The 71620-nt window shown below is 44.5% G+C and overlaps 4 protein-coding genes across 13 annotated transcripts in view; 2 read left to right on the forward strand and 2 right to left on the reverse strand.

The window, feature by feature from the left end:
- Window positions 1-14825, forward strand: part of LOC112235802 (USP6 N-terminal-like protein) — an 81766-nt gene extending 66941 nt beyond the window's left edge. For all 3 annotated transcript variants that reach the window (XM_042311286.1, XM_024404321.2, XM_042311285.1), the window contains 9 exons: window positions 3647-3754; window positions 4142-4251; window positions 5543-5591; window positions 5891-6011; window positions 6526-6620; window positions 6982-7047; window positions 8668-8767; window positions 8932-9084; window positions 11868-14825. In XM_042311286.1, the coding sequence (XP_042167220.1) occupies window positions 3647-3754; window positions 4142-4251; window positions 5543-5591; window positions 5891-6011; window positions 6526-6620; window positions 6982-7047; window positions 8668-8767; window positions 8932-9084; window positions 11868-13465 (2400 nt within the window). In that variant the 3' untranslated portion in view covers window positions 13466-14825. The remainder of the gene's footprint in view (window positions 1-3646; window positions 3755-4141; window positions 4252-5542; window positions 5592-5890; window positions 6012-6525; window positions 6621-6981; window positions 7048-8667; window positions 8768-8931; window positions 9085-11867) is intronic.
- A 2657-nt stretch (window positions 14826-17482) lies between these two features.
- Window positions 17483-21980, reverse strand: LOC112235806 (enoyl-CoA hydratase domain-containing protein 3, mitochondrial). 5 transcript variants are annotated; one of them, XM_024404328.2, is made up of 7 exons: window positions 21795-21980; window positions 21313-21434; window positions 21120-21217; window positions 20748-20948; window positions 20508-20686; window positions 20190-20262; window positions 18117-18255 (listed from the first exon to the last, which is right to left on the reverse strand). In XM_024404328.2, the coding sequence occupies exons 1-6, from the start codon at window positions 21929-21931 to the stop codon at window positions 20214-20216; spliced, it is 786 nt and encodes a 261-aa protein (XP_024260096.1). In that variant the 5' UTR covers window positions 21932-21980; the 3' UTR covers window positions 18117-18255; window positions 20190-20213. The 5 variants fall into 5 exon arrangements, with proteins under 5 accessions (XP_024260097.1, XP_024260094.1, XP_024260096.1 ...); XM_042311032.1 differs by having other exon boundaries at window positions 18119-18251; XM_024404329.2 differs by lacking the exon at window positions 20190-20262 and having other exon boundaries at window positions 17483-18251; window positions 21795-21978.
- Window positions 21981-22296: 316 nt separating this feature from the next.
- On the forward strand, window positions 22297-54842 carry LOC112235805 (solute carrier family 41 member 2). Of its 3 annotated transcripts, none has more exons than XM_024404322.2 (11): window positions 22297-22528; window positions 23472-24117; window positions 24670-24777; window positions 26370-26441; window positions 28116-28260; window positions 28460-28606; window positions 30474-30621; window positions 30732-30811; window positions 32758-32889; window positions 33164-33312; window positions 53308-54842. In XM_024404322.2, exons 2-11 carry the CDS (start codon window positions 23599-23601, stop codon window positions 53491-53493), a joined length of 1686 nt encoding a protein of 561 aa, XP_024260090.2. In that variant the 5' UTR covers window positions 22297-22528; window positions 23472-23598; the 3' UTR covers window positions 53494-54842. The 3 variants fall into 3 exon arrangements, with proteins under 3 accessions (XP_024260090.2, XP_024260091.2, XP_024260092.2); XM_024404323.2 differs by having other exon boundaries at window positions 23539-24117; XM_024404324.2 differs by lacking the exon at window positions 53308-54842 and adding an exon at window positions 35283-36331.
- An 8921-nt stretch (window positions 54843-63763) lies between these two features.
- The window catches only part of LOC112235801 (carbohydrate sulfotransferase 11-like), a 90255-nt gene continuing 82398 nt past the window's right edge, over window positions 63764-71620 (reverse strand). For both annotated transcript variants that reach the window (XM_042311103.1, XM_042311102.1), the window contains exons 3-4: window positions 68591-68820; window positions 63764-68123 (exon numbers count right to left, since the gene is read on the reverse strand). In XM_042311103.1, the coding sequence (XP_042167037.1) occupies window positions 67499-68123; window positions 68591-68820 (855 nt within the window). In that variant the 3' untranslated portion in view covers window positions 63764-67498. The remainder of the gene's footprint in view (window positions 68124-68590; window positions 68821-71620) is intronic.

Below are 71620 nucleotides of genomic sequence, written 5' to 3' on the forward strand. Positions count from 1 at the left end.
CTGTAGGGCAGAGCCTGGGTCCTGGCACAGGTGTTGATGTGACAGTGAATTTATGGTACAAATAGAGGACTGCAGCGAGTAGGAGAGACCTCTACACTGAAGAGCCATTTAGATCTCTCACACACACACACACACACACACACACACAAACTCACCAAAAGGAAACCACATGCACAATTGCGCACACACACCAATGGTGATTAGTGGAACAGGTGCACTCATTGACTTCATCAGAGCCCTAATTACTGGGCTGTCGACGTCAAGCCCCAAGTGGGTCTATCTGGCACACACATACACTGTACACACACATACAGTACAAACACACACCTCCACACTCACACAACACACATACTAACATGCATTATGAGCATACAACCTAAACTGATTCGTTAACCTTTAATCATCACCCATCACTGGCCATCCGATGCCTAAACACATCTCCTTCCAAATCAATGTTTCTCTCTCTTCTCCCACCTCTCTGTGTTCCGCCTGCTGAATAATGAAGATTGTGTTTGTGTGTGTGTGTGTATATAATATATATGTGTGTATATAATATATATGTGTGTGTGTATATGACACGCTACAAAAGTATGTGGTAACCGCTTAAAATTAGGCTATTTCAGCCACCGTTGCTTGACAGCAGTATAAAATCGAGCGCACAGCCATGCAATCTCCATAGACAAACATTGGCAGTAGAATGGCCTGACTGAAGAGGTCAGTGACTTTCAATGTGGCACCACCATAGATTCCAACAAGTCACCATTCCAACAAGTCAGTCAGTTAAATTTCTGCCTTGCTAGAGCTGCCCCGGTCCATTGTAAGTGCTGTTATTGTGAAGTGGAAACGTCTAGGAGCAACAACGGCTGAGCCGCGAAGTGGTAGGTCACACAAGCTTACAGAACGGGACCGCAGAGTAAAAATCGTCTGGCCTCGGTTGCAGCCAATGTTTCCTCTAAGTTGTGCACAGCTCCCCGGGACTACCTGCAGAATTATCAGCCCACCGAGAGAAGCATGAGATTGATCTTCACTCAACTTTGTAGAGCAGTGTTCACCGACTGGTTGATCTCCAAGGCATTCCTAGTCGATCGCCAAATATTTCTATTAAAAAAAACAACAACGATAAAGCCTTGTCATCCTATTTTGTTTTGTTGGTCTCGGGCTGTTTGACTGTAGGTGCACCTGATTCAGCTGCCTTGCGCGCCGGGTAGGTGAACTGTTGCCATTTTGAACCAATTCATGTGTCTGGCGGGCCCAGAGAGCAAATCAAGTGCACTATATGCCTACTGCTGGCCAATCGGATTGCTCAAATTACCGTGTCTGCAGTAACATAGCAGACATAAAAGAAAGCTACAGCAAAGTTGATACTATGATATTTCAAAATGTTTAAAACCATAACTACAGCGAGACTGTCAACGAATACAGCAAAGAGCTGCTGTTTTTATGAGTGAGTTCATGTTTAAGTTCTTTCTCAGTTCTGTCAACACTTTGTATTCAACACTTTTATTAGCCATAAAATGTGCGTTCTTCCTATTTCCACTCAGCGCTACAACAAGCACTACAGCAGTAATGAATGAGTAGGAAAGTGTATCTATAGGTTTGCATTGTTATTATTGTTAGCGGCTTGGGTCTTTTTTAATATCCAGGAATATTTCACTTTCTCTGTTCATAGGAGTAACAACATGAATGTGTGCATGTGGCAGAAATAATGCGGTGCGACTCGAGTTTCCCCACCCTTTTTGGTCAGAGTCGGTGTCGGAAAGGGAGAGCAGAGGGTTGTTGAGGCGGGACCCTCAGTCTGCTGCTCTCCCTCCGCTGAGACTGACCATCAAATGCAGGCATAATCTGCCCAGTACAATAAAAAGAAAGCAAATTATTTAAATGCTCAGCTGTGCCTCACAAGAAATACAACAACAGATCTATTACCAGTGTGATCATATAGCCCACCTCAAATTTCTAAATATAATTCAAAAAACGTATCTAAACAACAATTTATTGGCAGGGCAATTCAAGCAAAGCCAATATGCGTTGATAATGTATTGGGCCTATATTTCTACAGTACTTTTTTTTAACCTCCATGTCTACAGTACTGTTTTTAATTGGTTAATGTCGCATAGGCTTGTGTTTAAGTCATGTTAAAAAAACGATCTGAACTCAGAAAAGGTTGGTGGCCCATGTTCTAGTTTTCCCTGTTAACACTCAATGTTTCCCTTTACTGTGGTAATTGTGATCGAATCAACACAATATTAACCACTTTCAATGTAACATACCGAAACAAAACAAATTATACAAGAGATTGTTGTCGGCAGAATGCATTGGAGTAGGATTCTATTGCATTGACACACACTACCCAACCCGCACTCTACACAGACCGGGGCGGCATAAACAATCAGAACTGCAGTAGACCTATATGCAAATAAACCGTTGCATATATGTATCTGTGCCATTTACTTTGAACTGGACCGTGTTTACAGCATGAGCGGTCATGAGTAAATGTGCTTGTTTTGAGATCAAAGCGAGAGCTCCATGTAGCCACGTGTGTACATTTTGTTCATGTCCTTTGCTAGTTAGTGAGTTATTAGCCCAGTTATAGATCATTTGTAGTTAGCAATATGGGAGTGATTGCTTCCTACAAGAGCACAAAATGTGTACATTTCCAGGCATCTTTGAAAAGCTGCTACTGTAGGCTGAATGATAGAACAGCTATTTCCATGTTAAAATGTTTCTCCATAGTTTTTTATGGTAGGCCACTCTATTAGGCCTACATTATGATCAAGTAGCCTACTTGGCCACTGTTATAACTAACTTAAAGCGGGTACAGCCTCAGTGTTCACTGTAAACGTGCTGGATATTGCACAGAATTTTCACAATGTTAAAGTTTACACACACACACACTGAGCATGACCAGATTCCTTGGCCAGATGGGTAGGTCTCCCCACACACATCACCTATAGCCTCTTTTCCAATCACCCAGAATCAGCTGATATAAGGCGTACCCGCCCTTCGGTACGCGCGTACCTGCCCTTCGGTACGCGCGTACCCGCCCCTTCGCGCGCGCGTACCCGCCCTTCGCGCGCGTACGCCCTTCGCGCGTACCTGCCCTTTTCGCGCGTACCTGCCCTTCGCGCGCGTACCTGCCCTTCGCGTACCTGCCCTTCGCGCGCGTACCCGCCCCCGGTGCGCGTACCCGCCCTTCGCGCGCGCCTGCCCCGCGCGCGTGCCCTTCGCGTACCCGCCCTTCGCGCGGTGCCCGCGCGCCCTGCCCTTCGCGCGCGTACCTGCCCTTCGCGCGCGTACCTGCCCTTCGCGCGCGCGCGTACCTGCGCGCGTACCCGCCCTTCGGTACGCGCGTACCCGCCCTTCGGTACGCGCGTACCCGCCCTTCGGTACGCGCGTACCCGCCCTTCGGTACGCGCGTACTATCCACTTGATGATTGATTGTACCCCCTTAATGTTGAATGTGAGTCAGATTATTCATACTATCAATTCGTCATGAAAACTGTTTGGTTGTGTAGCTCGAATTTGATTGAGCACAAAGGCATTTTGGACTTGAGCATTAGGGCTAGGGGGTGTGGTTGGAAGGTGAAGCATGGTCTCTTTGATGTTACACTAAGAATGTCCTTTTCCCCGTATCCATGTCTCCCTCCAGCTGGTGAGGCGGATCTATAAGGGAATTCCCCTACAGCTCCGAGGAGAGGTGTGGTGTCTGCTCCTTGACGTTCCCAAAATAAAGGAGGAGAAGAAAGACTTCTACGAGGTACGTTATGGAGACACGAGCCAGAAGCTCACAGCAGAGTTATAGTGCTCTCTAGGACTAACATCCTTCCTCCCTGGGAAAAGTCATGGAGGAACTATACACATTCACACTGTAGTTGACTCTCCTATTGTCTCTCTCCACTCAGCCAGCTTCATTATAGCCCAGGCCTCATTAACATTCATAACCAGGCCGGTAAAACCCTGATTTATCCTTCATCCATTATTATGGGGGGAGGTGTGTGTGTGTGTGTCAGCACTGGAATACTGAGTTTCTAGTCACAACTGAGCTTTATTATAACTCAATAAATATTTGCGGGATGGATGAATAGTTTTATTCCTCACACACACTCCCTCAGTGACTCTGTGTTGTTGTGTTTCCTGTGTGTAGAAGCTGAAGCTCAGGGCTCGAGGTCTGTCTCCTGACGTCCGTCAGATTGACCTGGATGTGAACAGAACCTACAGGGACCACGTCATGTTCATGACCCGCTATGACGTCAAGTCAGTATCTCCCTCTGACTGTACACACACACACACAGGGACCACGTCATGTTCATGCACCGCTACGATGTCAAGTCAGTTTCTCCTACTCCAGTACAACATCTACACTTAGTCACTACAGAATAGTACCCTTAATTAGGGCCTGGAGTTTTTCTTGACCGTGTGCCCTAGGAAACTAGGAAAAACCCCTGGTCGTAGCCTGGTCCATGATGCACATCTATCTGGCCATACCTCTTTCTGTCATAATGGTGGCTGACATGGACATTTCCCTATAAGGAAGTGAGAGGACACACACGTCCCTTTTCTGTGTTTTTACTTCTGCTTGATGACGTCATGGAGAGAGCCAGAACCAGGGGCCCCTGGGAAATAAACACTGGCCTGTAGAGTCTGAGAGCACCACGGACCTGGCAGGCACAGCCTCACAGGAACTAAACACATTACCTCGATACTGACCATGACACAATACAACTACCTCAAACACAGCTATACCATGAAAGCATAAAATGTACAACTACCTCAAACACAGCTATACCATGAAAGCATAAAATGTACAACTACCTCAAACACAGCTATACCATGAAAGCATAAAATGTACAACTACCTCAAACACAAAGGTTGTCATTACTGGCTAAATATAGGAAGTAAAAATCACTAATGCATTTGTTCATCTCATTTAGAAGACAATACGACTATTAGAGCATTTGAATGATGAGAGAAGACCAGATCTCTCTTGAAAAATGTATCTCAATGAGACTAACCTGGATTCCCCTTTTGTGATCAATTGGGAAGCTCCTGAGGTGTTCCTGTTAGTTAACCTGCACTTCTGTCAGATGATGTCTAGTCATTAGTAGGTTGACTGTTCTGTCAGATGATGTCTAGTCATTAGTAGGTTGACTGTTCTGTCAGATGATGTCTAGTCATTAGTAGGTTGACTGTTCTGTCAGATGATGTCTAGTCATTAGTAGGTTGACTGTTCTGTCAGATGATGTCTAGTCATTAGTAGGTTGACTGTTCTGTCAGATGTCTAGTCATTAGTAGGTTGACTGTTCTGTCAGATGATGTCTAGTCATTAGTAGGTTGACTGTTCTGTCAGATGATGTCTAGTCATTAGTAGGTTGACTGTTCTGTCAGATGATGTCTAGTCATTAGTAGGTTGACTGTTCCGTAGGATGATGTCTAGTCATTAGTAGGTTGACTGTTCCGTAGGATGATGTCTAGTCATTAGTAGGTTGACTGTTCTGTCAGATGATGTCTAGTCATTAGTAGATTGACTGTTTGTTGTTGTTTTCAGGCAGCAGGCTCTGTTCCACGTCCTAACAGCCTACTCCGTGTACAACACGGTGAGTCACACTACACACATTCCAGAATGAATCCCCCGTCACCTCAACGCCTCTCTTTACCCTACCTCTCCTTTCCCCAATCAACTGTTTTCTACAGCCTCGTCCTTCTCTCCCTCGTCCTTCTTTTATCCCCTCATCCAGCTCCTCCTGATCATCCTCCCCTGTTCTCTCCATCCACCGACCTCTTCTGTTCCTGTGTAGATATAAAGAAGTGAGTTGGTGTGCAGTTTTGCATGCGTGTTTGTCTATACATTTACAAACCTGTGTGTGTGTGTGTGTGTGTGTGTGTGTGTGTATAGGAGGTGGGGTACTGCCAGGGCATGAGTCAGATCACTGCTCTGTTGCTCATCTATATGAACGAAGAGGATGCCTTCTGGGCTCTGGTCAAACTGCTGTCTGGACAGAAACACGCCATGCATGGTAAACACACCAGAACACACACACTACACACTGTGTAACATCCCATAGAAGTGTTAGGCCGTCATTCAATAGCCCACGCAAAACCCACGCCTAAGCCATGCCATACATATGCACCATATAGGACACAAGTCAATTCAGGGGTAGCATACTAGACCAGACAAACTAAGTAGGCATGAATAGCCATGCCCTAGACCACATAGGATAGTAGGCTCTGGTCTTTTACTCCAAACATTCCTTAAGTCCAACATGACCCCACTGACACAGGAACGTGCCCTACGGATAGAATATAAACACGCACTCACACACTGAATACACACACACTCTCACATACCTTTCAAGGACTTAGGCTGTCTCTTCTGGGCCCCATAAAATGTGAGGAAACACATTTCTAGAGAACCCTCCCTGACAAGCTCACCCAATCTCCCGTCCCTTCCATTCAGACCCACACACAGCGAGAACCACCAGAGTCATTTCCTACATTTGATAAAATGCTCTGTGATCTCCTCCCCTCTAGGGTTTTTTATCCCCGGCTTCCCCAAGCTGATGCGCTTCCAGGAGCACCATGACCGCATCCTCAAGAAGATGATGCCCAAACTGAAGTCACACCTGGTGAGGCCCGCAGAGCACACACACACACACACACACACACACACAGTCTGGGGGAGGGGGTAGTGGTATATAAATGACAGCCCTAAGCCTGCTGGTATGGGGGACTGAGTGGCACAGCAGCAGCCTTTGATGTGTTGAGATTAAAGGGTGGTGGAATGAGAGAGAAATGCCATGTCTACACACACAACCATACACACACACAGATATGGCTTTTATTCTGCTTTTAATATGGGGCCTTGGACACGTTGGCGGATTCACCACTGCTGTTAAACCAAGGCCACTGTTTAAATACACACACACACACACACACACACACACACACACACACGGAGTGGTAATGGCTCATTGACCTCTGTTTCAGGACACACAGGAGGTGTTCACCAGCCTGTACACTATGAAGTGGTTCTTCCAGTGTTTCCTGGACAGGGTGAGTGTCTGAATCACATCCCCTTCCCTCTGTATCAGAATGTTAGACAGGGTGAGTGTTTGAATCACATCCCCTTCCCTCTGTATCAGAATGTTAGACAGGGTGAGTGTCTGAATCACATCCCCTTCCCTCTGTATCAGAATGTTAGACAGGGTGAGTGTCTGAATCACATCCCCTTCCCTCTGTATCAGAATGTTAGACAGGGTGAGTGTCTGAATCACATCCCCTTCCCTCTGTATCAGAATGTTAGACAGGGTGAGTGTCTGAATCACATCCCCTTCCCTCTGTATCAGAATGTTAGACAGGGTGAGTGTTTGAATCACATCCCCTTCCCTCTGTATCAGAATGTTAGACAGGGTGAGTGTCTGAATCACATCCCCTTCCCTCTGTATCAGAATGTTAGACAGGGTGAGTGTCTGAATCACATCCCCTTCCCTCTGTATCAGAATGTTAGACAGGGTGAGTGTCTGAATCACATCCCCTTCCCCTCTGTATCAGAATGTTAGACAGGGTGAGTGTCTGAATCACATCCCCTTCCCTCTGTATCAGAATGTTAGACAGGGTGAGTGTCTTAATCACATCCCCTTCCCTCTGTATCAGAATGTTAGACAGGGTGAGTGTCTGAATCACATCCCCTTCCCTCTGTATCAGAATGTTAGACAGGGTGAGTGTCTGAATCACATCCCCTTCCCTCTGTATCAGAATGTTAGACAGGGTGAGTGTCTGAATCACATCCCCTTCCCTCTGTATCAGAATGTTAGACAGGGCGAGTGTCTGAATCACATCCCCTTCCCTCTGTATCAGAATGTTAGACAGGGCGAGTGTCTGAATCACATCCCCTTCCCTCTGTATCAGAATGTTAGACAGGGTGAGTGTCTGAATCACATCCCCTTCCCTCTGTATCAGAATGTTAGACAGGGTGAGTGTCTGAATCACATCCCCTTCCCTCTGTATCAGAATGTTAGACAGGGTGAGTGTCTGAATCACATCCCCTTCCCTCTGTATCAGAATGTTAGACAGGGTGAGTGTCTGAATCACATCCCCTTCCCTCTGTATCAGAATGTTAGACAGGGTGAGTGTCTGAATCACATCCCCTTCCCTCTGTATCAGAATGTTAGACAGGGTGAGTGTCTGAATCACATCCCCTTCCCTCTGTATCAGAATGTTAGACAGGGTGAGTGTTTTAATCACATCCCCTTCCCTCTGTATCAGAATGTTAGACAGGGTGAGTGTCTGAATCACATCCCCTTCCCTCTGTATCAGAATATTAGACAGGGTGAGTGTCTGAATCACATCCCCTTCCCTCTGTATCAGAATGTTAGACAGGGTGAGTGTCTGAATCACATCCCCTTCCCTCTGTATCAGAATGTTAGACAGGGTGAGTGTCTGAATCACATCCCCTTCCCTCTGTATCCTTTAGGCCTGCAGCTTTTCTAAATGTGTCTTTGTAAAGCATCAGTCATTATCACACCATGCCTACTGCGGGTGTCGGGCTAAAGAAAGTGTTCAATTATATTCTGGAAATATATTTATTTCTTCTCTTTTCTGGCTGTATCATTCTCTCCCTATCTCTTTCTCTCTCCTTCATTATCTTTCTTCCTCTCTGTCTCTCTCCCTCAGACCCCCTTCACCCTGACCCTGCGGATCTGGGACATCTATATCCTGGAGGGAGAGAGAGTTCTGACCGCCATGTCCTACACGGTCCTCAAACTGCACAAGAGTAAGACCAGAACAGTAGGATTGTGCTATTGTGACCACGTGGTTGTCTGTGCGCCACCAGGCGAAGTTGCTTCACTGAACCACCTCCGCTAACCTCTAAGATCTGTGACTGTCCTCAAACTGCACAGGAGAAAGTGTTCTCACACTGTGTGTTTGTGTTTGCAGAGCACCTGTTGAAGCTGTCTATGGAGGATCTGGTTGAGTTTCTGCAGGTGACTCTGGCCAAGGACTTCTTCTTTGAGGATGACTTTGTTATTGAGCAGCTGCAGAACAACATGGTGGAGCTAAGGAGGTCCAAACTGGAGCTGGCCGCACCAGGTAGCCTTCTGCCCCCAACACATCTCATACACACTGATTACAGTAGGCTATACATTTGTCACACACACGCAGATTAGACAACTGCCACACACAAGCTCAAAATATCAACACACACACTGATGTATCACCCTGCATATGTTACTTCACTTACATTCACCCTCAACCACACAGTTCCAGTTCTCTCACACACACACACACACACACACACACACACGGATGTATCACCCTGCATATGTTACTTCACTTACATTCACCCTCAACCACACAGTTCCAGTTCTCACACATACATACACATACACACACACACACACACACACACACACGAGATGTATCACCCTGCATATGTTACTTCACTTACATTCACCCTCAACCACACAGTTCCAGTTCTCACACATACATACACACACACACGGATGTATCACCCTGCATATGTTACTTCACTTACATTCACCCTCAACCACACAGTTCCAGTTCTCACACACACACACACACATACACACACACACACACACACACGGATGTATCACCCTGCATATGTTACTTCACTTACATTCACCCTCAACCACACAGTTCCAGTTCTCTCACACACACACACACACACACACACACACACACACACACACACACACACACACACACACACACACACAGCTCTCCTGCTGGCTGCTGTGTAATAGTATTACCAGTGGTAGTAGTAATTAGTGATAGCAGTCTGTGTCTCATCTTGCTTTCTGTCTCTTGCTTAATCTGCCTCTTCTCCCTCTTCTCCCAATGGTTCGGCCCAGCCTACAAAAGTGTGGGTGGGAGTGGGGGCCACATCCCCTCCTACGACAGTAACCGGTGGGCTATCCTGACTGGTGTTCCCCTGTTTCATCATCTGTCCATCCCTCCCTCCCTCTGTCAGTCCCTCCGTTTTCCGTCTGTCTGTCGCCTGTCTGTCCAGCGGCCCTGGGCTTCTCTTACAGAACATTCTCCCAATGGTACCGCAATCTTGTGCAGTAGCTACTGCAACTCAGGCCAGGCTACTATTGGTAAAGCTACCTTGGAGTCTTGTAGTGGAGGGATTATCCTCCTCTATTACTACCACGCTCGTTGTCTCTGACTGCTTTTAGCGAGGCACTGCAGATGGTCATTATCAGTAGAGTAGTAACCCTTTAAGCTCCCACTTTAGATAATACGATACTTTGAGTCACTACTTTCAGTTAGTAAGATGCATCTCGCCTAAAGCTTTGACTGGTCACCGCTCAACATTGTAGGCTACATAATGGCTTAACCTCCGAATGTCCTAATGTACTGTGGCATCCTACCACCCTGGGTGTGTGTGTACACACGCACACACACACACACACAGTGAGAGAGCCATTTTCTCTTCCTGGTGACATGATAATAAGTATCATCCAACAGCGGAGGCTTTTTGCTCGACTGCAGCACTCAGAGCTCATCTTCAACCCATCTGCTACTAGTGAACCAGCCACATGTCATGTTGAGAAATGGAGATTCAGAAGCCAAAACTCTTAAATTGTTGGATGAGGTTTTTAATGAGAGGCTAAACAAAGGTTTGAATAGGTTGTTGTCTGTGTTTTACGTTTGACTGTGGGGTGGAGACTGCATCCTACACTTAACTTGGAAACCCTAAAGCACCTGTGTCAGTGAACACATTTCCTGGGTGAATCCTCAATACTCTCAAGTGGCTTCCTCTCCTGAGTCCAAACTGAGAAGACTGGAAGGGTGAGAGCAATAAAGCACTGATCTCGGCTGTGTCCCAATACATTTGAATGGCTTCCGCCTCTTGTCTCCTTTCCTTTATCCCTAACCAAAGCGCCATTATTTCCCTTGTCCAGGCTTTTCAGATCAGTGGTTCTAAGGGATGGTAGAGAAGGACAGGAAGCTGCGTAGGAGTGATGGATGCTGTGACTTACAGGCAGAGTTTCTCCATATTGTTTTCACCCATTCAGTCTAAGGACAGGGAAATGGGACACTTTCTTACACAACGGAGAGCCACTTTAGTTTGTGGATTCAATACCGGTCAGTGATAGCACTTCCTGGTTCAAACTCACCACACTTCCCGGTCCTGTCACATCACTTCCTCTTCTCTAGCTCGTGTCTCCTGGTTTCTATGGGGATTGTGGACACACTGTTCCTACCAGAGCCCAACACATCCAGTGTCCCACCTTCACTGTCTGTTTCTCTGTATATCTGTGTCACCTGTACTGCACTTTATTTTCATGACACTGGTAGATACGATTATGTAGTAGTAGTTGTAATAATATACTCCAGTAATAGAGGTTAAAACTGCATGGAGTTGATATATTTATGGTTTTTGTCCTTAAGTGCTAACTCAGCCATGTTTCCTACTTTACTTCTTACAAGTCTTTAAGGACAGTCCGTTAGCTCATTTCAGTCTGACCATTTGAGGTCGGCCTGCTGCTGCAGCTAAGTACATTTTAATGAAACTGAGTGAAAACGTATATTATTTCAGTCTACACTTTTGAATGGCACTTCCTAATTGGACGCCTCTGGCTCGCACTCTGGGTATTGAATATCAGATATATATTTCAGATGTTGTGTTTTGTTATGTCCTTGGTTGGTTTCTCGCCTGTGGAGACGTGATTATTCAGTGTTGTGGTGAATGTAATTCTCTCTTTATTTTCGCCCCCCGTCGGCAGTGATGTTGCATGAATCCATATTGCCCTTTTTTTAATATTCATCGTTTGAAAACATGCCTTTTCCGTTTTGTGTTCCCCTCCAGGTGCTCTAACCTTCTGTCTGTTGTATCTGTGCAGGTAAAGAGGACGAGTATCCCAAGAAGCTTCTTGGGCAGCTTCCCCCAGAGCCAGCGGTGAACCAGAACCACGTGGCGAATGGTCAGAGCCACGCCCAGCCGGCCGAGCCCCCAAAAGCGCCTAGCCCCTCCCCCGAGCGCCAGCGGGACAGCCGACCCCCCAGTCGGGCGCGCAGGGACTCCTTGGAGAAGCTGGTCCGGCAGCACAAGGCTGAGAAGAGGGAGGCCAGATCACGGGGGTCTGGAGAGAACTCCGTCCACCTAGACCCCCACTGCAAAAAGCCCTCCGCCCCCACCCTTTCTACCCCAGAGAGAGGGTTCACACCGTCCCCGGCACCCTCTCCCTCGCCACACCCCAACCCTCCTACAAAAGTGGTGGACAGAGGGAAGCCTCAGAACCACGCCACGGCCAACCACAACTCCAATGCCGCCTCCAGCAGCTCCCGTAAAGACATCGCCCCGCGCTGGGTCAAGCCCTCCGAGACCAAGCTGGAGGCGGCCAAGGCAGCGGCGGCCAGGGAGATCCAGCCCTCCTCCAGCCCTGATGACACCCTGCTGCTCAACCGCCGGCCCCGCTCCAGGGGCTTGATCCCAGGCTCCAACCGTGGCTCCAACGCCTCTCAGTACGACAACGTGCCCGGGGGGGCAGAGCAGGACTTTGTGGAGGTCCTGGAGCTGGACAGGCCACCGTCACAGATGAGGCGCAGCGAGACACCGTCCTTACCCCCCACCCACATCCCCAGCCTGCAAGGGAGCATGGTCTCCATAGGACCAGTGGGTAGGCAGGCCAAACACCCCATCCCCGCTGCCCTGTCCCTCAACAGCCCCGCGGGGGGTAAACCCTATGTCCACCCCAACGGCCAGAGCCAGTACCACACACCCCCCCAGCAGTACTCCCCCGGTCGGCCTGCTATGGTGCCACTCCACTACCCTCCGTACAGTGTGAGCCTTGAGCAGAGGGGACTGGGAGAGGACAGGCACTACGGCCCCCCGCCCTCCCGAGGCACCCCACCTATGGGTCTGATGTATGGGGAGAGGGCGTACGTCACCACCCAGCGGCCCAGCCACTCTCCGGAGAAGGCCCTCATGAACAACTCCTATGCCACCACCCACAGGCAGCCTCCCAGCTCAGCCCAGCCCCCCCGCACCATACAGCAGCTGGACAGCCCTGGTAGTAACGCCTCCACATACCTGCGCCAGCCCACACGGCTCACCTCCACTGCAGCCGCCTATCCGGTGTACCCTCCTGTTGACTATAACAGGTACGAGGGGCGCAGGAGAGGGGAGCAGACCCCGCCCTACCTGCCCGAGGGGCCAGGCCGGGGAGGGGCAGCAGAGGTGCAGCCGTGGAGGCAGCAGGAAGGTGGTGACATGTCACGTGCCCCTGGAGGTGTACCCCGCTCCCCCAGCTTCCAGAGGGCCCAGATGTCCCCCGTGCAGGAGTTCACCTTCCCTGACGGCCTGGCTCACTACAGGACACAGTTCCACGAGCAGCAGCAACAGCCCACCATGAGGCAGCAGCTCCCCCCGCTGTTCGGAGGACCACACTACAGGCACGCACCAGAGGCGTTCACCATGCAGGAGTCTATGTTACTGTGAGAGGAGGAGAGTGGGATAGAAAGACACTGAGGTGTAGTCACTGACACTGTGGCAGCAGAGACAAGCGGTAGTCCTACTAGAGTTAAGGAGTTTTAGTTTGGTCTGTTTGTGCTTTATATGTGATGTTCTGACCTTTTTAAAAGTCATACTGCATCGTGAATGCTGCAGTATACCAGCTTCTGGTGTTTCTATGGATCCCTTTTAAAAACCCACTGAAGATTGATTCTTTTATTTTTTTCGGATGTTAAATCATTAATGACAGGAGTTTAAAGTATATATGTATATCTATCTTTTAGAGTTGAAAAATGTACAGTAAATGATGTTTTGTTTATATACTGAGTTATTGAAAAGTTATGAGTAGCAGGGGACACTTCTCCTGGCGAGACAAACTCAGTGATTCCTTTATTTTTTATGAGTTACTTCCAAAATATCTACTTTAGAGGTGAATTTACTCTATATGCTTGTGAATATTGTATTTTTCAGAGAGAAGAAACAAAGCTACGTCAAATAATAGAATTACGGAACAGTGACAATTAAAATCCTTGTCGAAAATATATCATTTAAATTTTGAAGCACCTCCACTGTATAACGACGTTTTTTAAAACTTTATTTTTTCATTGAGATTATTCCGTCTTCGCTCAGTTTAGCGACCACTGTAATTTCTAGTCATTGCAAAGCATTTCTGTAACCCAAATAGTGTGTGCAGTATGTTTGTGTATCGAGGCCAGTGTCTGCTTTATACCCCATATTGAGACTGTAAAATCTATCAACAGTGAACTGTTTTGTCGTCCGTAGGTAAAAAAAACACCCCTTTTCTCCCCTGAAGTAATGTACAATTTTACTTCCCTCTGAAAAGTTTACATGAACATTAATTGCATATTAACAGTACAGTATTTTCATCACCACACAGTAGGTGTCAGCTAGCTGCAAGAGGTTTCTATAGAGGGGGAATGTGTACTGGTGTTGAAGTACTTACTAAGCCGCAATATGCTTTCATTGCCAACTCATGTCTTGTATTTTCAGCAGTCACATTCACTGCTGTTCAGTTACCAGCACTTACATATTAAATCATTCCATATACACACATCAACACTTACTGACTTATACATACTACTTTGTAGTGTGACGTCACACATTTGAATACATATTCAACCACCTCCCCTTTTATTGCTGATTCTCAACTCTGTACTTTTTGATACAATGCTTAACGTTCTCAAACCGGTTATAATTATACTGTTATTATTTGAACGTGCAAATAAGTCATTCCTTTTTGTTAAATAATTAATTGCAAAATGGTTTCAGGTCATTCTTCAGAGACTTTTCTTTACTTAATAAAACAAATTGGGGTGTGCATTTCTGATCATGTGTCTGTAGATTTATTTCTGTAAGAATGTTATTGCTATTCCCTTCATACATCAGTGAAGTGTCTTCGTACATATTCTACATGCATGGACCACAAAGCTCACGCCGGATACTGGCTAGTGATTTATATCCCTGGAAAAGCGGATAACATGTGCCAACATTATTCATCTGCTGATATTTAAGGAAATACTACCCTCTAGTGGAGAAACTAATTGCACCCTCTTCTAAACCTATGCAGCTGCCAACAACCTCGGCTTAATTTTACAGGCCATTTTTCCAGGACCCCCATGTACTAAGTGTATTGCATGATATTTTTCACTTAGCACATTGTGTCTTGTACTTTTTATTTATTGAGACCAAAATATTAGCATGTGGGCCAAACTAGGAATTTGGTCATAGAAATAGGATCATTAAAAAGTTCTGAACACTCAATTTGCCTTTCATCAGACCTTTGCTGCTCAAGGGATACAATGGTGCCATCATGTGGCGGTACAGTGCTAATGCATAGAACATTGCTGTACTATAGTAGCGCTTTCTTTGGTGGTAGTACAGCCACTGTTAAACATTTAATGGACGCCTCAATCCCACAGCCACCAGGTAACCTCTCACATACCTGTTGTCTTTCATTATCCATTGCAGGCTCAACTAAACACAGGATCTATTATACAATACCTTCTGTTTCCAATTCATGTATTTGGGCCTATAATTTTGAAATGCGTCTAAATATAAAATAATCGGCAGATTGGCTTCATCAGTTCTTCAGTAAATCTATTTTATTTTTGTTTAACACGGAGGTAATTTGAATGCTACATTTATAAAAAATAAAAATCTGAAATATACAGTACATTCAAAGTATTCAGATCCCTTGACTTTTTATTCAAATCAATCCACACACAATACCCCATAATGTGGAAGAAAGGTTCAGAAATGTTTGCAAATGTATACAAATACATTTTTGAAATACTTTATTCACACAGGTATTCAGACCCTTTGCTATGAGACTTGAAATTGAGCTCCCGTACATCCTGTTTCCATTGATCCTCCTTGATGTTTCTACTGTACAACTTGATTGGACTCTACCTGTGGTAAATTCAATTGGTTTGACATGATTTGGAAAGGCACACACCTGTCTATAAGATCCCACAGCTGACAGTGCATGTCAGAGCAAAAACCAAAAGCCATGAGCTCGAAGGAATTGTCTGTAGAGCTCTGAGACAGGATTGTGTCGAGGCACAGTTCTGGGGAAGGGTACCAAAAGATGTCTGCAGCGTTGAAGGTCCCCGACAACACAGTGGGCTCCCGAATGATGAACAACCAAGAAGCCTAGGAAGCTAAACTGAGCAATCGGGGGAGAAGGGCCTTGGTCAGGGAGGGCCAAGAACTCGATGGTCATTCTGACAGAGCTCCAGAGTTCTTCTGTGGAGATGGGAGAACCCTCCAGAAGGACAACCATCTCTGCAGCACTCCACCAATCAGGCCTTTATGGTAGAGTGGCCAGACGGAAGCCACTCCTCAGTAAAAGGCACATGACAGTCCGCTTGGAGTTTGCCAATAGGCACCTAAAGGACTCTAACCATGAGAAACAGGTTTCTCTGGTCTGATGAAACCAAGATTTAACTCTTTGGCCTGAAGTCCAAGCATCACATCTGGAGGAATACTGGCACCATCCCTACGGTGAAGCATGGTGGCGGCAGCATCAATGTGTGGGAATGTTTTTCAGTGGCAGGGACTGGGAGACTAGTCAGGATCGAGGGAAAGCTGAACAGAGCAAAGTAGTGAGATCCTTGATGAAAACCTGCTCCAGAGAAACTCCCCAAATACAAGTGTGCCAATGTAACAGGGTTGGTTATGTTTCCACTTGCCTCTAAAGAAATGTGTATTTAATGCTCAAGCATTCTTATTGGTTAGTTCAACTCTGATGACAATAAGGTGGGTTGTGATTGGCCCCGCTTGCAGATAGGGGGAGATCGCGAACGTCAGGTCTTCCCCATATGAAAATGTGATGCAAGGGGTAGGTCACGTTCTGAATACTGTTTTCTATTTTACAATGTGTACAAGTTTGCTATACGTTACTGATTTATACGTGTGTGGGTATATGGTACCTGTTAGGGATTGAGGGGCTTTCTGGGATGTGCTTTGGCATATGATTGCTTTAAATAGGTGTGTTAGCTAGCATACACCGATGTTATGGTCACATAAGCCCACTGCTAACACAGTTGTCTTCATGCTGCAGATTTTGCCATCGACAGCCATCAATATCGTTAAGCCCTACACAACTAACGTGCTGTTTCCCATTTAACAACAGCATAAATAAATTATGCTCAACTGGGACCACTGGCTGATGTGATTTACTTGGAGAAAACACAACGCAAGGAGAGTACGATATACATCTGTTACACTAAGCTTGTAGCGTCATGCCCAAGAAGACTTGAGACTGTAATCGCTGCTAATGGTGCTTCAATAAAGTTCTGAGTAAAGGGTCTGAATACTTATGTAAATGTCTTTTTTTTAATGTATACATTTGCAAAAAATGATAACCTGTTTTTCTTTGTCATTATGTGTTATTGTGTGTAGATTGAGGGGGAAGACTTTTTAAATCCATTTTAGAATAAGGCTGTAACGTAACAAAATTTGGAAAAAGTCAAGTAGTCTGAATACTTTCCGAATGCACTTTATATACCCATTGATTTTTGAAGAATAAAACTTAATACATTCCTCATGAGCTTAAGTTCATAACTTATTACCCCATCAGAAACACAAATATAAGCTTGTTTTACACCTTTGTAAACAATGTATAGCCTCAAAACATATTTGTATCTCATGGATGGCCAGTCCTCTGTCTATGAATTTTAGAGTAGTTACATTTCTCTAGTCCCATCCCATCAGCTTTTTACCAAATCAGTAGCAGCTTTGTAATTGTTTCAACTGCAGAATGCCCCTTTAAACATTGGGCACTTCTTGTGACAGAATGTAAATCTATGTCCTCTGTGAGTCCCTTGACCATTGGTGCATCTCAAGTATCTACCTTTCCTAAAACCTTCACCTCACCCCCTCCTAAGGACATACATGAAGACAGCCCTGCAGTATCCCTTCATCTGATCACGACAACAATCAACAGGGATTTCATTTCAAAATGTCCTCCTCGAGCACTTCTGTGATGGGTTCAGGTCCAACTGGGGGCAAGTTTAACACCTCAACCATCCACAGGCTCCCTCTCCAGCCCAGAGGCTGCTGACCCTTCACAGGCCATGGTAGGCCAGCCCAGCAGATATCACTCATCATGGGCCTTCTCTGCTTTGTTTGTCCACACAGGCTTCCGTTTCTCTATGAAAGCCCGTATCCCCTCCTGTCCGTCTCTGAGAGCCAGGTTATCCACCATGACACGAGAGGCTATAGCGTAGGCCGCATCCCGACCCTGGGCCATCTGTCTGGGAGAGGAATTAAATTAAATGATTCAATTATGTATAAAACTACACATGTACACTACCGTTCAAAAGTTTGGGGTCACTTAGAAATGTCCTTGTTTTGAAAGAAAAAGGGAAAAAAATTGCCCATTAAAATAACATCAAATTGATCAGAAATACAGTGTTGAAAATGACTATTGTATCACGAAACGGCTGATTTTTAATGGAATATCTATATAGGCGTACAGAGGGCCATTATCATCAACCATCACTCTTGTGTTTCAATGGCACATTGTGTTAGCTAATCCAAGCTTAGCATTTTAAAAGGCTAATTGATCATTAGAAAACCCTTTTGCAATTATGTTAGCACAGCTGAAAACTGTTGTTCTAATTAAAGAAGCAATAAAACCGGCCTTTAGACTAGTTGAGTATCTGGAGCATCAGCATTTCTGGGTTTGATTACAGGCTCAAAATGGCCAGAAACAAAAAACTTTCTTTTGAAACTTGTCAGTCTATTCTTGTTCTGAGAAATTAAGGCTAACCAAAATAGAAAGACGAGTGGAAGGCAACGGTCCACAACTGAGAAAGAGGACAAGTACATTAGAGTGTCTAGTTTGAGAAACAGACGCCTCAACTGGTAGCTTCACTAAATAGTACCCGCAAAACACCAGTCTCAACGTCAACAGTGAAGAGGCAACTCCGGGATGCTGGCCTTCTAGGCAGAGTTGCAAAGAAAAAGCCATATTTCAGACTGGCCAATAAAAATAAAAGTTTAAGATGGGCAAAAGAACACAGACACTGGACAGAGGAACTCTGCCTAGAAGGCCAGCATCCCGGAGTCGCCTCTTCACTGTTGACATTGAAACTGGTGTTTTGTGGGTACTATTTAATGAAGCTGCCAATTGAGGACTTGTGAGACATTCTAGACACTCTAATGTACTTGTCCTCTTGCTCAGTTGTGCACCGGGGCCTCACACTCCTCTTTCTATTCTGTTTAAAGCCCGTTTGCGCTGTTCTGTGAAGTGAAGGAAGTAGTACACAGTTTTGTATGAGATCTTCAGTTTCTTGGCAATTTCTCAAATGAAATAGCCTTCATTTCTCAGAACAAGAATAGACTGACAAGTTTCGGAAGAATGTTCTTTGTTTCTGGCCATTTTGAGCCTTTAAATCGAACCCACAAATGCTGATGCTCCAGATATTCAACTGGTCTAAAGAAGGACAGTTTTATTGCTTCATTAATTTTTCAGCTGTGCTAACATAATTGCAAATGATCAATTAGCCTTTTAAAATGCTAAACTTAGATTAGCTGACACAACGTGCCATTGGAACACAGGAGTGATGGTTGATGATAATGGGCCTCTGTACGCCTATGTAGATATTCCATTAAAAATCAGCTGTTTCCAGCTACAAAAGTAATTTACAACATTAACAATGTCTACACTGTATTTCTGATCAATTGATGTTATTTTAAAATGGACAAAAAAAAATTGATTTTCTTCCAAAAACAAGGACATTTCTAAGTGACCCCAAACTATTGAACGGTAGTGTTGTTAAGGGAATTTTTTTTATCAATAATGACTAATTATGTATACATTTCAATCAGGACTGACTAATCAGAATACTATTATGTTACTGTATATGAACTAATCAGAATACTATTATGTTACTGTATATGTATGAATTTTCTTTTAATCCTAGTACTGAATATAATGTGTGTAAATATAATCAAGAATTAGAACAATGGCTGTCTGTTCCTTGGTAGAATGAATGAACTATATCGCCAGACTGGCTAGAATGCTTATCTACACAGGCTGGCCTTGGCTCTAGACTGATGTGGGAAGGCTTGAGAACTATACAGCCTTTCTACCAGTGTCAAGAAGAGATGGAACATTTAGAAAACTCTGACGTCATTTTCAGTTTATAATCTGTGGTAAAAATGTATCATGAGCAGTACTCACGAGAATAAACGCAGCTGGTTGATTTCAAAGGCTGGTCTCTGTCCATTTTATACCAATAAGGGTCTTACAAACTCTTATGAATTGACAGAGTGATTAATTTTAATTGGTTATTAAAACAGAGGAAATTAATTCATGTAACAAGTGTATATAGTGTCTACCTTTCTAGAGGAAAATTAGTGACTCTTTTGCTGTGTATCAGTGGATATCCACTCAAACCAACAAAAACATTGAAACGTAGCAAACAGGAAATGAATACATGGTAGGCGGAAGGGTTGAGTGCTATAGTGTGGTAAAACATCTGTGGAGTGAGAGACACACCTGTGGAAGGTGGCCTTGCCAAGGGCTACAATGGGCCGACTGGCCTGACAGACCCGCCGTGCGATGGCTAACGTCTCGTTCTCTAGACGCTCCTCAGGAACCACCTTGCTGACCAGCCCGTGCAGCAAAGCATCCTGAGCCGAGATCGGGCTTCCTGTGAACAGCATCTCCATGGCAACCTGTAAAATATCAGAATATATCAGTGTTACACAGAGTGTGTTTGTGTATGTGTGTGTTTACCTTCTTGGGGACAGCTCTTCCTATTGCCACGGCTGGTGTTGAGCAGAACAGACCCACGTTGACCCCTGGCGTGGCGAAGGTGGACTTCTCCGTCACCACGGCAATGTCACAACTGGCAACAAGCTGGCATCCTGCTGCTGTGGCAACCCCATTCACCATGGCAATCACAGGCACAGGAATGTCTTGTATCAGGGTCATAACCTTCAATAACAACAAGAGGAATGAGTGTGTACGTGGATGAGAATGTGTGTCTGTACTGTATGTACACAGCCAGAGTCTACGGAGGACAATCACACTTGACTCATTGCCAGTAATGATGATGATGATGAGTGTGTACAGTATATTTGTATACAGTCCAATAGTGAACCACACCTCTGAGCAGGCCTGAAACACCTTGAAGTGGTAATCTCTGCCCTGTGCTGATGTCAGCTCCTTCAGATCATGCCCAGAGGAGAACACTGGACCCTTAGCTGAAACACAAATAACACAATACAACAGTGTTTATGAAGAGGGGACCAAAGGGGGGCACATCTGATCATGGATCAGCACTCTGGTGGTATCTTACCTGATATGACGATGACTCTGAGGTCGTCACTGTCGATGTCAGCCAGGATGTTGCCTCTTAGTGATTCCAGCATGGACAGAGACAGGGCATTCCTCTTCTTCGGGTTGTTCAAGGTTATACTCCTGCATATGTAATTACACTTTTACAGTAGCAAGAATAAGTTGAAGGGGAACAAAAATCTATGCACTGTACCGATCAACGCACTGTCTACCTGAAGCATAATAGTGAGATTTTTATAGGACTAACTGCTTACTAACGTTAGTTAGCTAGATACACCAATTAACGTTTCAGGTGATCCGTTTTGCATTGAAGAGATGGAAGCGCGTGTCCAAAATGGACAGCTTCTATACAATTCGCGCGACATGGGCACACATTTTGAGAAGAGGCGCTCGACAAATGCAGTTCTTTGACCACAGGAATCAAACACCGACAGTGGTCAAGCTAGCGAACTAGCTTTGTTAGTTTGCTGTCAACTTGCATACCTTATTCCATTGTTTTGCTGTCTGACAGTCAGTGGCTCCGCTGGAATTTGCGTACAAAGTGACTTTGACCCAACTAGAAGTGTAAACCTGCTGAGTTGGACAATATTAGCAGCACGATAAAACAAACTTCGAGCCATGTTTTGACTGTGCTTGCGTCAACATTTGGGTCATAAAATGAACACCAACATTGGTGTACAGCGCCTTCTACTGTTTCGGGGTGACAAAACTCAAAACGGAAACATTATCATACTTCCCTAAGGGGTAATGGATAATTAACTGTATATTGACTGCAACTACTGCGTTTATTATGTCATAACACAATACAATTTCAGAATAGCTGTTTTATAAAAAGCGCATCAATGCAAAATCACAAACTATCAAAATTTGTGAATTCATATTTCACATTTCTTGGTCCTAACCATAGGATTCAGTGCCTATTTGATGTCCTAGACGTAATTGTTCTACATTTATTATATAAGGACACAACTAACCGCCCTTGCTCAAGAAATTCCTGGTTAACGTAACTGGAGCCTACCAGGTGTGCTCTGCGCCTGCGTACTAGTCTGTGTGGCACTTTTGCTGTGACGCGACGGGCTTGCTGTCAAGAAGGAAACGGGCATCCTTCTGAAAAATCCGAAACACGGACACGAACAAAAAAAGGAGGATAAAACAGACTAAATTAGTATCAACTTCCTGATACATGTAATTCATTTCAGCGCATTTCCCCTGTATAGGTAATGTTTTTTTTCTATTCCCCTGTTTGTTTAGCTAGCTTGGAGGTACCAGCCAGCTATGTTAGCTCGCGCTAGCACCAATATGCTTATGTAGCTAGATTGCCTTGCCAGAAGAACATTTTGACATAAATGTGATGACGGTTAATATATATATATAATATTTAAAAGCGGGATAACGCAGTTATTCTTCACTTCCTTATCAATTTCGCTTTCCAGTTTGCTACCCATTCAATTGTGGTTAAAAGTTGTTATAAAATATCTATCCACCAAGACGCAAGACTTAGAGTAACTTAGTGAGAGCTTTTAGCCTGGTTCTGACTAGACTGACAGATATACGGCGATCCAACACCTCAGCCGTCTGTTACCGTTGCTGATGCCATATGGGCCTAGCCAATGTAAAAACAATGCTAAATTATGGAACTATCCAAATGGCATAGCTTGCTACATTTTCCAAAATGTCCATTTATCTGAGGAGAACGGCTGTGCTGAATTACATTGGCCAGAGAAGCAACCAGCAGCCTACTATTCACTGATGCTTATGTATTTCACTATATTTCACTGTTTCAAGACTTGGTCATAAGCAGAGTTTATGCTATATCATTTAAAATAAAATAAATCATAGACAGGACATATGCACTTTGATATCATATCTGTGCAGGGTTTTAGAGACATTCAAACAGACATACAATAGGCCTACCTGAAAGCAACCAGATAGTGGGTTATTACTCAGCATGCATTGTGTAGACAGCTCCTCCCCTCCTTAGCCTCAGGGTCATTCTGAACATAACAGCACCAAAACAAGCAATGTAGGCTAATGTTTGAAATGAAATGTGGTTTGCCTTTGCCCTGGGGAGAATAGCAAGCCTATCATTTGTGTTTGTGTTGCTTGCATGAGCCGGAGAGAACAGTGTTTCAAGTCTTTCTCCTTGGCTGGTCTCCACAGGGCTGATCGTAGTGGACATGGATGCCCCTCTTCCTATTTAACCAGCCCAGCCTGCCCTCTTTCACAGTGCCCCAGCCTGGATGAATGGAGATGAGACATTGTTGACCCATCAGCAGCAGTGCTTAGCATGAACATCCACACACTGGGTGATTCTCTGGGCCCTAGCCTTGCGGTGCGTATGAGCGGAGCCGCGGGTGGCTGGAGCAGTCTCTCTCTGAAGCCAGTGCCTACCGGGTGGATCCCCTCTCTGTTCCAAACCATGGTCCCTACGGGATACACCAAGCTCCAGGAAGAGCGTGGTCTTGCCATGGCCGACCTGGGGCCCAAACCTGATGGGAACGGCTACAGGCCTGACCCCCCTCACCTGGAGGTGCGCCGGCACTCGGACCGGGTAGCGCGGACATCCGTTAGCCTGTCAGACGGTGGGGATGTGCGGTACTCTGAGACTGAGCCCATGCTCCCTGAGGGGACGCTCTCAGGGGAGGAGGGCGATGCAGAGGAGAAGGAGGAAGAGGAGAGTCAGAGACCCCCCACACGGAACATGCCCAAGGAGTCGCCCTTGGCCATGGCGCTGCAGATCGTGGTGCCTTTCCTGCTGGCTGGGTTCGGCACGGTGTCGGCAGGGATGGTGCTGGACATAGTACAGGTGAGACTGGAATGGTAGAGCATAGGTCCTGTTGAGACTGGGGTGTGGACTAGTGCATGTGAAGTTCAATTAGGTAGAGGAGATGGATTTGGCACAGTTTAATTCAATTAGTTTGTATTGTTTATGAGTCCATTTCTTGTGTAGTCTAGAGTAAATGGCTGTAAGAGCTTTCAAGGGAGGTGATAAAGCGATATCTGTCTATTGATATTAAATTGTTAAAGGGATTCTCATAGCCACTCAGCAAATACTATTAGGGATATGGTACTAGGAAGAAACCTACGACTGGAAGCTATGGCAGTTTGCCTTATTTACTTCTTGATAGAACGTTTGAATTTGAATGTGAATATTTGAATGCGGACAACTTTCCAATTCAGACAAGCTGACAATGAACAAATGTAAGCTCCCATCTGCTCTATACTAGCCGGTAGCCAACAATAAACTATTAACAACAATGACATGTCTAATATTGCTGTCTTCTCTCTTTTTCTCTCTCCCTCTCCCCCTCATCCTCTCTCTCTCTCTCTCTCGCCCCCCAACCCCCCCCCTCTCCAGCACTGGGATGCCTTTAAGTACATTACAGAGATCTTCATCCTGGTTCCGGCTCTGCTGGGCCTGAAGGGCAACCTGGAGATGACCCTCGCATCCAGACTATCCACCGCGGTAAGACACACACACGCCGTCTTTTAAATACTTTCAAACACACTTCTGCACACAGACACCATCAGTAAGTATTTGCACATTCTAGATACAACACACTCACACATGCTCTTCTGCTTGCTCTACAAAACCTGTTTGAGATGTATATCAAGATGGCTTCCTGGTTTAGGAGTTATGACGTCATTAGTTTGAGGATTAAAGACCATCAGACATAGTAGATATGTAGCATGTAGTTATGGTTATGTGGATGACGTTGGTTATACATAGTGGTAATGTCTAGTTTTACCTGAGGCCCTGCAGACTAAAGTGATGTATCATGCTTGTTGTTGTCATGCCTGGACTTGTCTTTATAGGCTTTTGTTGTGATCCTCCATAGGCCATGTCTGGTAGGCCATATATCAGGTGAAATGGGATGGTAGGGAACAGGGAGGAAAATGCTAATCTTTACTATCTTGTATAATCTATTTTGCCTGGTGCCCCTTTGAAACGTCCATGCTTCTTTACCATGTTAATTAAGACATGGTTATAAGTTAAACTATTAGTCTGTGGAGTCGTGTCCACTGCTGTAGAATAGCCTCTCACCCCAGGATCTAAGTCTAAGGGATTTATGAGAGAAATCTGCTGAGGTAGCGATCTGTCTAGTTCCCCATGTCATGATTTCCCAGACCCTTCCTCCTTTCCCTTCAGAGAGAAGGAAGAAGGGAGGTGGTGTTTCCACTAAAGGGATGGGCTGCAGACAGAACAGTGAACAGGCAGTTTGTATGGAAAGTTGACACTCCACCTCGATCTTAGAGCGCAAATAAGCTCAGAGCGCGAGAGATTTGAAGGAAGAGGGCAAAAGACAGAGGGGTGCGGGGAGAGGGTTTAGAGGGATTTATAGAAAATAACTATTGTCTTGAAGGCATAGTAGATTGGTAGACTGTTCTGTCCAGCAATAGTTTTTTAGATTCTGGCCTTTGGTTCACTCTGCCTAGTGTAAGAACTTGTCATATAATTGCAAAGAAAACAACCTCACTTCACCATATTTAATCTCTAACATATCTCACTTTCTCTTTTTCTATTTCTCTCTCTCTCCCGTCTCTACACTCTCTCGCATACCATTACACTCTGGTTCTCCCATCTTGCTTCCTCCCTTTTTTCCTCCCTCCCTTCCTCTCTCCCCCTATTGAAATGATGTGGGGTCGGAGAAGTTGATGAGGTGATGGGACAGAATTCTCTCTTTGTTCAGTTTGGCCCGTTCCTCCCCTGCCTCTTTCCTCACAGATTCACATCATTCTGTTCGGTCTCACACAGAGAAACTCAGTGTTGTGTTTCACTTGTTCCCTCAGCTCACTCCCTGTTCACTAAACTCAAAACTGCTAAGCTCTGCATACTTTTGCTAAGAAAACAAGAACAGTCACAAACCTTCCCATCTGAAACAATGCTCTCAATTGAACATTGTGTTTAGTTTAATCATATTAGTTAGTAATCTGATTAGCGGTTCTTGCAAACTGTTCAAAGTAGTTATTAATCTGTTTTTTGGGCAGGCTATTTGAGTGTGAGATTAAAGTGAATATTGAATGAGTTGACTAGCTGGTTGTGGTCTCACTGTGCAGGTGAATGTGGGGAAGATGGACTCTCCCATAGAGAAGTGGAATCTGATCATAGGAAACCTGGCGCTAAAACAGGTAAACACACACACACACACACGGTCAGCTTCATAGCGAGCAGCAATATTCCCCGATTTAAAAAAAAAAAAAAATCTTTCTTACCGAGCAAATTTCAGCTCAAACTTGAAAGTTGTGAAAATGTAGTGCAACTTCCAGCGCGTGTTTACTGTAAACACCTGAGGCTGTACCCGCTTTAGAGTGGCTTACCATAAAAAAACATTGGAGAAAATGCATCCCATAATATTTAGCATGGAAATAGCTGTTCTATCATTCAGCCTGCAGTAGCAGGCAATGTGTGGTGTTCAGCATAGGCCTACATTCCATGAGACTTTTGAAAAAACATGCAGGGCTTGACATTAAGCTGTTTATCCACTTGTCCTTCAGACAAGGAGGTGACTGAAAATGTTGTGGTGTTTGACGCAAGAAACCACTTTAAAAATTAAAATGTATTATTATTCCCATACCATTTATTACAGAGAATCAGACAAATGATGCTACCCTCTGCCTGTTGGCTACTTAGCTAATTCAAGCCTGTCTCAAAATACAACACTGCCCCTTTAAGACAAAACAATTCCAAATGCAAACTGAGAGCTTCTTCTCAACATGACATAAAAAAATGGTAAGCCTATGCAACATGAACCGAGCAAAACTCGAGTTGTACCGCATTATTTCTGCCACATGCACACATTCATGTTGTTACTCCTATGAACAGAGAAAGTGAAATATTCCTGGATATTAAAAAAGACCCAAGCTGCTAACAATAATAACAATGCAAACCTATAGATACACTTTCCTACTCATTCATTACTGCTGTAGTGCTTGTTGTAGCGCTGAGTGGAAATAGGAAGAACACACATTTTATGGCTTATAAAAGTGTTGACAGAGCTGAGAAAGAACTTAAACATGAACTCGCTCGTAAAAACAGCAGGTCTTTGCTGTATTTGTTGAGTCTCCCTGTAGTCATGGTTTTGAAATATCACAGTATCAACTTTGCTGTAGCTTTTTTTTATGCCTGCTATGTTACTACAGACACGGTAATTTGAGCAATCCGATTGGCCAGCAGTAGGCATATAGTGCACTTGATTTGCTCTCTGGGCCCGCCAGACACATGAATTGGTTCAAAATGGCAACAGTTCACCTACCCGGCGCGCAAGGCAGCTGAATCAGGTGCACCTACCGTCAAACAGCCCGAGACAAAACATTTATAAAATTAGGAACACAAGGCTTTATCATTGTTATTTTTTTACAGAAATCTTTGGCGATCGACTAGGAATGCCTTGATGAACACTGAACTTCACTCAACTTTCTAGAGCAATCTCATGCTTCCCTATAAGCTAATATTCGTGCCGGGGGAGCTGCGCGCCTGTGTTCATCTTAGAGGGAACATTGGCGAGCAGTGTTGGATTTGTGCCCTTATCTCCCTATCTGCATAGTATGTGTACTTCTGGTTAGTACTTGTGGTAATTATTGACTGAGGGACTGATAGTGTTCAAGCACAGTGTTTAATGGCCCCTTGAGGACTTGTCTTCAATGTTGATAGTGTATCATATAACAGGAGAACATTGTTAGAAAAACAGGTTTATGTTATTCCTGTTAACACTGCCCTCACACCTCTCCCTTTCTCTCATTCCCTATATTCCTTCTCCCTTTTTCATCCTCTCTCGCTCTGCCCCCCACGCTTTCCCTTTCTAGGTACAGGCTACAGTAGTTGGCTTCCTGGCAGCAGTGGCGGCAGTGGTTCTGGGTTGGATCCCAGAGGGGAAGTTCCAGATGAGTCATGCCGTGCTGCTCTGCTCTGCCAGCGTGGCCACTGCCTTCATAGCCTCTATGCTGCAGGGTACAGACACACACACATACAAGGACACACACATGTACTCTGATATGGAATAGGCGCAGATAGACAGTCAGTCAAAGCCCCACACATTATCACCTACTGCTGATGGGTATCGTGCTATATATTAGTAGCAAACACACACATGGAAGGTTGAGGTATGTGCAGGCATGTCGCCTTGACCTCTGTACCGTCTGAACCCCAGGCTTCATCATGGTGGGGGTGATCGTGGGCTCCAAGAAGACGGGCATCAACCCCGACAACGTGGCTACACCCATCGCCGCCAGCTTCGGTGACCTCATCACCCTGGCCATCCTGGCCTGGATCAGCCAGGGACTCTACAATTGCCTGGGTGAGAGGAGGATGGTTTGGACTAGATACTTCCAGATGGAAATAAGATACAAAACCAGTCAACGAATTGTTTTACCCTCTATATTGAGTTCATAATCCTTCACTTCATCCTTCCTCTGTTTGTGTTTTATTTCCCCTTGAAAAAAGGTGAAAATGCTCAGTAAATCTGTCCAACAGTGTAAAGAAATGGTCTGTTTGGAATCAGACTGCATCTTTCAACCACTAGATGGCACTCTTATGCTGTTATTTTTTGTCTTTACTGGTAATTCATCAGAACAGACTATCTTTCTCTCTTCTCCCTCTCTCCTTCTCACACTTCATAGTCCATATTTAATATGTGCCATGCCCAGCCTCACACACGCTTCCTTGCGTTACATTACTCAACACAGAGTGGACCAGCAAGCATTTCCTTTGGAAACTGTATTTTACTAACCTTGACGTGTCTGAGCCCTATGAAACAAGCATTCATCACCAGACCAGAGACTCAAAATCTATGAAAGGCTACAGTAAAACCTCTGAGATAATTTAATAGAAGAGTTCATACCAGCTCAGTAAATCTGTCTGGCCTTGCCTGGTGGTGTAGGACAGGTTGTGTTCCAAACTCTATTCCCTATGGGCCCTGGTCAAAAGTAGTGCACTACGTAGAGAATATGGTGCCATTTGGGATGTTGCCGCAGAGGACAGTGTCTCTGTTGTAAGGGCCAGCCGTGTCCGTCCCGTCCGCAGTGTTCTGCCTAATTGGACTAATGTGCAGTTTACTCACAGTTAAAGTTAGTCATTTTATCCTGATGGTGCACAGAGATATCCAGGAGACTGTATATTTTCCCAAGGCCACGTGCCACAGTTGACTACTGCAAACATTTAATTTAAGACCTAAAGCTGAAACGTGGCAAGGGAATAGTGAACCACAGTGACACCCAGAGTCAAGCCTAAACCCAGGGACTGGTCGTTATACCTGTGTCATCATGACTGGGACTATTACCCAATTCTACCCACTGTGACTACATAGAGCTCCCTTCTCTGGGTTTTATATCTATGTCTTCAGGGGGTTGATGATGAGGGCCATTAAGTGTGTGGAATGGGATCATGGTGAGACAAACATCTGGTAAGGGGATGATGGAGTTACATATCTCACTACTAGGCACTAAGCAGGTGTTTTCCCCTTCTCTATTCTCCAACATCACTCTGATTTAGTGCTGTAATAATCATTAGAGTTTGGCCAAAGAGGAAGTGTGTGTGCGCATGCAAATTTCTGTATAAAGTAGACCCCTCCAAGGAGAGTGTCTTGATAGTGAGTGATGTGTTAGATATGTCCTGTTCTGTAGCTACTGTACTGAGTCACAAATACAGCACTTCTTTGGTTTGTTATGAATCTCTGTTGTTTTCTTGCTCCCTGCTCTGTGTCACGCTGTCTTTCCTGGGGAGAGGAGGGACAGTATGTCCCCCCCTGTTCTGTCAATCCTCATGCAGCTGAAGCTGATAAATGGTGTTTGTTGTTTTGTTGTTGTAACTCTCACCAGAAGGTTCACTCTGGGGATTACATCTGTTTTGAATTCTCAATTTTCCTCTGTTTCTTTCTCTGTTTCTCTGTCTCCTTTAATGTACATATCTACCTTTGCACATTTATCTGGTACTGCTACTCCCTGTATATATGCTTGTGTGTTATTTATTTTTTAAATGTACACCCTTTTTCTCCCCAATTTTGATCTTATCCCAGGTATTTTATTCCTTTTGTTTTTAACATTCTGCGTCATTGGGAAAGGTTCTTAAGCAAGCTTTTCACTGTAAAGTCTGAACCAGTTGTTTTCGGCATGTGATAAATACAATTTGATTTGTCGTTCTCTCGCTCTGTTTGTCTCTGTGTGTAGACTCTCACCCGTACGTGTCGTCCCTGGTGTGTGCCTTCTTCCTGTCTCTGACTCCAGTGTGGATGGTGATCTCATCCAAACACCCGGCCAGCCGCACCCTGCTCTACTCCGGCTGGGAGCCTGTCATCACTGCCATGGTTATCAGCAGGTGTGTGGATGCACTCACTCACTGTCATAGAGAAATGGCAACAGACAATTGTACATTCACATGATGAAAATAATACCACATTTTTAGTGTGAATGTTCTGTGCTCTGCAGTATCGGAGGACTCATCTTGGACAAAACCGTGTCTGACCCGAACCTGGCTGGCATCGTGGTGTACACCCCTGTCATTAACGGTGAGACGCAACATCACTGACTGATTAGACACTCTGTGTGGGTTTACAATGTGACTGACACAATGTGTGGGTTTACAATGTGGCTTACAATGTGCACCAATTTTAATGAATTTACATTCAAACTTCGTAGTTAGAAAAATAGTGCGTAATGGACTAAACACAAACGTCTGTCTCTGTATCACTGCTACTGTCACCCTCCTCCCATCCTTACCGGAGGACCGTTGCCAGGGCTGTTGCTGGCATTTCGACAACCGGAGATCAGCTTTTAATTAAACATTGTTAATGAGAGACATTTAACTCAATGGAAGGAGACTGTGTGCCTCTAATCTATGTTACTGCTGAGATGTCTACAAATCAGGAAATGGCTGGGTGATCTGGGAAGTGTGTGTGTGTGTGTGGACCACACAGACAAATGACTGGGGCTGGAAAAGGGAGGTTTCCTCACCAACCCTGTAATTATCTGTGATTTACAACACATAGAGGTGGTTACTATCGTATAGGGAGGAGATGACTAGGCTGAGCTTTTCACTCTGAACGTGCACAGTTCCTCTCTTCAAAACTAGACACAGCATATAAGAGGAGATGAGTGAAGCTGGTAAAGGAGAGGAATTGGGGGAATGGGAGAGAGAAAGGAGACTGGAATGGGAGAAATAATAATAGGGAGACGAGGAGAGGCATGCAGACAGTCTGTTGTCCCAGAGGTACTCCGATGAGGTGGGATATAGTGGGAGACGGGACCCCCCTGTGGTCTACCCTCACCCAACCCCCCCTCTCCCTCTGTCAGACCCAGTGACCCAAATTGCAGCAGCTAGCCCCCCTGCTGAGGTGAAACCATTATACCCCCAGACCTCTGGATGAGAGGGATTGAGTGGTGGACTGGAGATGGTAGAGAAGTGCAGTGAAAGTGAGGGATGTTGTGGAATGAGAAGGGGGGGGATTAGGCAGTTAGGAGTATGAGGGGGGCAGGGCATTCTATTTAGCCGCACCACGGAGTAGGTAAATGTCAGTGGAGAGGCAGCAAAGATTGGATTAAGTGGCCATAATCTCTGGGCAGCAGGGGTGTCTGTTCTCATTTAGGCCTGCCTGATTAGGTTAACAAGCACAGGAAGGGAGATGAGCCCAGCTACCACAAAATATACCCCTCTCCAAAACACAACCCTTTTGGTACTGTGCCTCTTTGGAATGCCCAAACTCCCTTTCTGTGTCACTGACCACATCCTCTCCCCTCTACTTTCTGTTAGTGTTGTCTCTCATACACTATTTTGGAGTGGTTGGAGTGGTTGTCTGGTCTGCCCACCTGGAAGGTGTGAGTGTTTCTACATGCGCCGTGCTGCGTGGCTAGACTACTCTGAGTCACCTGTGTGTGTGTGGATATAAATTGCCTTGTCCTGCTGTTCTCATGAGCAATGTTCCTCTGCTTGATACAAATTACAATCTATATGACGAAGCTGAGCAGTATTAGATGGGGCACGCTGTCAGTCTTAATTTTTTTCCTCTTTCTCCCCCCTTTCTCCTTGTATCTCTTTCCCCCTACTTTCCCTGTCTTTGTCTATCCCCACCTCTTTTTTTTCTCTCTGTCTCTCTGTCTCTGTCATGCAGTTTTCCCACACAGTAATATGTATTAATTATGTCTCCGACAGTGGCGATGCATCACTGCTGTCTCATGCTCCTTCTGGTTGAGAAGGCTGCATTCCAAACCAAAACTCACACCCTTCCCTCTTTCCTAATGGATCTAGAAGGATGTGATATGACAGAAACTACAGTACATCCCTGCTCTTTGGAGGGAGAGGTTGCGTTACCTCAGATCTGTGTCTGGAAGGCATCAACTGTTTAGGGAAGGATACAAATCTTGGTCCTCGCATTTCTCTCACCCTCGCTTCTGCTCTATACTCAGCTGCCTCCAGTCAGCTCCAGCCCTAAGCCTGCCTGTTCTGTCTGTTCTCCAGGTATTGGGGGGAACCTGGTAGCCATCCAGTCTAGCCGTATCTCCACTCACCTCCATTTCCACAGTGCTCCTGGGGAGGTACCAGAGGAAGCCAAAGGCTGCTACTACCCCTGCCGCACCTTCTATGGCACAGGTAAAGCGCCTAACCAATACTCAAACTGTGGAAATGTGATCTGTTTTAAACGGGGCATCCTACAGGACAGGTTGCTTAGCATAGAGAGATTTCTCATCCCTTTCGCTGTGATTTTAATACATAAAATGTACAGTAGGTGCTGCAGAAGGTACTATGTTAAGTCACTACCCCATAATTTAGGCTGACAGACACACAGGTTAGGAACCGTCTTAGCATCTGTTTATTGTTAGACTCAGTTGCACAGTTCCAACTCCTCTCGTTTCCTCTCTCTCAGGAGCCAATCACCGTTCGGCCCAGGTGCTGCTCCTATTGGTGCTCCCGGGTCATCTGATCTTCTTGTACACCATCCACTTGATGAAAAGTGGCCACACCACCCTGACGCCTATCTTCATGACCGTCTATCTGGCTGCTGCCCTCTTACAGGTCAGTGGTGTGTGTGTGTGTGTGATGGGGATAGTTCCTTTGCAAACTATTCATAGTCTGCAAATTCCTTTTCCAAATGTGACCTTCATCTGAGCTTGAAATTTCCCTGGCTGACATTACTTTTTATTAAAAGCAGATATTTTGCGAGACACCGCTATTATTGTGACGCTATCACAAGCGAGCTGTGTTCAGAGACCCTCTTTCACTCGGCTTTCATAACACTTCAACATAAATGAACCACACGCATAATGAACGTCAGCTTAGATGAGTGCTCCTTCCTAAGTGACATTTGAAGAAAAATCAGGTGCGGCAGGAAGCCTAGTGGTTAAGAACGTTGGGCCAGTAACTAGAAAGGTGGCTGGTTTGAATCCCCAAGCCCGACTAGGTGAAAAATCTGTCGACGTTGCCCTTGCGCAAGGTACTTAACTGTAATTGCTCCTGTAGATCGCTCTGGAATAGAACGTTTGCTAAATGACTAAAATGTAAATGTAGAAATGTGTGTATCCTAAGCATTCCTAGAGCTCTGTGTTTTTTTTCCCTGAAGACGTCTGACTTGTGTGTTTTACCGCTTTGATTGCATTCGGATCGATTTATGGAAGGCTTTTACTATAGGTGTGCCATGGCATGCCACGACTGTCTGGAGTGAACCTATTTTCTAGGTGTGCCTTTTCTCTCCAACTGTCTTCTTTTAAAGTAGTTTGTTGTACACAGCAAGGCCTAACTGCCACCCTGGAAGTCTTGATTCCGTGGAACTTAGCTTTGATAGTCTGGGGTCAATGTTTACTCACTACAACTGGTCTTTATAGGAAGGAAGACATATGTTAGTTGCCATTTCTTTTCAACTTCACTAGTGAGCCTTTAAACTGAAGAGGGGAAAAAAATCATATCATCATAAGGTACTATGAGCAGGAGGGTATCTGATTTTTTTAAAATTATTATTATTTTTTTAAACTAGGCAAGTTAGTTAACCTGTTTGGGATAGGGGGCAGTATTTTCACGTCCGGATGAAAACCGTGCCCAAAGTAAACTGCCTGCTACTTAGGCCCAGAAGCTAGGATATGCATGTTATTAGTAGTTTTGGATAGAAAACACTGAAGAAGAGTCGGTGTCCAAAAATACCGATTTCCGATTGTTATGAAAACTTGAAATTGGCCCTAATTTAACGGCCATTCCGATTAATCGGTCGACCTCTACTCTGAAGTTTCTAAAACTGTTTGAATGATGTCTGTGAGTATAACAGAACTTATTTGGCAGGCGGAACCCCGAGGACAAACCATCCAGGGGGGGAAAAAAAAAACTTTTGAGGTCACTCTTTTCAATGGGTTTTCATTGGGAATCTAGAATTCTAAGGCAGTTTGCAATTCCTATTGCTTCCACTGGATGTCAAGTCTTTAGAAATTGGTTGATGTTTTTCCTTTGTGTAATGAAGAAGTAGCCCTGTTCAGAACAAGGGTCGAGTGAAGTGTACTGTTTGATAGAGGTTTGTGACCTGAAAAGCACGCTCCACTTTGTTTTCCTCCGGTATTGAACGTAGTTTATCCCGTCTTAAATTTGATCAATTATTTACATTGAATACCTAAAGTTCTATTAGGAAAGTTGTTTGGACAAAGAATACAGGTAACTTATGAGATATTTTGTAGTCATGTTCCGCGAATTGGAACCGGTGATTTTCTGGAGCAAACGTGCCAAATAAATTTACATTTTGGATATATAACAACGGAAATAATCTAACAAAAGGACCAGTTGTGATGTTTATGGGACACATTGGAGTGCCAACAAAAGAAGATCTTCAAAGGTAAGGCATGAATTATATCTTTATTTCTGAGTTTCGTGTCGCGCCTGGCGGGTTGAATTATGATTGTCTGTCTTTGTTTGATGGGGTGCTATCCTCAGATAATAGTATGGTTTGCTTTCACCGTGTCAATTCTGCACTGAGACAGACCACAAGACTCATGACACTGTCCCTCTAGAGGAAGAGCGTGGAGAGAGGAAGGATTAGCTGAGGACGACTGAGGCAGAAGTGCAGCAGATGATCCAGGAGAGACTGAAGAAGGTTCAGGAGATCAAACACTCAGTAGATCTCAGCAAGAGAGAGGCAGAGCGAGAGAGATCAGACAGTGTACAGGTCTTCACTGCTCTGGTGCGCTCCATTGAGAGAAGTCAGGCTGAGCTCATTGAGGTGATTGAGGAGAAGCTGAAAGCAACAGAGAGGCAGACTGAAGGGCTCATTAAAGAACTGGAGCAGGAAATCACTGAGCTACAGAGGAGAAGCACTGAGCTGGAGCAGCTCTCACACACTGAGGACCACCTCCACCTCCTCCAGAGCCTCCCATCCCTGTGCACCCCTCCACCCATCAATAACTGGTCTGAGATCAGTGTTAATAGTCATCTGTGTGTGGGGACTGTGATGAGAGCTGTATCTCAACTGGAGGAGACACTGAATAAACCGATGTAGAAGCTGCCTGAAGTCTAACTGAAGAGGATTCAGCAGTATGCAGTGGATGTGACTCTGGATCCTGATACAAGATTGACACATCCCTACCTCATCATGGCTGAGGATAGAAAACAAGTGAAACATGGAGATACAAAACAGGATCTCCCCGACAACCCAGAGAGGTTCAATTTGATGTCTATGTATTGGGAAAGGAGGGCTTCTCCTCAGGTAGATTTGACAATGAGGTGATGGTTAAAGGAAAGACTAAGTGGGATTTAGGAGTGGCCAGAGAGTCCATCAACAGGAAGCGGGATATCACACTGAGTGCTGAGAATGGATACTGGGCTCTGTGGCTGAAGAATGGAGAATACGAGGCTCTTGCTAAACCCAGTGTCCTGCTCTCCCTGAGAGAGAGGCCCCAGAAGGTGGTGTTTGTTGATTATGTGGAGGGTCAGGTCTCCTTTTATGATGAGGAGGCCAGGTCTCTACTCTTTCACTGGCTGCACCACTGATAAACTCTATACATTTTTCTGCCTGTCTTAATGATGATGGTGAAAACTCTACCCCTCTGATCACCTCTCCTGTCAATGACACCGACTGAGTTTAACCTTAAAGTATAGTTGATAGGCATTCTTTGGAGGAGACTGCAGTGTCATGAATGTCACAAATGGTTGTTTATGTCCTTATACTCAATGATATCTAGTCTCTCTCTCTCATTGTTATGAAAAATCAAAGCAGTAAATGTATCCCCACTCCCTAAAACGTTGTAATAAATAATTCCTTAATAAAATGCTTATAGAAAAGGGTTTCTAGGGCATTTATTTTCCGTATTTACATGTAATACCATAGCCACTCTCTTTCACAGGGGACAATGAGGAATTCTCTCTCTCAATGCTATTTATAGGAATGATATACTTCTCCTTTAAAGTAGCTTGAATCAGGGGAACTTAATCCTTAGTCTGGGGTTGTGGTCTCCCATTGTGCTAGTGGTAAGTCCTCGCATTGCTTTCCATGTCTTTACTACTTCATCCAGTAACTTGTGTCCGAGATGGGATAGTGCCTTTGTTTCAAAAGGGAGAGGTTTGCCGTGGTTGTCCTGGGAGAGGACTTGAAACAAGGTGCATAGGCATGCTTCCCAAAGGAGGGGGTTGCAACTATCCACCTCATTTTCAAACATTGCTATGGGCACAGCTAAACAACGGAAGTGATAAATTTGACTTCTTCTGCTTTACTGCAGTGCAGCATTGGCAACCTCTGTGGGTGACTATTGCCAGATTAAATTATTTTAAGGAGTCAATTTAGAGCATAAAAGTCAAGTAAGCCTAAACTAGTGTAAGTGTAATGTCATATTTAATTAATTCACATTCGCTAACATTAGCTAGGCCTACTAGTTCTGTTGCGATAACGTTAGTTGTGTCAGAGTTAAGGGCCATGCACACCTGTATTTGGGGAGTTTCTCCCAGTCTTCTCTGCAGATGCTCTCAAGCCCTGTCAGGTTGGATGGGGAGCGTCAATGCATAGCTATTTTCAGTTGTCTCCGGAGATGTTTGATCTGGTTCAAGTCTGGGATCTGGCTGGGCCACTCCAGGACATTCAGAGACTTGTCCCGAAGCCACTCCTGCTTTGTCTTGGCTGTGTGCTTAGGGTCGTTGTCCTGTTGGAAGGTGAACCTTCAACCCAGTCTGAGGTCCTGAGTGCTCTTGAGCAGGTTTTCATCAACGATCTCTCTGTACTTTGCTTCGTTCATCTTTCCCTCGATTCTGACTAGTCTCCCAGTCCCTGCCAATGTTGAATATCCATACAACATGATGCTGCCACCACCATGCTTCACCGTAGGGATGGTGCCAGGTTTCTTCCAGACGTGATGCTTGGCATTCAGGCGAAGGAGTTCAATCTTGGTTTCATCAGACCAGAGAATCTTGTTTCTCATGGTCTGAGGGTCTTTAGGTGTCTTTTGGCAAACTCCAAGCAGGCTGTCACGTGCCTTTGGCCAGACGGATGCCACTCCTCAGTAAATCTACCATAAAGGCCTGCTTGGTAGACTGCTGCAGAGATGGTTGTCTTCTGGAAGGTTCTCCCATCTCCATAGAGGAACTCTAGAGCTCTGTCAGTGACCCTCTGGTTCTTGGTCACCTCCCTGACCAAGGCCCTTCTCTACTGATTGCTCAGTTTGGCCAGGAGGCCAGCTCTAGGAAGAGTCTTGGTGGTTCCAAACTTCTTCCATTGAAGAATGACGGAGAGTACTGTGTTCGTGTGGACCTTCAATTCAGCAGACATTTTTTGGCACCCAGATCTGTGGACAGTTCCCTCAACCTCATGGCCTTGTTTTTGCTCTGACATGCACTGTCAACTCTGGGAGCTTATATAGACAGGTGTGTGCCTTTCCAAACTATATCCAATCAATTGAATTTACCATAGGTGGACTCCAATCAAGTTGTAGAAACATCTCAGGGATGATCAATGGAAAGAGGATGCACCTGAGCTCAATTTAGAGTCTCATAGCAAAGGGTCTGAATACTTTTGTAAAGGTATTTCTGTTTTTTATTTGTAATAGATTTGCTAAACATATCTGGACTTGCTTTGTCATTATGGGGTGTTATGTGTGTAGATTGCTGAGGATTTTTTTTTTTTGTCAATTTTAGAAAAAGCCTGTAACGTAACAAAATGTGGAAAAAATTCAAGGAGTCTGAATACTTTCCTAAGGCACTGTATAAAACGTTGGTGACCATCCACACTAGAGGAAAGATTATTGTTCTACAGTCCTACACCTGTCAATCAACTGATCAATGCATCCTACTGCATGCTGCATATTAATAAGGTGGTAACTCAAGCCCATTCGGTGCTTTCAGGGTGTGTTCATCATCATAGTACATTGACATTATTTTCAGTTGTCACATGTAGGCCTAATAACAAAAATTGTATGTACAGTTCCTTCAGAAAGTATGATCTTTTCCCCCTTGACTTTTTCAATAATAATAGTGATTAACGTTATATGTTTTTGTGTGACTACCCCGTCTACCACACATACAATTATCTGTATGGTCCCTCAATCGAGTACAAAGACCTGGGACGTTTTCCAATGCTTCGAAAAGAAGGACCATACAGGAAGGGCGGGGGGAAAGAAGCAGATGCTGATTTCCTTTCAGCATAGTGAAGTTATTAATTAGGCTTTTGATGGAGTATCACTACACCAGGTGGTGTGTATTCATGGACACCAAGGGAAGCCAGGCTTGACCAGAAAATGTACCAATAAATTATGCACAGGGACACAAAATATTTTTTTCTTCAATTCGTAAGAGGCTGAGTGTATCTCACCAGAGAAAGCATCTGAGCGAGCAAAACAGTGCCCCTCTGTCTTTGTATGTGAAGGCCATCTATCTGATACTGTCGGGTCCAAAAGAGTATGACATTGTTGCCGCATTGAATAAAAGGGAAGCCAGCGAGCATTTGGCCTCCCTTGATGATGTAAATCAATAACAATAATAGCCAATCAGAGTTGAGCTAAACTGAGTGAGCTCAACTGTGAATGGTCCTGGTGCACCAAAAAAAGGGAAGCCAGTTTGGATTTGGCTTCACTCCAATCACATCGAGAGCATACGTCATTGACCAAAACTCATTGTGCAGCTAGTTGTCTTGTTGTCCTCCAGTGGCTAGCTAGCTAAAATTGTCCCTTTCCTAAATTAGCCATGGATAGGGATTTGGACTTGTGGTTTTAGTTTATTCTCCGTACTGGCCAATAATTATAAAGGCGATTCAGATCCAACCATAAATTCATACATTGTGCCCCTGGCATGCGAGGATAGAAGATTAATATGTTTATTTTTTTCTTTACTTAACTAAGCAAGTTGATTCTTATTTACAATGCCTACATGTACAGTTGAAGTCGGACGTTTACATACACCTTAGCCAAATACATTTAATCCTAGCAAAGATTCCCTGTCTTAGGTCAGTTAGGATCACCACTTTATTTTAAGAATGTGAAATGTCAGAATAATAATAGTGATTGATTTATTTCAGCTTTTATTTCTTTCATCACATTCCCAGTGGGTCAGAAGTTTACATACACTCAATTAGTGTTTGGTAGCATTGCCTTTAAATTGTTTAACTTGGTTCAAACATTTCGGGTAGCCTTCCACAAGCTTCCCACAATAAGTTGGGTGAATTTTGGCCCAATCCTCCTGACAGCTGGTGTAACATTTGGGTTTGTAGGCCTCCTTGCTCGCACACGCTTTTTCAGTTCTGCCCACAGATATTCTATAGGATTGAGGTCAGGGTTTTGTGATGGCCACTCCAATACCTTGACTTTGTAGTCCTTAAGCCATATTGTCACAATTTTGGAAGTATGCTTGGGGTCATTGCCCATTTGGAAGACTCATTTGCGACCAAGCTTTAACTTCCTGACTGATGTCTTGTGATGTTGCTTCAATATATCCACCAAATTGTCCTACCTCATGATGCCATCTATTTTGTGAAGTGCACCAGTCCCTCCTGCAGCAAAGCACCCCCACAACATGATGCTGCCATTTGTCCCCATGTGCAGTTGCAAGCCGTAGTTTGGCTTTTTTATGGTGGTTTTGGAGCGGGCGCTTCTTCCTTGCTGAGCGACCTTTCAGGTTATGTTGATATAGGACTTGTTTTACTGTGGATATAGATACTTTTTTGCCTGTTTCCTCCAGCATCTTCACAAGGTCCTTTGCTGTTGTTCTGGGATTGATTAGCTCTTTTCACACATAAGTTAATCTCTACGAGACAGAACGCGTCTCCTTCCTGAACTGTTGCCGGCTGCGTGGTCCCATGGTGTTTATACTTGCGTACTATTTTTTTTATGCACATGAACGTGGTACCTTCAGACATTTGGAAATTGCTCCTAAGGATGAACCAGACTTTTTCTGAAGTCTTGGCGGATTTCTTTAGATTTTCCCATGATGTCAAGCAAAGAGGCACTGAGTTTGAAGGTAGGCCTTGAAATACATCCACAGGTACACCTCCAATAGGCTAATTGACATAATTTGAGTCAATCAGAAGCTTCTAAAGCCATAACAAAAATTTCTGGAATTTTCCAATTTGTTTAAAGGCACAGTCAATTTAGTGTATGTAAACTTCTGACTGGAATTGTGATACAGTGAAATAATCTGTCTGTAAACAATTGTTGTGAAAATTACTTGTCATGCACAAAGTAGATGTCCTAACCGACTTGCCAAAACTATAGTTTGTTAACAAGAAATTTGTGGAGTGGTTGAAAAACTAATTTTAATGACTTCTGACTTCAACTGTACATGCATGCATGTACTAAATTATCACAACACAGGTTGTAATATGGCTTTTTTTCTGGCTTGGCTTCCCCATTGATTTTTACCCACTCACCGCTACTGGTCATTAGAAAGATACAGGCATCCTGTCTAACTCAGTTGCCGAAGAGGAAGGAAACTGCTCTGGGATTTCACCGTGGGACTAATGGGGGTTTTAAAACAGAGTTTAATGGCTGTGGTATGAGAGAACTGAGGATGGATCAACATTGTAGTCACTCAAAAATACTAACCTAAATGACAGAGTGAAACAAAGGAAGCCTGTACATGCATCCTGTTTGCAATAAGGCACTAAAGTGAAGTGGCAAACAAATGTAACTTTTTGTACTGAATACAAAGCGTTATGTTTTGGGCCAATCCAACACAGCACATCAGAGTACTACTCTTCATATTTTCAAACATGGTGGTGGCTGCATCATGTTATGCAGTGTTTTAGGTTAAAAATAAATAGAATATAGCTATAAGCGCAGGCAAAAACATTTCCATAAGACACTTCACCTTTCATCAGAACAATAACGTAAAACACAACGCCAAATCTACACGGGTTCTTACCAAGATGACATTGAATGTTCCTGAGAGGCTTAGTTACAGTTTTGGCTTAAATAGGCTTGAAAATCTATGGCAAGACTTGAAAGTGGCTGTCTAGAAATGATCAACAATCAACTTGACAGAGCTTGAAGAATTTTACGAAGAATAATGGGCAGATATTGTACATTCCAGTTGGCAAAGCTCTTAGAAACTTACCCCGAAAGACTGACAGCTGTAATCGCAGCCGAAGGTGCTTCTACAAAGTATTTACTCAGGGGTGTGAATACTTATATAAATTAGATGTCTGTGTTTAATTTTCAATAAATTAGCTACATTTTTCTAAAAACATGTTTTCACTTTGTCGTTATGGGGTATTGTGTGTAGATGGGTGAGAGATTTAATCAATTTTGAATTCAGGCTGTAACACAACAAAACGTGGAATAAGTCAAGGGGTTTGAATACTTTCTCAAGGCACTGTAATCTGTGAAAGAAGTTGACTAGCTTCCTTGCCAGTCTAGGCTACTTCCAGACACAAGACCTTGTTAGACTGTTTCAACAGTCTAAAACAGTGAGTGACCTATAGCTTTGTACTGTTTCGACAGTGTGAAAGTACAAACACTTCCCACGTTCCAACACACACAAACATATATACAAGGCAGTCACCCAAAGCATGCCTCTAAAACACATCTCGTTCAGTCGTTATTCATAATGAGGAGAATTGAAAGCGAGTCTAAATGGTTCCGTATGGCTCAGCTGGTAGAGCATGGTGCTTGCAACGCCAGGGTAGTGGGTTCCATGTTCAGCCCCCTTTAACCTCGGACTCAGATTGTCATACATTACAGGAAGCTAAATGAAATGACACAAATTAAAAAAAATTATATTTAATGGCCTTTTTCTGTCACTATTATTAGGAAAATAAAGCAAATATTAATGTAATGTCAATTAAATAAGAACAGTTTGATTAAATCGTTCCTAAATAAAATGTTTATAGAAGAGGCTTTTTTATTTTTTATTTACTTAGGACACTAGACCCTTGTAGTCTATTGTGCTAGTGCTAAGACAGGATGAAACATCTCTTGTGTTGTCTTCCATGTCTTTACTACTTCACCCTGTAGCTCTGGTGTCAGATGGGATGGTGCCTTCGTGCAATAGTCTGAGTTGTGCCCTGGTAGTCCTTGGAGGGGATTTGACAGAAAGTGCACAGGCATGCTTCCCAAAAGAGTGTTACAACTATACCAATGAAAGGTGTACTATGACCACTGCTGATAGGTTTAACCTTACTAGCACTGAGAAGTATGAACAGGAGGCTATGTAATATCAATTGTCCAGTAGATTAGAGCAAAATAAATGGCGATTGAGAATTTAACTCTGTGTAAAGATTAATTTCAGGTACCTGGCAAAATAAAGGAAACTCCAACATAGTGTCTTAATAGGGCGTTGACCCGCCAGAACAGCTTCAGTGCACCTTGGCAGGGATTCTACAAGCGTCTGGAACTCTATTATAGGGATGCGAAACCATTTTTCCACAAGAAATTCCATAATTTGGTGGTGGTGGAAAACACTGCCTCAGGCGCCACTCCAGAATCTCCTGTAAGTGTTAAATTGGGTTGAGATCTGATGACTGAGAGGGCCTTGGCATATCGTGAAACATCAGCAAGTTGAGCAGTCTTCGTCAGTGAAGCTCCTGCCAAACGTGCCCCAACAATCACCCCTCTTTCAAAGTCACTGAGATCTCCTCTTCTAGCCATGGTAGAAAAAATAATATGCAACTGGGCCTGATCAGCATTTTTATTAGAGGTCGACCGATTAACTACGGCCGATTTCAAGTTTTCATAATAATCGGAAATCTGTATTTTTGGACAGCGAATTTTGCGCATTCGCAAAAAAAGACTCGTTGCTCCAACGTGTACCTAACCATAAACATCAATGCCTTTCTTAAAATCAATACACAAGTATATGTTTTGAAACCTGCATATTTAGTTAATATTGCCTGCTAACATTTTAATTTATTTTAACTAGGTAAATTGTGTCACTTCTCTTGCAACAGAGTTAGGGTATATGCAGCAGTTTGGGCTGCCTGGCTCGTTGCGAACTGTGAAGACTTTCTTCCTAACAAAGACAGACAACTTCGCCAAACGGGGGATGATTTAACAAAGGCGCATTTGCAAAAAAAGCACAATCGTTGCACGACTGTACCTAACCATAAACATCAATGCGTTTCTTAAAATCAATACACAGAAGTATATATTTTTAAACTTGCATATTTAGCTAAAAGAAATCCAGGTTAGCAGGCAATATTAAACCAGGGAAATTGTCACTTCTCTTGCGTTCATTGCACGCAGAGTTAGGGTATGCAACAGTTTGGGCCGCCTGGCTCATTGCGAACTAATTTGAATTTTACGTAATTATGACATAACATTGAAGGTTGTGCATTGTAACAGCAATATTTAGACTTAGGGATGCCACCCGTTTAGATAAAATACAGAACGGTTCCGTATTTCACTGAAATAATAAACATTTTGTTTTCGAAATTACATTTTCCGGATTCGACTATATTAATGACCAAAGGCTCATTTCTGTGTGTTATATTACAAAAAAGTCTATGATTTGATAGAGCAGTTTGACTGAGCGATGGTAGGCAGCAGCAGGCTCGTAAGCATTCATTCAAACAGCACTTTTGTGCGTTTTGCCAGCAGCTCTTTGCAATGCTTCAAGCATTGAGCTGTTTATGACTTCAAGCCTATCAACTCCCGAGATTAGGCTGGTGTAACCGATGTGAAATGGCTAGCTAGTTAGCGGGGTACGCGCTAATAGCATTTCAAACGTCACTCGCTCTGAGACTTGGAGTAGTTGTTCCTTGGCACGATGGGTAACGCTGCTTCGAGGGTGGCTGTTGTCGATGTGTTCCTGGTTCGAGCCCAGGTAGGGGCAAGGAGATGGACGGAATGCTATACTGTTACACTGGCAATCCTGAAGTGCCTATAAGAACATCCAATAGTCAAAGTTATATGAAATACAAATGGTATAGAGAGAAATAGTCCCATAAATACTATATTAACTAAAAACCTCTTACCTTGGAATATTGAAGTTCATGTTAAAAGGAACCACCAGCTTTCATATGTTCTGAGCAAGGAACATAAACATTAGCTTTTTTTACATGGCACATATTGCACTTTCTTCTCCAACACTTTGTTTTTGCATTATTTAAACCAAATTGAACATGTTTCATTATTTATTTGAGGCTAAATTGATTTTTATTGATGTATTATATTAGGTTAAAATAAGTGTTCATTCAGTATTGTTGTAATTGTCATTAAATACATTTTTAAAAATCGTCCGATTTCATTGTTATCTGCTTTTTTTGGTCCTCCAATAATCAGTATCGTTATCGGAGTTGAAAAATCGGTCGACCTCTAATTTTTATACGCCCCTATGCAGATGTGATGTTAATTCCACACCTGTATGGATGCACCTGCATTCAATATACTATGTATCCCTCATTTACTTAAGTGTTTCCTTTTATTTTGGCAGTTACCTGTATGTTCCTTTTGAGAGCAGCCATAAGCAGACAGACCGGCAAAGAGGGGGCTTTTGACATCACTATGCTGAAGTAAAAGTAAAGTGGAGATACTTCTATGTCAGACACAACTAAACTTCCCAGTTCTTCAGAAATCTCTCTACAACTACGCAGTGTCTCTTATTCCTGTGGTTCTCTAAGGGCAGTAAGAACAGCATCGACACCAACAGATACTCAATGTTTTACAAGATCAATTGAACTTTGCTATGAACATGGCTTCTCCTGTTTTCTTATATTTGGTTGGTTAAAGCCTTTTTATAACTGTAATGGTCAACCTTTAGAGAATTAGTTTATATTTTTCCCTGTCTGTCTGGATGTGTTCACTGAGCCAGTCTATTCCATGTGGACACAACTTCTGCAAGGCCTGTATCAGAGGATGCTGGGATACCAATGGCCTGAACCAGTGTCATTTATGTAAGGATAAGTTCTACAGAGAACCTGAGCTTCGTGTCAACACAATATTCAGAGAGATTATAGATTCATTTTAAGAAGATGAGAGTCAGAGGTAAAGATGAGTCCCCTGCCAAGCCCGGAGAAGTGTCCTATGACTTCTGCACGTGGAAGAAGCTCAAGGCTCTGAAGTCCTGTCTGGTGTATCAGACCTCTGATCAACCCTGTGGAGAACCTGGAATACAGGCTGTGTAAGAAGCACGACAGACTCCTGGAGCTGTTCTGTAGAATTGACCGGACGTGTGTTTGTGTCATGTGCTTGAAAGCAGGCCTCATGACACTGTCCCTCTAGAGGAAGAGTATGGAGAGAGGAAGGCTAAACTGGGGAAGACTGAGGCAGAGGTTCAGTAGATGTTCCAGGAGAGACTGAGGCATGTTCAGGAGATCAAAGACTCAGTAGATCTCGGCAAGAGAGAGAGAGATTTCAGTGTACAGGTCTTCACTGCTCTGGTGCGCTCCATTGAGAGAAGCCAGGCTGAGCTCATTGAGGTGATTGAGGGGGAGCAGAGGAGAGAGGCAGGCTGAAGGGCTCATTAAAGCGCAGGAAATACTGAGCTACAGAGGAGAAGCACTGAGGTGGAGAAGCTCTCACACACTGAGGACTACCTCCTCCAGAGCTTTCCATCCCTCTACACCCCTCCACCCACTGCACCGAGATCAGTGATCTGTGTGTGGGAACTGTAAGGAGAGCTGAGGAACTCTATCCATACTTCTGCCCGAGTAATAATATAAGTGGGGAAAACTCTGCCCCTCTGATCATCACCCCTTTCAATCACCTAATATGACTTTTAATGTCATAACTAAGTGTCAGTTGTGAAGAGAAGGCCGTGTGAAAAATTACTATTTTAAAGGCCCTTTAGTAAGAAGATCTGGTCATCTCTCTGTGACATTAAACGTTTGTTTCAATTAATCTTAAATAAAGTACGATTTATTTTATTTATATGTGATGCAGTTAAAAAATCCAGAAAATCACATTGTAGGATTTTTAATTAATTAATTTGCAAACACAAAAGTTTATCTCAATACTTTGTTATATACCCTTTGTTGGCAATGACAGAGGTCAAATGTTTTCTGTAAGTCTTCACAAGGTTTTCACACACACTTGCTTGTATTTTGGCCCATTCCTCCATGCAGATCTCCTCTAGAGCAGTGATGTTTTGGGGCTGTTGCTGGGCAACACGGACTTTCAACTCCCTCCAAAGGTTTTCTATGGGGTTGAGATCTGGAGACTGGCTAGGCCACTCCAGGACATTGACATGCTTCTTACGAAGCCACTCCTTCATTGCCCGGGCGGTGTGTTTGGGATCATTGTCATGCTGAAAGACCCAGCCACGTTTCATCTTCAACGTCCTTGCTGATGGAAGGAGGTTTTCACTCAAAATCTCACGATACATGGCCCCATTCATTCTTTCCTTTACACGGATCAGTCGTCCTGGTCCCTTTGCAGAAAAACAGCCCCAAAGGATGATGTTTCCACCCCCATGCTTCACAGTAGGTATGTCGTTCTTTGGATGCAACTCAGCATTCTTTGTCCTCCAAACACGACAAGTTGAGTTTTTACCATAAAGTTATATTTTGGTTTCATCTGACCATATGACATTCTCCCAATCTTCTTCTGGATCATCCAAATGCTCTCTAGCAAACTTCAGACGGGCCTGGACATGTACTGGCTTAAGCAGGGGGACACGTCTGGCACTGCAGGATTTGAGTCCCTGGCGGCGTAGTGTGTTGCTGATGGTAGGCTTTGTTACTTTGGTCCCAGCTCTCTGCAGGTCATTCACTAGGTCCCCCCGTGTAGTTCTGGGATTTTTGCTCACCGTTCTTGTGATCATTTTGACCCCACAGGGTGAGATCTTGCGTGGAGCCCCAGATCGAGGGAGATTATCAGTGGTCTTGTATGTCTTCCATTTCCTAATTGCAGATTCAGTCTTCCCAGCCTGGTGCAGGTCTACAATTTTGTTTCTGGTGTCCTTTGACAGCTCTTTGGTCTTGGCCATAGTGGAGTTTGGAGTGTGACTGTTTGAGGTTGTGGACAGGTGTCTTTTATACTGATAACAAGTTCAAACAGGTGCCATTAATACAGGTAGCTAATGGAGGACAGAGGAGCCTCTTAAAGAAGAATTTACAGGTCTGTGAGAGCCAGAAATCTTGCTTGTTTGTAGGTGACCAAATACTTATTTTCCACCATAATTTGCAAATAAATTCATTAAAAATCCTACAATGTGATTTTCTGGATTTTTTTTTTCTCATTTTGTCTGTCATAGTTGAAGTGTACCTATGATGAAAATTACAGGCTTGCACAATTGGTGGCTGACCAAATACTTTTTTGCCCCACTGTATCTCTGCACTCCCGCTAACAGAGTGGACAGTGGAATCTTTCGAACTAAACTGCTGGTCCTAAATCACTTAAATGTTTCTGTGGCCATGTAACTAGACGTGTTGCCCTATGCTTGTGAGCAGCCCCAGTGTACAGTGCCTGTTCAGGCTTTTCTCTCTCGGAGGAGTGGAAAGTTCCCCCTGCTGTGTTTGCTCAGGGTGTTATCTCCCAGTCAGCAGCCTCTCTCTCTCTCTCTCGCTCTCTCTCTCTCTCTCGCTCTCTCTCTCGCTCTCTCTCTCGCTCGCTCTCTCTCTCGCTCTCTCTCTCGCTCTCTCTCTCGCTCTCTCTCTCGCTCTCTCTCTCGCTCTCTCTCGCTCTCTCTCGCTCTCTCTCTCGCTCTCTCTCTCGCTCTCTCTCGCTCTCTCTCTCGCGCTCTCTCTCGCGCTCTCTCTCGCGCTCTCTCTCGCGCTCTCTCTCTCGCGCTCTCTCTCGCGCTCTCTCTCGCGCTCTCTAACCCCAGTACACGCTCACACCCTCAGCTGCTGCACTTGACTCTGCCCTCTACTAAGAACTGTGTGTTCTCTCCGAGAATTCAACCTCTATCCCTGTCTCCCTCTACTTAAGAGAAATCCCCTTGCTTTCCCACACTTTCCTTGGTAGGATTCTTTAAATGGGGCTTCAGTGGTTTCAGAGATGGCTTCATGCAAATCCGTCTGTGCCTTTCCCACCTTTCAAGCCTGACACAAACAGTACAGAGAGGTCCATCCAGGATCATCAATGTCTTCCACAGTTCGTTAGATCAAAGTAGATCGTTAGAGTGAAGGAACATTTTGTTCTCTGAACACAGAGCCTTGAATTGTGCATCTTGTCTCATACAATCATTGGTTCCTGTAGGTGCTGGGTAGAGATATGAGGGGGAGACGGTCATGACCCCCTCCTTAGACCTTTTGGCAGAACACCCAGAATACGTTCTATAAGTTAAGATGGGAGACGTTGCCAGACGCATGCAGGAACCAAACGTTAATTATGAATAACTAATAAGCTAAATCATGCAAATATACAGTGCATTCGGTAAGTATTCATAACCTTTGACTTTTTCCACATTTTGTTTCATCAATCTACACACAATATCCCTTAATGACGAAGCAAAAACTGATTTTTAGACATGTTTGCAAATGTATTAAAAATAAAAACTCAAATATTACATTTGTATAAGTATTCGGACCCTTTACTCAGTACTTTGTTGAAGTACCTTTGGCAGAGGAATGCAGCATCGAGTCATCTTGGATATGACGCTACAAGCTTGGCACACCTGTATTTGGGGAGTTTCTCCCATTCTTCTCTGCAGATCCTCAAGCTCTGCCAGGTTGGATGGGGAGCGTCGCTGCATAGCCATTTTCAAGTTTCTTCAGAGATGTTCGATCGGGTTCAAGTCTGGGCTCTGGCTGGGCCACTCGAGGACATTCCAAGACTTGTCTCGAAGCCACTCCTGTGTTGTCTTGGCTCAGGGCCGTTGTCCTGTTGGAAGGTGAACCTTCACCCTAGTCTGAAGTCCTGACCACTCTGGAGCAGGTTTTCATTGAGCATCTCTCTGTACTTTGCGCCGTTCATCTTTCCCTCGATCCTGACTAGTCTTCCAGTCCCTGCCGATGCTGCCACCATCATGCTAGCTGTCATGTGCCTTTTACTGAGGAGTGGCTTCTGTCTGGCCACTACCACAAAGGCCTGATTGGTGGTCTGGCCACTTTCCCATCTCCACAGAGGAACTGTAGAGCCATGTCAGAGTGACCATCCTGTTCTGGGTTGCCTCCCTGACCATGCCCCTTCTCCCTCGATAGCTCAGTTTGAGTGGGTGGACAACTCTAGGAAGAGTCTTGATGGTTCCAAACTTCTTTGATTTAAGAATGATGGAGGACACTGTGTACTTGGGGGCCTTCAATGCTGCAGACATTTTGATACCCTTCCCCAGAACTGTGCCTCGACACAATTCTTTCTCGAAGCTCTACGGACAATTACTTCGACCCCATGGCTTTGTTTTTGCTCTGACATGCACTGTTAACTGTGGGACCTTCTTATATAGACCGGTGCGTGCCTCAATATCAGCATGATCAAATTCAGGCCAATAAGAGGGCCTACCACAACAGGTCTCTCAGTATGACGGCGGTGAAGGACAAGATGCTCCTCTGTCCCATCTCAATTATACACTAACATTTCAAATTCATTGTTTAGCTAGTGTCATGGAAATTACCACCAGTTACACCTGAAGTAAATCTTAAATGAATCATTCTTTATTAAATCAGCAAGCTGGAGAAGTTCTAACAAACTTAATGCACCAAGTAGTACTTGGTCTGCCAGGAGCTCCGCCGGGGCAGTCCAGTTAGTTCTCTTATATACTGCTTACACAAACAAGTTACAGTACATTCGGACCCCTTCCCTTTTTACATTACAGCCTTATTCTAAAATGTATTACATATTGTTTTTGCCTACAAAAGCTATACACAAATGACAAAGCAAAAATAGGTTGATGTTTTTTAAGATTTAAAAACAGAGGCACACACCTGTCTATATAAGAAGGTCCCACAGTTAACAGTGCATGTCAGAGCAAAAACCAAGCCATGAGGTCAAAGTAATTGTCCGTAGAGCTTCGAGACAGAATTGTGTCGAGGCACAGTTCTGGGGAAGGGTACCAAAATGTCTGCGGCATTGAAGGCCCCCAAGTACACAGTGCCCTCCATCATTCTTAAATCAAAGAAGTTTGGAAGCACCAAGACTCTTCCTAGAGTTGTCCACCCACTCAAACTGAGCTATCGGGGGGGAGAAGGGGCATGGTCAGGGAGTTAGAAATGAGCTTTGTTGTTAACTCTGGCACTTTTAAATTGATGTTGACCATGAAATCTTGATTCATGCACACTGTCCCTGTCAAATAAATAAATACATTTGAGCCAGAATCTACTGTATCGGTCGACCCATCTCCTAATTTCTAATACTGCAAATTTTACCAGCCCTGTCCATTTAAGAACAAATTCTTATTTACAATGACGGCCCGGCAAGAAGCCTCCTGTGGGGCAGAGGCCTGGATTTAAAAAAATTAAAAGTAAGACAAGACGGACAACACAGATGGAAGACACTTGAAGGGAGACCTATGGCAACAACACAACCTGGCAGAAAACAGCACGAAGTACAGAAACTGCAGAGACAAAGCACATCACACAAAACAGCTACAAATGTCAGTGAGTGTCTCTAAAACTAGTGTCCAAAGAGTGTCCCAAAACTATCCACTAAGTGTTTTGCAGCTCGTTCCAGTCGCTAGCTGCAGCGAACTGTAAAGAAGAGCGACCCAGGGATATTTTAGCTTTGGGGACCTTTAACAGAATGTGACTGGAAAACCAGGTGTTGTATGCAGAGGATAACGGGTATCTCAGATAGTGGGAGTGAGGCCTGAGGGGTTTTTATAAATGTGGATCTTGCGTTGAGTGTGAAGAAATGGCCAGTTAACAGTGGAGTATAGATCACAGTAATGTCTCCTGTAAGGAGCATTTGTGGCAAATCTGATGGCCGAATGGTAAAGAACATCTAGCCACTCGAGCACCGTTACTGGCCGATCTGTATATTACGTCTCCGTAATCTAGCATGGGTAGGATGCTCATCTGAATCAAATTTAGTTTGGCAGATGGGGTGATGGAGGAGCGATTACGATACAGAACACCTAGATGTAACCTTAGCCTGCAACTTGGTTATGTGCTCCAGGAAGGACAAAGTACTGTCTAGCCAGAATTGGCTTGTGTGAAAAGGGATGGCAGGGGGAAAGAGGTATCAGATAGTTATGTTTCTGTTACTCATTCATTCTTCTGGCATTTCACATCAGTTTTCAAAGCTAATGTATTCAAAGCACACACTTGAAAACAAACTCATTTAAAGACAGTCACTTTAGACCAAACACATTCAAAGCATTTCCTGTGTAAATCTTTTTAATTAGAAAGATGGAGACAAAGGACTGATGCAGGATCCCATCCAGCCGCAGGACATCAAACCGCGTCTGGTTCCATTCTGGAGAGTCTTCTCCTCCGCTCTCTTCTCTGCATTGATTAGATGGCTCTAGTTAATACTGTGGAAGGGGAGGGGAGGTTTGACGTCGTTCTCTGGTTGTCTGTCTGTTGCTTTGTCTTCTAAACCGTATTTAGACAAAGCGATTTGGGGAGAGTTTGAACTATTCTGTTTTATTGTCTGTGTCGTGTGAGTGGGTGTGTTGAATGGGTATTTGGTGGACAGTGACACTCAATAAAAGGACAGAGGGGAAAGAAGATTGCCCTTGATAGACTGAGACAAGCAGAGAGGAAGTGTTTGATTCACTGCTCTGTCACAAGGAGTAAAGTCAGTGTTATTTCAGGCTACCTACTTTGCACGCTACCCACTATGTGTGACGAGACAAATAGACTGTCGCGTGACCCTTGGGGGTTTCCATACATAACACGTTCTGCATAGAGACAGACATCTCAAAGCCATCATCCTAGATGGACCGAGGAATTCAGACACACCTATGAAACACACACATTATTACAAATAATTCCCTCTTTATCCCAAGACATGTTTGGTATATGCTTCTTATGATTTTGGTGTTTGAAATGATCCATTTCCCTACAATGTATTTGCTGCCGGTAACATTAGATTTCTCCTTGTTTTCCTTTACATATGGTTATCAGTCGAATGCTTAGTTTTATTCCTTATACTAAACATTAGATTTCTCCTTGTTTTCCTTTACATATGGTTATCAGTCGAATGCTTAGTTTTATTCCTTATACTATAGCTGTCATACTGCCCCTCTGTCTCTGGTTGGGCTAATTGCAGTGGGCAGCGTTTCAAGCTCTTTGTTTTTTGGACAGTGAAACAGGAATAACACAAACCACTGGCAGACAGTTTCTTTTCTTTAAATCACAATGGCCCAGTGCTTCTCGCTCTCGCGCTCTCTCTCTCTCTCTCATATTCCTCTCTTCAGCTCAGTTTTCTTTGTGTTTCCATGGTGTTTCTTAGAAAATATCTGTGAAGAGGTGTGTAATGTGGATTTTTGCGCAATTTCTCTCCCTCGCTTCAACTTCTCGGTGGGACGCCACTGTGCTTTGTGAATCACGTGCGTATGTGTGCATCTGTTTTATATTGGGGGTGTGATGTCTTGCATAGCAAACAATTGGGTTTTTGCAATCAGGAATAGCTTACATTGATTTACATGTGTGATGGTAATTGTGTTGCTGTGTGGTCTTTAAGCGAACTAACTTTAAGCTAACAGCTCTCTCACTTGTTTCTCTTGTGCAGATTTACATTATGTACAGTAAACTCATTCTGTATATTAAACTCTCTCTCTCTCTGTGTGTCTCTCTCTCTCTCTCAGGTGTTCCTGTTGCTGTGTATAGCAGACTGGATGGTGTACTCTATGTGGCGTAGTGGTAAAGACCCAGACAGTTTCTCCATCCCCTACCTGACCGCCCTGGGTGACCTCCTGGGCACCGCTCTCCTGGCCCTCAGCTTCCAATTCCTGTGGTACATCGGTGACCAGGACAGCGACGTGGGTGACTGAGATGACCCCTGATCCCTGGTGGAGGGGTCACGCCCGTGCCTCTACCCCAACCCAGAACCCCTACCCCTTCTCCTCCTATTATGCCATGCGGGGTTGTTGCTGTTTAGGCGGTTTGCCTCGCTCAGCTATTGGTCGCTGGAACATTCCTCTGCCTCTCCTATTGGGCAGAGTAGCACTTAACACTATGCTGATTGAGCCAATGAGGAGCTACAGATGTTCATTTGGAAGAAAAAAACTATTATTTGGAAAGACATTTCTCTGCTTCTGGTTCCTTTTCTCCATTCAACCAATTGCATTGCATTCTAAAAATCATATGCTTCTTACAGTGCAATTTATTAAGAGATTTGACCGTTGTTTCGTTGCAACAAGTCACTGCACATATAGCTGGAAGCCTTCCGTTAGTGAGATCTACAGGCTGCGCTGTTTATTCCTGACAGAAGGGAGACACATGGACAGACAGGGTGGAGAAAGGCCAGGTTACAGGAGGTACACAACTGGCCCTGGACAGCTGGGGCCAGGGTTTGCAGGGTTAGTTGCTGGATCAGCTGTTTTAGAGCTGGGATGGAACAAAAGCCTGCACACTATGCTGTTGTTACAGACTAGTATTGCCGTTCCCTGGTCTAAAGCTTTATATAGTCTATACCAGAGCACTGAGTCTACTCTCAGCCCAGACGATATGTATCTCACTCTCTTTGGATGCACTTCATATAGTCTCTCATTAAGGTCAGTCACAGATTGAACCTCAGTTGTTTATCTGTTTGGGCTTTCATGTGGCCATCTGTACCCTTAGTTTGGTTTTGCATGACAAGGACAAATAGAATTGGGGACAGCAGCCTGATCGTGACAGTTAGCGGTACTCAAAGGAATGTATTGGATACCTGCTATTTTTATACCTCTCGAGGGACTGATTCTTTGCTCTTTCTCTCGCTTCTCTCCCCCTTTCTCTCTCTCTCTCTATCTCTATCTCTATACTGGACCAGTCACACAGAGTAGGTACTATTCTGGCGTTATACAGTCAGGTCCCGTGCGATCATGTGGTTTTGACCGTGGACGTTTACACGCCACGCACTCTGTTTACACGTATGTACGTATGTTCACTACGGTGGCTCTCTGCCGTTAATATTCCAATGAAATGTGCCTGCGGAGATTCACAGGGTGATGAGATGTTATTCTTTCTGATGCCATATTCCTTTAGTTTTCTGTTGGCTCTGTTGTTTTCTAACCTTCTAATAATGTGCTGTTAAAAGGGTTTGTTTTCATATTCGCAATCTGTTCTCGGAAACGGACCACGAATGACCTTTTTGTGACTCATATAAATGTTTAATAAATAAATAAACGTCCAGCATGAATAAGCTGCTTACAAATGTGTGATTATACTGAGTGAAGATTTGCTGGTCCCTCAGAGAGGTTAATTGGATGTTGTAGTATTAGTGGTTGTTCAGTCAAAGCTCTTGTCTAAAGAGGTTTAGGATGAAATGCCTGTAGACAGGGAAGGACAAGATCAGCTCCGATTGAGACAAATCCGTGTATACCGACACTTCTCTGCAGTAAAGCAATGTTATGATTGAAGTCTACCACACTGTGGTAGAAATATATTGTGTGCTCTTTGGATGCCCTCAGGAGATCACTGGACAATCACTGTCTCTATCTCCCCCAGTCTCCATGGTAACACCAGTGTGGTATTTCACCTTTCATGACCTCCACTCGATGAACATGCCTACACACACACACGTCTTCCCTCTTACTGTCACTGCTTCCGTCTCATTATGTCTTCTCATTCCCTTCCGCTCACACTCGAACCATTCTTTATTTCTCAGAGCTCTCTCTTTCAGATGTGAGAGACCAGAGAGGTGGGAACAGCACCCCCAGAGACATGTTGACATTACATGCTCCTTTGGGTGGACACTAATATTAAAAATGCCATATCATATCAACTGGTGTGTGATGTTATGATAGCTTGGCTATGTCCCCTACAGGCTGATCTGCCTCTGTAGAGGTGTTATACATATTCAGGGATTTAGTTTGAAAGGTGTCGCGTCAGATTACGATTATAAAATTCATTGGAAGTGTGAAGAAGGGTTTACTGTAATTGCTGAAGTATTACTTGGCATAGAGTTGGAAAGAGAAAAGCATTTGAATAACAGTGTATGGACTCAGTCCGACCGTGGTGAAATAGTTTTATACATTACAGTATCTCTACATTCAGACGCCTTGCAAATGGAGTTGCATGGCAAAAGAAAGATATATTATCTGGTTCTGGACATCAAAGATGAGCTTGAGCAGTATTCCTTAACCCTCTCCTGGGAAAGATCAGAGCATGAACCTTTAGTGCTTCTTTCTGAATGCATCACAGTCTGTTGTCTGACCAATACTTAGATCTGATGGTGAGAAGCGTTCCAACCACCTCCACCTTTTAGTTCCATCTAGGCATAAATAGGGTTGCACATTTTGGGGAATATTCTGAGGTGGAAACTTTCTGTGGGAATTAACGGAAATATATGCAAACAAATATTAATACCATTTAAATGTAGCTGTTTTTTTACATTGGATATATTTACCATATCATATGGAGACAGAAATATAAATATTTCACCTTACCATAAGTAGACATGATTAAATCTTAGAAAGAAAGAAAAAAAAAATTAGTTACGGATTTAACTTTAATTAAATGAGTTGACTCTTCACATGGGATGATTTCACTGAACAACAAAAGGGAATATTGAATGAACCCCAATGATCCATCGCATCTCCCAAAAACATTCTCAACATACATCTGTAAAATGATAGTCTAGAAGCTAAAGCTTTGGTTGTCTTCCTCTCAGGCTTCCATGTCTTCTCCCTGGACCTCCTCAATGTCCACCTCTTGAACATCAGACTCTGAGGCCTCATCTTCGCTGTCACTTTCCAACCTTGTTGAGGATGGCTCGTTGTCAGGCTCAAAAAGCCTAAATTGGTGGCCATCCGGGCAAATTTTATCAACCCTTGTATTGGTCAGCCTGTTGCGTGCTTTGGTGTGTGTGTTCCCAAACAAGGACCAGTTGCGCTCTGAGGTGGCTGATGTTGGTGGGATTTGGAGATGATGGAGGCAACAGGGGAAAGAGCCTCAGATCCACAAAGTTCCTTCTACCAGGTGGCTGATGAGATATGTTGGCACGGCTGCCATATTGCATCTCCATCCCAAGGCCCTTGCTTGGAAGTGTACTTCGCCAGACTGCCAAGAACCTTGCCCTCATCCAGGCCAAGGTGGCGAGACACGGTAGTGATTCCATTGAATTGGGGATAGTTTAACCAAAATATGCCACAAGACCTTGAATAAGCTGTTATATTGATGAATTTAAGCAAAATTCCCCAAATTCCAGAGTGTAACTTCCCATGCAAAAATTTCCCAAAAAAATCCGGAAACTTTCCGACCCTTTGCCACCCTAGGACTAAGTCTATCCAATGGATTTCTATTATCTTTTCATATTTGACAGTTCTGATACCATGCTACGTTAACCCATGTACCGTAATACGCCTTCATTTTGCTGTGTTTTTGTTCTTTCTCAATGAAGTCGGAAGGGCTTGACTAAGTAGTTAAAGAGCAGATTTGCTGCTTGTGTATTTTCATGGTTGTGTTGTGTGCTTGTCTGCCCCTTAAAGAGCAGATTTTCATGGTTGTCGAGGAGAGTCTCTGAAGTGTCAGTACCGTGTGGCTTAACGACCAGAGCAGGACCTCCTGAGACCCCATAACCAGAACACTGAATTACTCTTGGCTGTCTCTCCACCTCCTGTCTATACTGTATAGGAGAAAGTAGGGAATCAGGATGTGATCTATCTGAACTACTGTAGTTTTTATTTTACTGTACTGTCCTCAGTAGATACTTACTCAAATTCTGCCATCACTGACTGCATGGGGGAAAAGACACTTGTGTGGTTTTAAATGATATCCTTCTTAAAGTGTGTTATGGGCTTTCTGTCTCCTTACCATTCAGTAGATACTGTAGTTGATGAGCATGGATAATGTTATTGTGACAGCATAGGGTTAAAACAAAATATCTGCATTAGGAAAAAGTGAACATCAGATGGTTGAGAGAGGGAACTCCCACTGTGTTACTGTTGAGTTAAGATGTTAGACATTTATTATACTAGGTGGGTTTTATGAGGTGGCATGTCTCCAATGTTGGCCCATGTCTCTGCCTGGCTACAGAGAGGAATCATGTACTGTATGACTGCATCACACACACACACACTCTCTTACTACAGTCTGAGAATGTAAGTGAGCAGCCCCTCTATGTTTTTTCTGTGTTTCTTTGTATAGTATGTACAGTATTCTGTGGGCATGTAACAGTGTGCCTCTGTTGATGTCTAGACACTCTGGTGTTAACAAGGGGTGCTGAACCTTGTATTGGGCAGGGGGTTAGAGAGGGGTGCGGGGGTTTGAGTTGACAGGTTTGACTATGGCTTGGGAAAAGGGGTACGGTCTGCACCAGGGGGACCATGAAATTGAAACCTAATACAGGGGTCATCTCTGGCCCCTCCAGTAGTCCCAGGGGACCTATGTGGCCCCCGGGCTTACTGCCCAAACTGAACAGAAAACAATAGCTGATTCACACTGGAAGCTAATAGGAAACAGATCACCCCCCCCGATTATTTTCTCTAGTGATGGGGTGTTCAGAGTGTGCCTCTATGGAAACTCCATCGGCCCAGTGTTGCAGTGGGAGATAATCAAGACTGTCAGGACTAAACCTAATGAGGGTTATTAAAATGATAATCATCGTTGTTATCATATGTATTACTACTATGACCGGAGAGAGAGAGGGGGGGGGAGAGAGCGAGAGAGAGAGAGATGGGTTGGAGAGGGGAAATAACTAGTAGGAAGGAGGAAGGGAGGTAAACTGAGAGATTCCTGCCACCCAGGGGTGAGATTCCTTGGTGACTGATGGAGTGGCGTCAGATGCCAGGTTTAGCCTTCTGAACTGTGCTGTTGACAAGAGTTCAAATAAGAAGAGCTCAAGTATTTCTTGTCTACTGCCGGCCTGGTTCATAATCCAGCCGTGTCTTTATCGCCTCTGAACCATAGCCAGTATAAAACCTACTGTAGACCAAGGTCACCGAGGGGGGCTGGGAGGAATCACTGACGCTGTGAGCAGGGCCCGATGACTCAGCGTAGTACATTCGCTCTACTGAGGAAGTGAAACACCAGTCCATTCTTCTTTACTTAGACCCCAATCAATCTCATTTGGCAAGAAACTCAGAAAGAGGGAGAAAGTGATAGCCACCGGGTGGGTGGTGAACATTAATTTGAAGTGGGAATCACACATCTGCGTGTGTGGCAACGTATGGAAGCCCGAGGGGGACACAGCCATGAGATACACAGAGTGACAGAGAACAGCATAAATAGACAGAGAGATTGTTTCGGAGACCTGCGGTGATGCAACACTTTGTCAGGTGTTGTATTTGCCTTTTAAAGCATAAATAAAGCCCCAACTGATTACATGCATTCTCAAAAACCACAGATACCCACAGTGACACCGCTCACATGGACACAGCAGCTGTTAACTTCCCTTCCCTACACATGAACACACACACCCTCCCCTGATGTGCCACTGTCAGCAGCCTCCCTCTAATGACAGGGTTTATAGCCAATGAGAAGGCAGGGCCATGGAAATAGGCTGGATGTATTTCTGACAGGAGTGGAGAAATGCCTCTTGTGGGGAGATGCTGGATGTATTTCTGACAGGAGTGGAGAAATGCCTCTGTATGTGGGGAGATGCTGGATGTATTTCTGACAGGAGTGGAGAAATGCCTCTGTATGTGGGGAGATGCTGGATGTATTTCTGACAGGAGTGGAGAAATGCCTCTGTATGTGGGGAGATGCTGGATGTATTTCTGACAGGAGTGGAGAAATGCCTCTATATGTGGGGAGATGCTGGATGTATTTCTGACAGGAGTGGAGAAATGCCTTTATGTGGGGAGATGCTGAATGTATTTCTGACAGGAGTGGAGAAATGCCTCTTTGTGGGGAGATTGCTGGATGCATTTCTGACAGGATTGGAGAAAGGCCTCTGTATGTGGAGAGATGCTGGATGTATTTCTGACAGGAGTGGAGAAATGCCTCTGTATGTGGAGAGATGCTGGATGTATTTCTGACAGGATTGGAGAAAGGCCTCTGTATGTGGTGAGATGCTGGATGTATTTCTGACAGGAGTGGAGAAATGCCTTTATGTGGGGAGATGCTGAATGTATTTCTGACAGGAGTGGAGAAATGCCTCTTGTGGAGAGATGCTGGATGTATTTCTGACAGGATTGGAGAAAGGCCTCTGTATGTGGAGAGATGCTGGATGTATTTCTGACAGGAGTGGAGAAAGGCCTCTGTATGTGGAGAGATGCTGGATGTATTTCTGACAGGAGTGGAGAAAGGCCTCTGTATGTGGAGAGATGCTGGATGTTTTAGAATGGGAATATTAACTTATTTCATGTCTTGGAAAAGCAGGTGGTGGAATTTACAGTGGCAGTAAGTTTCATGCATAACGTATTGCGTTGTAGTTCTCTGGGTGGGTAGGTTGATATGTAGTTTAGAAAGGTGGTAGGTGACAGTACTGTGTTTTTATTAATGAAAGACTGATCTGTGGTGAGAGAGGGATGAGAACTTTCCAACTCAAGTTTTTTTTTTTTATAGATTCCGTGGCCCTGGACATTTCTTCAAAGGTGCCCACTTGAAAGGAACCACTGTGCTGACCACAATGTCTGTATAATGAGAGAGATCAGGACCTTTCCACAGAGAGCGGGCTGTATACATGCACTGGAACAAGTGGCCATATTGGGGTGGATTCAAACCAAGCTGTTGACATTGAGAAAGTCCCCTATGTGAACTACAGGGTGCAATAAATAGCAGATGCCTCAGTGACTCAGCATTTGGTTGATTCATCAGCATAGCAGCAACTATACACCAGTTATAATTCTGCTTTCACAGTTTGTCAAATGTGTCTGTCATTAGATCCTTAGCTAGTTTCTACAGAGAAGTGTTCTGAGTGTGAAAGAGCCACTGGCTCTCCAGGTAACGATCTCGCCTCTAGTACACAGTGTTGTAGGTTCAATCCCAGGCTCAGCTCTTGAGTGTGGTTGTGTTGACGGAAGGCTAGTAGATGTCATGGGGTAAATAGCTGGGGTTCCCTCTCCTGCAAAAAGCAACAGTCGTAGATGAAATCTCCTGGAAAAACGAACTGTCCACTTTTTCCAGGAGATTTTATCCATGACTGTTGCTCTTTGCTGTTCTGGAATTGCACCCCAGGAATGTACAGTGCCTTCAAATCACCCACTTCCTCAAGTGGCCGTAACTCCTCAGAAGGCAACCACACAGCACCTGCGTTTAAACCGACTCCAACACCAAGTCTGCCGATGACACAACAACATTGATGAGACTGCCTATAGGGAGGTCGGAGACCTGGCCGTGTGGTGCCAGGACAACAACCTCTCCCTCAACGTGATCAAGACAAAGGAGATGATTGTCGACAACAGGAAAATGAGGACCGAGCACGCCCCCATTCTCATCGACGGGGCTGTAGTGGAGCAGGTTGAGAGCTTCAAGTTCCTCTGTGTCCACATCACCAACAAACTATCATGGTCAAACACACTAAGACACTCGTGAATCAAATCACATTTTATTGGTCACATACACATGGTTAGCAGATGTTAATGCGAGTGTAGCGAAAGGCTTGTGCTTCTAGTTCCGACAATGCAGTAATATCTAAAAAGGAATTAACAAATTTACAACTACCTTATTCACACAAATGTGAAGGGATGAATAAGAATATGTACATATAAATATATGGATGAGCGATGGCCATGCGGCATAGGCAAGATGCAGTAGATGGTATAGAACACAGTATTAAACATATGAGATGAGTAATGTAGGATATGTAAACATTATTAAAGTGGCGTTATTTAGAGTGACTGGTGATACCTTTTAAGTCAATTTATTTAAGTGGCCAGAGATTTGAGTCTGTATGTTGGCAGCAGCCTCTCTGTGCTAGTGGTGGCTGTTTAACATTCTGATGGCCTTGAGATAGAAGCTGTTTTTCAGTCTCTCGGTCCCAGCTTTGATGCGCCTGTACTGACCTCGCCTTCTGGATGATAGCGGGGTGAACAGGCAGTGGCTCGGGTGGTTGTTGTCCTTGATGATGTTTTTGGCCTTCCTGTGACATCGGGTGCTGTAGGTATCCTGGAGGGCAGGTAGTTTGCCCCCGGTGATGCGTTGTGCATTCCGCACTACCCTCTGGAGAGCCTTGCAGTTAAGGGCATTGCAGTTGCCATACCAGACGGTGATACAGCCAGACAGGATGCTCTTGATTGTGCATCTGTAAATGTTTGTGAGTGTTTTAGGTGACGAGCCAAATTTCTTCAGCCTCCTGAGGTTGAAGAGGCGCTGTCCACCTTCACCACTCTGTCTGTGTGGGTGGACCATTTCAGTTTGTCCGTTTTCACCTTCTCCACAGCTTTCCTGTCGATGTGCCCTCTCCATCCACAACAAATCCTATTCCCCCTCAAGAGACTGAAAAGATAGTAGTCACTTTAACTACACCTACATGTACATTTTACCTCAGCTAACCGGTAACACCGCACATTGACTCTGTACCGGTACCCCCTGTATATACTGTAGCCTCACTATTGTTATTTTACTGCTGCTGTTTAGTTATTTGTTACTTTTATTTTTCTATTTTTTTACTTAACCAACAATGCAGTTAAGAAAAAAAGTGTTATGGGCTTGTAAGTAAGCACTTCACTGTAAGGTCGACACCTGTTGTATTCAGCACACGTTACAAATAACATTTGATTAGATTTATGGCTCAAGATCCTCACGCCAGAGAGACACGGCTCCTTCACACTTCTTACCATTGTCTTTGCATATTTGACTTTGAGAGTTGCCATAAACATACAAGAAGTTAGGTTTGAACCCACAACCTCTTGGTTTTGAGTCAGGGACTTACCATCGGACTACCATCTGATTCACATGTATGGTCACACGTGACAGCGTGTACGGTATACATACCACATGAATATTCTTCCATCATGGAGCACAAGAATGTCTCAGTAACCATGGAAACACGGGAAATTGTTTTGGCAGACCGGCATGTGCAGGCTTTTCACAAACAAAACAGATGGCATGTTTTGGAACGCCAAACTTGGAATCATCAGGTGGCTTGGGGTGACCATGGGTTGATGAGACAATATCCATGCCAACCAGAGAATACCCATGGAACCACTGGGCAGCGAGTGATAATGTGACAAATATGTGTGCGTGATTAGCGTTTTGATATATAGAATGTTGTGTGTTTGTTGTGTCTGTGTTCACACACTTGCTTGTAGGCAGACAGTGAAAAAACACATTCGTCTGGGGCATCTGGGTTTGTTTGAGGCATTTTATTGTGAAAACATCAGACAGAATGAACCATAGAACACTGCTGGGGAATCACAACTCCTCTCCCACTACCTGCAGTCGATATATTCAATTATTCATGTTTCTGGTGAGAGGGCCTTGATGATGAACCGACAGTCTGTCACGTGAGGAAAAGTCCAGGTGTGTTGCCATGGAGACCACCAGGAGGAATGTTATGAGTAGTCGTTGGGGAATGAATAAATAAATGCAACGTAGCCTGTTTGAGTGAGTTCCTCGAGTTACTCTTAAGTTACTCGCAGGTACAGTACAGAGCGACCTTTCCAATACACACACACAGCTCAGATACACACTCGTTGGTACAGCACATTGTGACCTCTCCGACACACACACTGGCCGATAACATGGCATCTGACAGCAGAGGAGCCTGCCTAGACTCTCAACAACATTGATTTATGTGAACACAGCTCAACACACACTCTCACTATTTGGCAACGGATGAGAACACTGAAACCAGCACACAGAGATCTGAGGGTTGAGGTGTGGTTTTGAAGGGTGTACGTACAACCTCTGAGCAACACAGAGCCACAGAAAACCATCCGGTATCTGGCTTAGGAGAAGAGGGAAGATCTGAGCAGAGCAAGTGTTTCAAAAACCCTCTATTTGCATAGCCTCTTGATGTGTTCACATGAGTCTCTCTACAGGTGATCTGACTGTGTTAGTGTGTGGGATGCTGTTTTTCAACTTGAATCTGACAATTGAAGAGTGTGTGTGTGTGTGTGTGTGTGTGTGGACTGACCAATCAGATGACAGTAATGTGCTCCAATGAAAAGGCACAGATCATTTCAGCACCCATTGACTGCCTGTGGTGACCCTATAAGGTACTGTCTGTGGTGACCCTATAAAAGGTACTGTCTGTGGTGACCCTATAAAAGGTACTGTCTGTGGTGACTGAAGTGCCCTGTGGTCATGTACTGTAGGCTATGCAGGAGGCAACCATAGAATGGATTGGACATAATCATAAACTGTGTTCTATCTATATGTTATATTTCTATGAGGTCAATGAAAAGTGTGGAAGCTGCTGTGGAGTGTTGCTGACAGAGGAATACAACAGAACAACATAGAAAGACATAATTAAGACAGGGAAAAGGAAAATAAAAGAGCTCTATTACCATTCCAGGCTTTGGTTCCTGTGCAGTTGAGTGGGAGATCTTCTCTAACCACCTCCCAGAGATTTCAACAGTTGGCAATATTTTTGAACATTTCTGAAAAGCCTCATGGTCTGAGAGTTGGTACCAAAGGGCTAATTTGTGACAGCAGGAAACATCATGGGGACCCTTTTATGTGTAACACAAAGGAAGTTCCATGGGCATTATGGGGATGTTTTTACTGTTGCACAGATACTGATTGAATAAGAATATCTCAGACAGAAAGATAAACTATTCACAATAAAACCACTGACAGAATACTGCCCCATCCATGCTTATCTCTGGCTAGAAACCCCTGGCCCCAGAGTGGATATGTTTACGAATGTGCAGAGGAGCGCGCACTTCCTGTGCTTCTGCATTTAGCAACCCAGTAAATATGTAATTCAGTCCAACAATAGACGTCGTTCTCCAACAACATAAATATACCCGTACACTTGTCAATAAATACTTATACAGCAAGAACACTAAATGGACATATCAGAATTGGATTCAGGTGGATTTATAGGTAGAGTGAGTTAGGATATGGAATAAGAATGGAGAATAAAACATGTTTGAATCAGGTCAGTATTTCCACAGGGGTCGTTAGGCTGGGCCTCTGTGGGATTTTAACAGCTCTGTTTGTATAAGAAGCCAGTCCTTTTCCTGTTGCGAGGGTAGGGATCACTGCCACTGTCCAAAAACCCACTTCTGTTTTTATATGGGGCTGTTTTGGGAGAGGTTGGAGTCAAGAGGAGAGCACAGGAGAGGACTCCATAAAGTCTTTGGGTAAAGTGTCTCATTTTGGAGGCTAAATAGGCAGTTAGAGATAAGCTGAGTGTGTGGTGTTTTAAATGTGTCCATATCCTCATCCAAACCCCCCTCTCCCTCCGTACCTCACTTACCAACCCTCACTAGAGTACAGCTGCTGAGTAAGGGGCTGCGTGGCATCAATATCTGTGTGTGTGTGTGTGTGTGTGTGTGTGTGTGTGTGTGTGTGTGTGTGTGTGTGTGTGTGTGTGTGTGTGTGTGTGTGTGTGTGTGTGTGTGTGTGTGTGTGTGTGTGTGTGTGTGTGAGAGAGAGAGAGAGGAGGGAGAGCTCAGAATGCTCCCATTGTTTCTGTAAGTGGATGGAGTCGGAGATGTAGGCCAAACCAGTAGCCTTCCTCTTTATCAGAGCCAGATGTGAAGGGCCTTGTTCCTCCAAACCAGCAGCCTTCCTCTTTATCAGAGCCAGATGTGGAGGACCTTGTTCCTCCAAACCAGTTGCTAATTATAACGACACACACATGCAAGCGTATACAACTGACACCAATATTTTAGAAGCTATGACAGAATGAGGTGAGCTTGTCATTAGTCACCCCGCCTGTCTAAACTAAACAGTCAGAGGGACAGATGAATATAGAAGTGAATCATTTCTGTGCAGCTGTTACTTCTGCTCAGACCTAGCAATATAAAAATACACAACTTTCCCAATAAACATCCCTCTCTCTTTGAAGTCTGAGTGGAGGAAGAATGACAAAGGGGTGTAAAGAATAAAGAGGACTCCCTCCCTCCCAGCTTGGCTAATTAAGTTGTCTTCTCTCTCCCTCCGTCGCCCACTCCTGCACTGTGTATACGACTCTCTGCGATCCCATAGACTACACAGAGTAATGATTAGACACTGCACTTTCACCTGAGGGCGACACACAGACCTGACTTTCACCGCCAGACTCAAAGGTAGACGGTTCCATTATCGATCATTATCAAGGCAACCACTGCTCTTGTTTCTGATTCTGAGCAGTAGCCTGCGATGTAGATATGTATGTGGAATACTTTTCTCATGCTGTAGTTTATGTTTTCATTTTTGTAAATTATTGGATGTAGCGAAAAGTACTGCTAAGAGTTGAGTCGACCCTTTCTGCCATTGGCAGTGTTCCATCCCTTTGGCACCAGACTCAGTGGACTAAGGGGGAGAGAGGGAATAACTCTAAATCCCATGGGAAGTCCCAGCTCTCACGCACAGAGAAACCAAAGCCACAGACTTCACTACATTGTACACCCTTGGTAAAAAAGGAAGAAAATTAAAATGTTATCATTAACAGTGTACCGGAGGCAACTCAGGACAAAAAAAACATGAGAAACAAAACTCATAAAAACAATGTTATCTTTAAAAATCTACTGAAACGTTCATCTGCCAAGAAAACAAATATTAAAATCTCTCCCCCCACCCCCGGCAGTAAAAGCAGTTTAAATAATATTTTTTTATTGCTGCTCGCAGCAATGTTTTCATAAGACAATAAAACGAAGACATTAAAAAAAAAGACTTAATTTACTAAAATACATGATTGGTCGTCGAAGCGGAGGGGGGGTTATTGCCCGTGGGCGGGGTTATGGCCCTCCCTGTTTTAAGGGCGTGGCGTGGGCGGGGTTATGAGATCCTGTCCCTTAAACCCTTTCACAGCCACAGGAGCCATCTCTTCTTCAGTTCCTCTCTGGGTCAGTGGGAGGCCCCTAACACCTGTCAATCACATCCGGTAAACCCATTCACAACGGCACTTCCTTTCTCCTTCTGACCACTTCCTGTGGCTTAAAGCCTTGAGGGTGCTCAGCATCTTTCTAAAAAGGCCGCCGTTTCAGATCCTGCTGTGGGAGTCTGATGCCTCACCTGGCAAACCTCAGGAGTTCTTTTCACCTATGACGATGGCGATTTTGACAGCAACACTACTACTTTAGAGCAGTTGGCTGTAAATTGTAGCTCCACTGTTTACACCTGATGGTTCTAGAGGTCTTTAGAGCAAAGTCAATAGACAGCTATAATGAAGAGGGCTTGAGGTGGAGCCAAGAGCCAGTATACTTATCAAATGTATAATTGGTGGGTGCTATCAAACACACCCAGGATACAGCACACTGAAGGACATGGATGTGTTTTACAATTTGACGGAGTTTCGTTATTGTTCGTTATAAAATAAGCTCAGCTCCCATGATGCTTTGGGGCCAGGGCGCGTGCATGCGAGGTCACCATTTGCTGTGCAAAATCCAAAGCAGCCTAATTGGTCAAGAGTCCCAACTCATTTACATACAGAACACACATTGACCACTCTCCAAGAGCCCTGCTTCTCTCTTCTATTTCCCCTCTTAGAAATCCTCTGACATCAGCTCCGCCTGAACCCTGCATTCTGATGCTATAGGATCTCCCCTTCCTCCTGTATTACCTTCAGGACAATGCTGATTGGATAACAAAGACTCTTTCACATCCAATCAGATCCAGCACCTTTCCTCAATCTCTGTCCCACCCATTCACCTCAGCCCTTCCTATTCACCCCCAGAAACAGTGACGACAGTTTTTGAATAAAGCTTTCGCAAAAATATCCATTCTCCTCTCTCTCAGTTATTTTTTTCTTCTCTTATTAAAAGTGGATCGTGCCCAGAGTCCCAACTGGCTAGTCATGTCCTGGTCCTCTAGTCGTTAGTCCAGTCGCAGATAGCTTGGCGTGGAGTAGTTGAACATGAGGAAGTCCAGTTTATACAGCTGGAAGAGCTGGCTGTGTTGCTGGGAGCTGATGTTGCTGAAGAACTGGGCCGTCATGCTGTCTGTGGTGCGGGTGGACTTGGCGTAGGTCGGGAAGCGCACCGACTCGCCCACCCCCGCCAGCCGCAGAACGTACTTGGCGTCTTCCTCCAGGGTTTCGTACTTGCCCACTAGGTCATAGTGGATGTGACAGGGGTGGCACAGCTGGTACACCGTCTGCCAGTGCTCGTTGAGCGGGCCGTCGCGTTGCGTGGCCGGGTCGACAAGATACTCGGCGAACTCCCGGAACTTGACGTCGGCGCCATTGAGCAGCGCCTCCTGCGTGGCGTCCTTCCGGTAGCGGCGGACGATCTTGGTGCCGAAGCGGCGGTGGAAGGAGGAGTTGTACTTGAGGGTGAACTTGTTGCGGTAAGCGGAGACGAGCCTCTCGAAGGGCTCCCGGACAAACAGGAACTTGAGGTAGCTCTTGAGGCGGTGGTTGATCTCAGCAATGCTGTACTGGTTCAGATATTTCAGGTTGGACGGGACGTGGGCCTCGTTGGAAGGGATCTCCATAGGGTCACTAGGATGGAGAGAAATAAAGACCATGAGGAACAGAATAAAAACAACACAAACAATGAAAAGTATCTAAAGTGTAGTAAGAGAGGTAGTCATAGAAACAGCAGTTATAAACACTGAGTATGGAAAACATTAGGAACACCTGCTTTTTCCATGACAGACTGACCAGGTGAATCCAGGTGAAATCTATGATCCCTCATTGATGTCCCTTGTTAAAGACGGATTTTTAAGCCTTGAGACAATTGAGACATGGATTGTGTCTGTTTGTCATTCAGAGGGTGAATGGGCAAGTCAACATATTTATGTGCCTTTGAACGGGGTATGGTAGTAGGTGCCAGGTGCACTGGTTTGTGGCAAGAACTGCAACGCTGCTGGGTTTTTCACGCTCAACAGTTATTTATTGTGTTCCTTTCGGAAAATGTGTCTTGCATGTTATGTCAAATCTCAATAGTAGTTTCCTGTGCTACTGACCTGTACTTGCCGTTTCCCGTGAGGACCATCATGACGCGTTTCCAGTTGGTACAGGCCACCTTGGGGACATAGCAGTAGATGAGCTCATGCTCCTCATCCACCACCAGGTGTTTGAGGTCACCAGGGGTCAGGACCCGGCGCTTGCGGCTGGATGCACTCTGGGCCCGACATGACTCTGCTACCTGGTCTCTCCTCCCCTGGTGGAGGATGGCGGCACTGGAGAACTCCGACTGGGGGAGAGAGAGAAGAAGAAGAAGAAGAAGAAGAAGAGATATATTAATCTTCTGGAATACCATTGATGATCTATGGGGAGCTGACTAATACAATATGCATAGTTCCCATTTCATTCAACAGTAGCTCACTTGATCCACACATTTCAGTGTAAAGAAAGAGGGATGGGGGAAGAAGGGAGGGAATCATGGAAAGGGGAGAGGAGGAAGTGAGGGAGGGCTGTTCTTGATCTAAAGTGCAGGAATGTTTTCTTAGAGCTGGTGATTATTTTTGCTCTGTACCCTGAATAACCCTTTCAGAGAATTCCCTTGTTTCCCCGGGGACTCTAAATCGATCAGATCGTGTCCTGTGTCGCTCCACATTCTCAGACACACGCACGTGCACACACAGCACGACAGCCAGTCAGTGCCACAGCTGTATGCCATACCAGAGACTAGAGAATAGGGCTAGGCCTTTGAGGAGGGTTGATAAAATAACTCATGTCTGGGACCACCTCCGTGCTCTCAGCACTTAACCAAACTAAAAGCCTTGTGTTAGTACTTGAACCCCCCCTTTAACCATTTATCAAGTGACACGTATATACAGTATATGGCATTGAAGTAAACGTGAACAAACCTAAATATAACTGTGAGACAGGCTCTGCCAGTTAAAATCAATTAGCCATTGGAGAGATAATGTGGATATGATCAAACCTAAAGCTCAAAGAGCAGACGCTGTGGGGTTATGATTGTTACGCTTCACGTCACAGTCCATTACCCTTTAAGTAAAACCCATTCCCTTTAAGAGGTCATCAGAGACTGATGGTCATGAGTCACTGAAACATCAACGCTGAGATATTACTACTCCTGCTGTTATGGTCCCACGGGTGAAGTCTATTGTGCATCTAAAAATTGCATCATGATCCCTATAAAGCGCACTACTTTTGATCAGGCCCTGGGCCCCAAAGTAGTGCACTATAGGAAATAGGGTGCTATTTCAGATGCACTCTATGTCTTTATCTGGGTTCCTGTCCTAAACACAGGTATGAACAGGTACTGTACTGTGGTACTGTACTGAACTGAGCTACAGCCATACACATCAGAGAGACAGGACTGAGTTACAGCCATACACATCAGAGAGACAGGACTGAACTACAGCCATACACATCAGAGAGACAGGACTGAGCTACAGCCATACACATCAGAGAGACAGGACTGAACTACAGCCATACACATCAGAGAGACAGGACTGAGCTACAGCCATACACATCAGAGAGACAGGACTGAACTACAGCCATACACATCAGAGAGACAGGACTGAGCTACAGCCATACACATCAGAGAGACAGGACTGAACTACAGCCATACACATCAGAGAGACAGGACTGAACTACAGCCATACACATCAGAGAGACAGGACTGAGCTACAGCCATACACTTCAGAGAGACAGGACTGAACTACAGCCATACACATCAGAGAGACAGGACTGAACTACAGCCATACACATCAGAGAGACAGGACTGAGCTACAGCCATACACATCAGAGAGACAGGACTGAACTACAGCCATACACATCAGAGAGACAGGACTGAACTACAGCCATACACATCAGAGAGACAGGACTGAGCTACAGCCATACACATCAGAGAGACAGGACTGAGCTACAGCCATACACATCAGAGAGACAGGACTGAACTACAGCCATACACATCAGAGAGACAGGACTGAGCTACAGCCATACACAGCAGACTGAACTACAGACAGGACTGAGCTACAGCCATACACATCAGAGAGACAGGACTGAACTACAGCCATACACATCAGAGAGACAGGACTGAGCTACAGCCATACACATCAGAGAGACAGGACTGAGCTACAGCCATACACATCAGAGAGACAGGACTGAACTACAGCCATACAGCCATACACATCAGAGAGACAGGACTGAGCTACAGCCATACACATCAGAGAGACAGGACTGAACTACAGCCATACACATCAGAGAGACAGGACTGAACTACAGCCATACACAGCAGGGAGACAGGACTGAACTACAGCCATACACAGCAGGGAGACAGGACTGAACTACAGCCATACACAGCAGAGGGAGACAGGACTGAACTACAGCCATACACATCAGAGAGACAGGACTGAGCTACAGCCATACACATCAGAGAGACAGGACTGAGCTGACAGCCATACACATCAGAGAGACAGGACTGAGTTACAGCCATACACAGCAGAGAGACAGGACTGAGCTGACAGCCATACACAGCAGAGAGACAGGGCTGAACTACAGCCATACACATCAGAGAGACAGGACTGAGCTACAGCCATACACATCAGAGAGACAGGACTGAACTACAGCCATACACATCAGAGAGACAGGACTGAACTACAGCCATACACAGCAGAGAGACAGGACTGAACTACAGCCATACACATCAGAGAGACAGGACTGAACTACAGCCATACACATCAGAGAGACAGGACTGAACTACAGCCATACACATCAGAGAGACAGGACTGAACTACAGCCATACACAGCAGAGAGGCAGGGCTGAACTACAGCCATACACATCAGAGAGACAGGACTGAACTACAGCCATACACAGCAGAGAGACAGGACTGAGCTTTACCCATACACATCAGAGAGACAGGACTGAGCTACAGCCATACACATCAGAGAGACAGGACTGAGCTACAGCCATACACAGCAGAGAGACAGGACTGAGCTTTACCCATACACATCAGAGAGACAGGACTGAGCTACAGCCATACACATCAGAGAGACAGGACTGAGCTACAGCCATACACATC

Source organism: Oncorhynchus tshawytscha, linkage group LG33 (genome assembly GCF_018296145.1).
Source record: "Oncorhynchus tshawytscha isolate Ot180627B linkage group LG33, Otsh_v2.0, whole genome shotgun sequence".
NCBI lineage: Eukaryota > Metazoa > Chordata > Actinopteri > Salmoniformes > Salmonidae > Oncorhynchus > Oncorhynchus tshawytscha.

Coding starts and splice junctions, on each gene's coding strand:
- LOC112235806 (XM_024404326.2), bottom strand. CDS start 21,931: ATGGCTCGAAGTTTGTTTTATCGTGCTGCTAATATTGTCCAACTCAGC. Junction 21,218..21,312: donor CAGAGTCATCGTCATATCAG/GTAAGATACCAC, acceptor TTTGTGTTTCAG/CTAAGGGTCCAGTGTTCTCC. Junction 18,256..20,507: donor GGCAAGGCCACCTTCCACAG/GTGTGTCTCTCA, acceptor TTCCTCTCCCAG/ACAGATGGCCCAGGGTCGGG.
- LOC112235805 (XM_024404322.2), top strand. CDS start 23,599: ATGAACATCCACACACTGGGTGATTCTCTGGGCCCTAGCCTTGCGGTG. Junction 28,607..30,473: donor GGGACTCTACAATTGCCTGG/GTGAGAGGAGGA, acceptor CTCTGTGTGTAG/ACTCTCACCCGTACGTGTCG. Junction 30,622..30,731: donor ACTGCCATGGTTATCAGCAG/GTGTGTGGATGC, acceptor TGTGCTCTGCAG/TATCGGAGGACTCATCTTGG.